Source organism: Bacillus rossius (genome assembly GCF_032445375.1).
Source record: "Bacillus rossius redtenbacheri isolate Brsri chromosome 4 unlocalized genomic scaffold, Brsri_v3 Brsri_v3_scf4_2, whole genome shotgun sequence".
Taxonomy (NCBI): Eukaryota; Metazoa; Arthropoda; class Insecta; order Phasmatodea; family Bacillidae; genus Bacillus; species Bacillus rossius.
Window position 1 is genome coordinate 24,231,110 of NW_026962011.1, and position 59,844 is coordinate 24,290,953.

The 59,844-nt window shown below is 36.1% G+C and overlaps 4 protein-coding genes across 7 annotated transcripts; 2 read left to right on the top strand and 2 right to left on the bottom strand.

Annotated features, from left to right (window-relative positions):
* The first annotated feature begins 2,470 nt into the window (after nt 1-2,470).
* Nucleotides 2,471-41,817, top strand: LOC134542452 (dihydroorotate dehydrogenase (quinone)). 4 transcript variants are annotated; one of them, XM_063386718.1, is made up of 8 exons: nt 2,473-2,882; nt 9,009-9,218; nt 12,498-12,697; nt 15,373-15,567; nt 19,666-19,846; nt 32,753-32,906; nt 38,315-38,492; nt 41,666-41,817. In XM_063386718.1, the coding sequence occupies exons 1-8, from the start codon at nt 2,859-2,861 to the stop codon at nt 41,733-41,735; spliced, it is 1,212 nt and encodes a 403-aa protein (XP_063242788.1). In that variant the 5' UTR covers nt 2,473-2,858; the 3' UTR covers nt 41,736-41,817. The 4 variants fall into 4 exon arrangements, with proteins under 4 accessions (XP_063242787.1, XP_063242788.1, XP_063242790.1 ...); XM_063386720.1 differs by having other exon boundaries at nt 2,474-2,882; nt 9,040-9,218; XM_063386719.1 differs by having other exon boundaries at nt 2,478-2,882; nt 38,333-38,492.
* Nucleotides 27,514-30,926, top strand: LOC134542453 (uncharacterized). The gene is made up of 3 exons (XM_063386721.1): nt 27,514-27,939; nt 28,308-28,399; nt 29,770-30,926. Exons 1-3 carry the CDS (start codon nt 27,516-27,518, stop codon nt 30,451-30,453), a joined length of 1,200 nt encoding a protein of 399 aa, XP_063242791.1. The 5' UTR covers nt 27,514-27,515; the 3' UTR covers nt 30,454-30,926.
* On the bottom strand, nt 27,671-31,344 carry LOC134542451 (uncharacterized). Its single transcript, XM_063386716.1, has 3 exons — nt 30,916-31,344; nt 30,646-30,790; nt 27,671-29,410 (listed from the first exon to the last, which is right to left on the bottom strand). Exons 1-3 carry the CDS (start codon nt 31,212-31,214, stop codon nt 28,601-28,603), a joined length of 1,254 nt encoding a protein of 417 aa, XP_063242786.1. The 5' UTR covers nt 31,215-31,344; the 3' UTR covers nt 27,671-28,600.
* Nucleotides 41,818-45,872: 4,055 nt separating the features above from the next.
* On the bottom strand, nt 45,873-47,179 carry LOC134542454 (E3 ubiquitin-protein ligase FANCL-like). Its single transcript, XM_063386722.1, has one exon. The coding sequence runs from the start codon at nt 47,080-47,082 to the stop codon at nt 45,928-45,930; it is 1,155 nt and encodes a 384-aa protein (XP_063242792.1). The 5' UTR covers nt 47,083-47,179; the 3' UTR covers nt 45,873-45,927.
* Nucleotides 47,180-59,844: the final 12,665 nt, after the last annotated feature.

Sequence of the window (59,844 nt, forward strand, 5' to 3'; positions counted from 1 at the left end):
TGAAAACTTGTCCATTATTATATTAAACTTTATAGCTAAATGCCAGTTTTTAAAATTACCTAATTACAAGTCATCTACACATGAACTGTTTCTTTGACTGTTTATAAAGTGAAGTGAAAAGTTAATGTGGTTTTCATTACTTATTACAATAACAATTTCGGCAATAAAGATTAATTATTCTTGCATTTGAAAAATCTGATTACTAGTATAATTTCAAGTATTTATTCTTTTATTATTAAAATAAAAATGATTCAATTTTATTCATAAAAGTATGCAATCATTTCATGAATATTTTGTTATGACGTCACGTAAAACTATCGTCCGTAAACCGACTTTACAGACAACCTTTTTTTTATTTTTTATTTTTTAAATGTTAAGTTTGTAAACAAATTTAATTAATAAGTAACATTTGAAATATAGTTGTGTTCTTTGAATTTTCTTGTTTTGGTTGACCTCGTCCGGCCGGAGGCCGTCTTCAAGCCCGACTTGCGACCGCCCGTACTTAGTCCCGCTAACGAAGCGCGCCCCTAGCCACCCGGTCGGAGTCAAGTGAGCTTCCCGCCACTCCGTACCACAAAGGTAAATTGCGGTAATTACTGAGGGCTCGAGTGCCCCTCGCGTAAAGACGAGTAATTAAGGGAGCCCAGTAATTACCCTAATTTTTACAAACTCTTCACAAGAAAAGTGCGTCGTAGGAGTGTGCCACTTACTTCCGTGGGGAACTTGAAATCACACGTAGCAAGTGCTCCCTTTGCGGCCTTCCGCCTAAACTAATTAAATGACTCTTCCATCATCATTTCCCCCCCCCCCCCCCGTTCTAACTTGTCTGTAACTGCTGGAGTAGTTGTTTAACTAACAAACAGTCTCCAACTTGACTCTCCTTCCTTTTAAGTACATTTAAATACAATTAATGTAACTACGATTATTATATGCCTTCCGCCATTAGAATTAAGCCTTAGTAATTATTGTGTGAATATTGTAGTGGTTATGATCTCTTTAAGTTATCTTTAAATAAATATAACAGTAAACGACGAACTTTGGCGCGCGGGATCAGCCTACCTTTCCCCCGCGCCAAGGCTAGCACGCCAGTATCGAACTACTCGCGAACCGGGCCGGACGTCCTCAGTGCCACGGGAAGCCATCGTCGCTTTGCAACCACCAAGTAACGCTGGTAAATATAGTCACTAACCAAACCTTCCTTTTTCAGCTTCCCGTGTGCGTCCGCGTTCATTTACGGTGCAGGGCTTAACCCGGCCGCTCCAACTTAAACTGGGCGACGCGACTCCGGTCCACCGCGCAGTGTCTATTTACGGTACGGGCCGACTCCCACCCCTCATTTACTACAAGTAATAACATCGCGCACACAAGTGCCGATGCTAACTTCATGGGCATTCGCAAGTAATTTAACACGGACCGCGGCTCACACAAGTGACCCGGCCTCTGCTAAGAACTAAGCTTACGGGATTGGCCGCCCCCAATCACCCCCCCTTCCACCGTTGCTATGGGTGGACATGGCGTAAGGGCGGAACTTTCAAGTGTATAATGTAAAGTATAGTGCCTCTCAAATTGTGTGAACTGTAACGTGTAACTCAGTGCTCACAGCGCAAAAGGGGTCAGCCCCGAATAAAACCCAGTAGCGTAATCAATTGTGTTCTTCCGTAGTGTTGCTTGCCCCCTCCAGCTAGGGATCAGTGTACTATATTGTGTAAGGAGAGTACTGGATAATTAGCTCTACGAAAACCCCCCTCTTAAATTCAATCACAACCGAAGGCCTAGTGGTCCACGCCGGGGCAGAAAGTATCCACGCCCAAAACCATTGGTTAGCGACTGTGCTAGCCTGGCGCCCACCGGAACATACCCACACACCACCACTTCCCACTAGGCCCCGCCCAGGTCTCGAAGCCAAGACCGCGGGTGACGGCATGGTTAAGTTGTGAAATATTTTTTCAATAAACATTTAGTCCTTTATTTGTAGTAATTAAATATGTTAGACATTAACGAGATATTTAACTCATACAGATTTCCATTTTGTATTAGCCTTGGTAAGAAAAATATAGTGTCCTTGCAATACTGATGAATAATTGACTAACCCATAATTATGAATTAAAAAGGGGGTTGCCTTTGGTATGTGCTAATTATGTTTAAATTGTTCGTTTAAATTTAAGCAATGGTTGTTTATCTTAAATTATAGTAAATATATCGTAAAATGAAATTTTGTTTTTTAACTTTCGCTTAAATTTTTTTAAGCTTAGTTTTAAACCTAAAGCGGTGGATGTGAAATTGGTTTCGAGATATATTAGAGTGTTTTAAACATCGTACTTACATCGTACTGCAATTAATATGTATTTAACATTATTATTCACTCGTTCCAACTTTATGTATTTCCTTCAAAAACCGTAAAATTGCGATAAACCTACGTTTTGATGTGATTTAATAGCAACTTAAAACTACCTTTCATTATAACCAACGCTTGTACAGTTTGTTTTGCAACGCTTTTACAGCTTTGTTTTAAACGCCTTTACAGCTTTGTTTCGCAACGATTTTACAGTTTTGTTTTGCCTAACCGCCTTTTAAAATCTATGATTAAAACGGGTATCTGTGGAGCTCTTTCGTTCTGATTGTAGTTCTCCAGTCTGCCATCGAGGGCAGAAATTGGTAGCGAAAGTAGGGCAATTTGGACTCTATATATCTCTAGGTCGTTGAATATAACTTTTTTTAAATTTTTTTTTAATATTGCACTTTTTGTTTTAACTGTATTAAATAACAAGTTGAAATCGATGTAATCGTTGAAATGCGATATTCTCGGTTAATCTCTGTTTAATTAAAAGTGCAAAAATAAAAGGAATATTTAGATAATAATGTCTCCTAGAAACCGTTTTCTGGTGAGTAAATATTTTTATCTTCTTTCTTATGAGCGAAAAATCATGATTTAGTGAACTTCCGACCGGTGGCAAGGAGTCCTCCTGCCCCCTCATTCTCCCAATTCCCGTAGCTTTCTCCTCAAGTCCTTCCTCCTCTCACATCCATTATCTTTCTCTCAATTCCATTCCACTCTCGCCCTGTCCTCACCAGGAATACTTTCCTTCCTCTTTCCATTTTTCCCCATTCTGTCTGAATATTTCACCCATGATCCTTCCTCCCTCTACACACCCCTTTGTTCAACCTGTCTCCCAGTTGTCTCCAGCCCTCCTCCACCCATGGCACCCTACAAACCTTTACCAATCTTTTTTCTTTTCTCTGTGTAGTGTGTGCCACCTCAGCTCCATCATAACATATGACCTCTGCGGCTCACCCTTTGCCCCTTCCCTTCTTCTTAAAATACCCATCGCCAATCTAGTGCTCTATGTTGTACCATTTCCAGTTCCTTAGTTTCCTTCCTTAGGTATGGGTCCCAAATTGCCCCATGATATCAACATAAATAAGCCTTCTCCTTTACTTTCCGTCCTGTCCCCTTCAGTGTCCTAACAATCAGCCCCAGCCCCCTCCTCACTTTCTTTTCTACCCGCTGCACCTGCTCTTCCCAACCTAGGTCTTTCTGTAGGGTACTTGTATTCCCCTACCTCCTGAATCTCTTACCCCTTCCAACTATATATCTGCTTAACTACCTTTCTTTTCCTTGTGAATCTGACCACCTTCGTTTTGTTGATTCCATTCCATTTGCCCTCGACCAAACTTCCAATTTCTTGAAGTCTTCCTGCAGGTGTGCTGCTTCCTTCACAGTTCCATAGATCACACACTCATCAGCGAACGGTCTCATTTGCTATTCTATTTCTCCCCAACATCATTCATCATTATTAAGAACAGAAGGAACCCCATAACACTCCCCTGCGGTATCCCTAATGCCCCGTCCCACTCTTCTGACCATTCCATTCCCACCTTCACCCGCTGTTTCCCATCCCTCAGGAAGTCTCCTGCCCAATTCACCTTCCTACTGTCCTCTGTCAACTATCCACCTTCTCCATCACCCTCTTGTGTGGCACCCTATCGAACACCTTCTCAAAATTACAAAAGCTTGCTTCTACCTGTTTGCCCTCATCCACTGCTTGCACCAAGTCCTCCAGCAGTCAGCCATCTGCATCTCACAGGAGAAACCCCTTCCTGAAGCATGTTACCTCTCATCCATCCATTCCAGTTCTCCAATTTTTCCTATTATATACCTTACTATCAGTTTTTCTATCACCTTCCCTGCGCTCGACATTAGCTGCCAGGCCTATAATTCACTGGTTTTGCCTTATCTCCACCTCCCTTGAAAATAGGCAGCACCACCACCTCTTTCCATTGCCTTGGCAGCTGTCGCTCCTCGTGTGACTGTGCGAATAGCACTTGCAAGTACCTACAGACCTCCTTCCCGCCTAGTTTTGTGTGGCTTTTTTTTTATCCCATCAAGACCAGCCTTCCCTTTAGCCTACCCACCTCCCTTATCACCTCCTCTATCTTTATTTCCTCTTGGCTTCTAGCCCTGTGCTCCATACCATACCTCCAAAAAAACAGACAGGTATTGCTCCTGCAGTAATTTCACCTTTTCCAGATCAAATAGTATAGTTTGTAAAGCATTTTATTTTCCCTGCTTCCCTGAATAATTAAGTTTTATTAGTATCGGTAATTAACTACCTAAGTAACATTGGAACAAAATATAGCAATCTAAAAACAAAAATTAACAGCACTTGAGTGGATGTGGTTTTGACTTTCATTATATTTTAAGTCTGCAGTAGTGAGGGTGGGCACCAGTTTCCTGTACCATAGTTATTAGCCGCCACCCTGGTATTTTTATAAGTTTCAACTAACTTGTGTTTACACAGACATGTCTGTAAAAAGGACTTCACATTGTTGTGCATTCAACAGTTGATATGTAGTGTTTCAAGACAATAATTGTCTAGCAGAGCAGGTATATTTTCTAATTATTGGATGGAATGGTGTTGTGATATTTCAATTAGTTTACTGTTTTAATGTTGGTCGGAGCAGGTTACCTATGTTAAAAATGGTATAAGTTCATGTCAACAGTCAAGTTAGGTATGGTGAGCTACATTTAAAATACTGCAAAAATGTGAAAGGCTGGTCAGGTCAACTAGATTAAGGGCCCTCCTAGTAAGGTGTGTGTGTTAGTGAGGAAGGAAGATAAGTGCAACACTCGCTGGGTAAAGTATCCACGTTTATCCCTTGATCCCGATGGCATGATCCTCTATGATTGATCCTGTGGTACACGCTGCTTGCTGTTTTTAGTACATCAAAAGATCCTCCACATTACAAAAACTTGTGATGTAACAATAAATTATGATCATTAAGTTGAATAAAAAGGAAAATATGTTTTGTATTAGACTCACGATTATTATTCAATGTTATTCCACAAGTTTTTTTGTCGGGTCAGAATCTGTTGATGTACTAAATTAAAACATCAAGCATTTTGTAACGTAGGATCAATGTATACAGGATCATGCCATCAGGTTAAAGAGATTAACTTGGATACGTGGTACAGAACTTTCACCCACCCATTGGCGTTGGAAGCACCAGCGAGCCTCTAAGCACAAGACTCTGAACTGGCGCGTAGTCTTCTCATTGTGCATAGGACAAGTATAAAATTTGAGCTGTAACCATAACATTACATGAAAGAGAAATGAAGATAAAGGTGTAATGCAAGGCTATTGGTGCCATCAAGACTACTTACCGTTTTTTTTTTTTTTTTCATGTTTAAACATTATTCCGAAAACACGTGTTTTTGAGCCCTTTTCGCTCTCCTAAAAATACAGCTTTAAAAAATAAATAAAAAACAGAACAACCCATCTGCTCTCAGCATATTATTTATTATATGCTTTTCGTAAACAGACACCCCTCAGATTCTTGAGCCGTTTTCTATTCACATGGTTTCTTCTGAAGCTCTGCACACCGTATGTGTGCCCAGATAGATTTTATTAAGTAGCAGAGCAAGTCTTCCACTTTTTGCAAGACTCGGCAACATATTATTATATTATGAAATATGACTTTCAACTGCTCACAACATGCAAAAGTCTTGTTTCAAATGTTTAACATGGTGGAAATCATGTCCTCTAAACATTTTGTCGGAAGATAATTCTGAGCTGATGAAATTATACAATCATAGCTTTGCTGGTTCAGAGAATGATTAAAAAAAAGTCATAAAGTAGTAAAATAAAAGAACTTCCAGAAAAAAATTTTGAGATGGGTCCTCTTAAATAGGTTTAAACTTTTTTTTCTTTTCAAAATGTAATTTAAAGTTCCTAGCTACTTATTACAAATGGTCTTTGTAAAAATTGTAGCAGGTTTTTTTTTGACGTGACAATGTCTAATAAATCGATTAACGCCGGCTGCACGCACGAAAAAGTGTCCCGTTACGCACATTGCCCCATTTCGCTGTGTCCCATTACACTCATTTTATATTGCTCTTTGCTAACCTGAACCTCCTAGCATTACGACCGAGTCCGTGGTGTAATTTTGTTTTTATGCATTTCAATGTAACATTTTCATTGCTCTTTGCTAACCCGTTCCTCTTAGCATTGCTGCAGAGTCCGTGGCGCAAATATATTATTTTTGGCTGCATCTTGGTGTTGGGTAAGCCATTTTCCTTCACATCATCCTTGGAAACACTCCCATTTGTTTCCTACTTTTCCTATCATTGTCCTATCCTTAACAGAATAACACAGATTGGAAGAAGTTATAGCAAACATGTATAAAAGTTATAGTTAAAATAATCTCTTCGTTAAAGTAATAAACATATTTGAATTATTGAGTGCAAATAAAAGTAAATTTATCAATTAAATTGTAGATTTCATTTCACTCCTCCTTTGTATCCATACAAAATAGTGATAATTCAATAAAAATGATTCAATTTTATTCATTAAAGTATGCAATGATTTCATCAATGTTTTGTTATGACGTCACGTTAAACTATCGTCCATAAACCGACTTTACAGACAACCAATTTTTACGTAAAATCTTTTATTGGTATGTGTGTAAAATTGCATCTTCTGGGATAGAGTTTTAATAATGACTAGGCAAAGTGAAAGATTCATTAGATTTGGTTAGCTACATTAATAATGCATATTTTGTAAAATAATAAAATTAAAAAAGTGTGTTCATTTACATTTGAAACTTTTCACTTTTAATTATTATACCCATTATTTCCCAGATGCTGCAACTAAACATTACCATTCTATTATTTGTGATAATTGCTATGTGCACACCTGCACATTATTTTTTAATATGTTGTGTTTTGTTTATGATTTCACTTGGTAATAAATCTTTTATGTTCAACAAAATATTCTTATTGTAAGAACCAAAGATAAGTGAGGACACAACTTGGGACAAAACTTAAATTTAGCCTTTGAATGAGTTTTGCACATGGGACTGTGAGGTATTTTGTTTGCCTACTGATGATAGTGTCTTGAACACCATCAACAGTTAATGATCTAAGCATTTCCCAATTATATGGTAGTAGATTGACTTTAAAGGTCTAATGGGTAGGTAGAAAACTGCAATCGGCCTACATACTTTTGTTTTGATGAAATAAACAGTAGCAATCATAGTAGAGAATTATAATTGGTAAAAAAAAGTTTTAGTATATTTACGCACACACACACATGCACACACACTCGCATACACACACACACACACACTCGCATACACACACACTCGCATACACACACACACACTCATTCACACTCACACACACACTCATTCACACTCATTCACACTCACTCACACACACTCATTCACACTCACACACACACTCATTCACACTCATTCACACTCACTCACACACTCACTCACTCACACAATCACCTACACAATCACTTACTCACACAATCACTTACACAATCACTCACTCACTCAACTTCACACTGAGAGGAAGACAGACATAGAAAAAGGAACAGAAAGAGATAGTAAGAAAATACATATCGCTTCAATGTTAAGTAGGTATTTAGTTCTCCTCCAAAGGTTTGACAGAAATCATACTAGTTTTTGAGAGATTAATAAAGCATGTGATTGTTTAACATCACGTTTTGCATGGGAAAAGAAAATAGAGCTAGATTGTTCTAAAATGTGAGAGAATATAAGAAAAAGTGTAACCAACATAATTGTAAAAAGCAGGTGAAATTGGTTTTAGAATCTAGTGTACATTTTAAAACGTACAGGGCTAACATTAGATAAATATTTCTAATTTTTCTTAACATAAATGAAATTGATCGAAACTATTAATAATTCAAAAACCTGTCTCGAGAAAATTAAATAATATCAAGACGAGAGGCTGAAATAGTCTATTTAGACTCATCAAAACTATTAACTCTATTAACAATTTATACCATTGAAATTTTAGGTAATGTAGTTGCATTTATAAAATTTGTACAAATTACAACCAAAAAAAACTATTGGCATGTTAACAAATGATAAAATATCTGCTCACTGTAAGAAAAATAAAAAAACCTCTGAAGGAATCCTTTAAATTAATTGAAGATAGAGTAATAGATTTTTGGTTAAATTGGCCTGGTGTTCAACCCATAATTTTTACAACAATTTTATAATGACTAAAATTTTATAATGTACCTACTAAAATTTGCGTGTGAAAATATGACCAAGACTTAATTCATACCTTTATTATGTACACACTTTACAGTTAGATAAAAAATAAAGTTCTTTGTATTATATTTTAAAAAGGTAAACATGTGTTTCCTAAACTTTAACTTAATAATGTTAATAGATGTGCATGTATGTATCTGTAATACATATTGTGTGATTATTGATTTGTTTTCAGTCCCTGAGTATTATACTTATTTAAAATGCAGGGCACAAAATTAATAAATGAAATAAAATAAATATACCCTAATATTTTGGTTGGTAATTAAAATTTTGTAATCTCCAACCAATTTATAAAAGGTTTTGAAAGTTATAGTGGCAAAAATCTGAGGTCTCAAAAGTCATACAGTAGACATTGTTTTTGTTTCGTAGAGCTAACTGGTTTTGCCCGCGGTTTTACAAGTGAATCCATTCTCCTCTTTCAGTATAAACTCAGGTCAATGGTGGTCGTCACAGGTGGTGCCCTTGGACTCTGCTCGGCCGTCAGCGTGTACCGCGAGAATGAGAGGTTTTACGATGGCGTCGTGGTGCCCCTGTTGTCGATGCTGGACCCGGAAACTGCTCACAACGCAGCTGTGGTCGCCTCCAAGTGGAGGCTGGTCCCTCCCAGCAGGTTCACGGATCCGGACAGCCTCGTGAGTTAATGTGGCTGAGCTCAGTTACTTACTGACGTTAAGTAAATAATGAACCACACAAATCAGCACAAAACATTCTTTCTTACCCACATAGATTTCAAAGATTTTTGGTTTACAGCTTACATACTTGAAGTAAATTAATTAGTTTTTAAAATTATTTTTTCATGTTTATGATTCACAAAAATAATTGTCACTTGGAACAGTTAGTGTTAGAAAGTGCAAATTGATTCCATGTAGACTTTTTTTTTTAATGAGCTTTCATATGGCATTAAACTTAATAGGGGTTCCTTAGTCAAATAATATCAAAAATGAGAGGGAATATTCCAAATTTGGTTTTCTCAAAGAGTGACAATTTTAAATATTTGAAAACATTAAATAGGTATCATTTTGGTCTCATCAATGCTTGTCATTTTGATATAGTTACAGCATTTGACACAGACATTACATTATACATAATAAATGTGCTAATTATGGCTTAAGTGATAAATATATAAATATGTTGTATAGTTATCTAAATAACCTAACTTTCTATGAATCAATACAAAATTACAAATCTGATTTAAATTTTGCTAGTTCTAAAGTTCCACAAAGTGGTACACTTTCATGTCTACCACAGTATTAAATATCTAGATGGATGATTTAATTTCAGGGTTAAACCACTCTGCCACACTATTCGTTGATGATTTAAATATTCATAGGAAAATATCATCTTATCTTAATTGCTACTTACTTCAGTGTGACATTTCTGTAGTTGTGGAATGGTTTAATTTAAACTTGGTTCATCTTAATAACAAAACTACTATCATAACCTTCTCCAGAAAGCTTTATCCAATTGTATTTAAACACAAACTTGAAATTTAACCCATTTTTAAATCACATTATGTTAAATATCTAGGCATTATACGTGATTCTAAGCTTAAAAGCTTTATTTTCATCCTCACATGGAATCCATTTTATCCATAATTATGAGGTCACAGCTTTTTTGAACGGATCATGCAATCAGGATCTTTCGACATACTGAATTAAAACAAAAAGCATCAGGTACCACAGGATCATGCCATCAGGATCAAGCCTTGAGGATCCAGGGATAAACGTGGATACATGAAACACTACTAGCCAAATCAGACACTGAATATACGATGGCTGTGATCAAAGAATTCCCTGGAAAGACTGCAAAAATCTATGTGTCAGCTACTTCTGTGCACAGAACGTATTCCTCAAAGGAAATGAGCGACGTTAACGATTCACAAACATTTTTAGCTCCCATTAGACTCATTCATTACCACATGACTCATACATTCTTTAAATACACAGCAACAAAACAAACATTTCATAATACCATTTCTTATTATAATAAAACAACAAACATGAAATACATATAAGCATTAAAAATTCTTTGAAATTGCAATAGTCATTATTTAAAGGATTTTAATTACTAAAAACCTCTAAAAAAAATTAAAAAATGCACGAGTAAACAATGAGTTTTGGCGATTATATGAATACATAGGTATTGTAACACACACACACAATATATATGTGTGTATGTATATGTATGTGTGTGTGTATATATATATATATATATATATATATATATATATATATATATATATATATATCCTGACATGCATTGCTATGCCTTTTTAATTAATTTTTTTTTGTAATTTGTTTGAAGTAGGTACACATATACAAAGCATGTCTCGCGATCTCTCTATATACGTCTATAAAGCTCACTATATTTGTCTCTATATATAAAAATATCTCCATCCATCCTTTCAGCTAGTAGTGATTTTTTAGAGGTATATATATTTTTTATAATTGTTATAATAACTACCTTAATTGTCCTTACATTTTTGAAACCACCAACAGTAAGATACCATCCTTTAATTGTCATAAACCACCATTTTTATGTATATTAAAAAACAATGATATTGTTTATAGATTTTTAACTCATTTAAACAAAAATGAGAGTTTCTTACTTCTAACAAGTAATAAGATAAATCTTAAAACAATTTTATCTTCTGCCCATCCATAAATATATATACATTAGCTAATATATACTCTTTTATTTGGGGTTATATTTATTTTAATATTACTCATGTATTCTTTGAGTATAGTATTTGAAATAATAAAATGTACAACCCCAGAATTTTAGTCATGTATTCATATATATATATATATATATATAATATAGTATTTTTGTATTTCATTTTGGTTTTAGCTAGTTGTAATTTTTATTCTGTCTGCTCGATGGTGGTGCCTGCTTTTTTTGCAGTGACAGCCTAATTATTTAAATTTTATTTCATTTTTCTGGTTATTAGTGCCTCTACATTATGTGTTTTTGTTTGTAAATTTGTATCTGTGTTGTTGTTGTTGTCTATTCATAGGCATGCGACAAATGATAAATAAATAAATTAATAATGGATTCAGGAAATATGAGGTATAAAGCACTCGCATGAATTGAGAGAAGGTAATTTAATGGCAACATACTTTGTTATAATTAATTATAATTAATCTCTGTACAAATATTTTTGCTTTAAGTACTCACATAGTAAACCATTCATAAGAACTTACATATGTAGTATACATAAGTTACTAACCAATTTTAACCTATGTTGGCTATCTTGGTATGTATGTACTCTGTTTTGAAGTGCCTTCATTGTGTGTTCATTTGCTGAAACATTTTGTGCTTCAATGCCAGGGAGGTAGGTTGCGTGTTTCGCCTGTTGGAGTGACTAGGTGAACCTTCCACAGATTGTCTGCTGATGAATTCCAGATAATAAGAGATGAATTTTTCAAATTTTTTAAGTTTTTAAAATTCCTCCTTTGTGAGAAAACCAAATTTGTAATACTCCATCAGCATCACATGATGAGATGTATGTACTTATGAGATACCCTGAGCTCATAAAGTGAAAATAAATAGTTAAATACCTAATCTAAACTTTTTTTATATAATGAGCTAAGGTTATTTAGTAAGTATGTACATCTCATTGGAGGAGTCATGCTGAAGTGGACGGATGACTTAAGTTGGTGGGTATTCTCATGTCACTACCATTTCCACCATTCATTAAATTATGTCAGTGGTTCTTTCTCACATCACAACTCATCTATAGTGACCCTTATGATGGTGAAATGATAAGTCTAATTGATTCACACATCTCGTTGGACAAAACTGTGTTAGATAATAGGTACGTAGTATGGTTTGAAATGGAACCGTAATGATTGTAAGCTGTAGTGAACGCTGCCTGGTTGCTCCTGATGCGTCTGCACGCTGGGTTCCAGCACACACGGGTGTGGCACCTGAAGTTCTCGAACCCTGTGGGTCTAGCAGCGGGCTTCGACAAGCACGGGGAAGTAGTGGAGGCAATGCACGGGTTCGGGTTCGGGTTCGTGGAGGTGGGCTCGGTGACGCCTCGCCCGCAGCCTGGCAACGACAGGCCGAGGGTGTTCCGGCTGCCGGACGACCAGGCCATCATCAACAGGTTAGCCAACACACGCCGAGCCCCGCACCGGCTTCCTTGGGACGTTTGAGTGTCTAGGAAAATACATTGCATCCTACCCGCAATAAACACAGTTTTGTTTCGTAATGAAAGTATTTCATATTGAACTGCTACTTAAAATATAATATCTTTAAAGAATATTAGATTATGCATTTTAAAGTAAGAAATCCTGGTATACAAGAGGAAGTGAAAGAGCATATAATAAAAGTAATTTAGGATTTTTAGCATTTTTTCCCACAAATACCACTACTCTACATATTTACCAAAATCATTCTAAGTGAAATACTCTCTCTAATAGGGTTCTACTGAAGTTGATAGTGGAAATTATGTTAATTTAGTGTTTAGACTAAAACAAAAAAAATTACTTTGAACATAACAAGCAATTAGACTAGCGGATAGCGTTGTAATTCCTTTATTTTTTTTTTTTTTTTGCAATGCATAGCTATTTCAGTATTGCAGAGACAGCAAAGAACATACATACATGTTTATAAAGAGTTTTTTTTTATCATTACAATTAAGGTAATTTTCAGATATATTTGTTCTACAGCAAGTACACTAGAACCCTGATTGTTTGAACCCCAGATTTAACGAAGCAGCGATTTTGAAATATACATTCTCAGGAACCGTCGAAAAATCTGAAGTTTTTTGACATCAAAATATAAATTATCAGAAAAAAAATTGAAAAAATCACAATGAATGCACATAAAAATGTTACTTTTTAATGCACGGTGTATATATTATGTGGACTTTAATACTCTCAATTATGTTCCCATTGTTTAAAAATGCTGTGGTGGCGGCAGCATTATGACATACGATTTGGTTTATCTCTTCCTCCCCTGATTCTCATTCTTCAAGGCTTATGCTCACTCCTCTTTGGGATATAACCCTTCCCCCCCCCCCCCCACCTTTTTAACATTCCAACAATCCCTCTCCTCGTACAACGTTCCATTTGAGAAACTGTCATCATCATTTCCTTTTCCCAACACGTGTCACATTCTTCACATCCGCTGGGGAGGTTTGCTAGTAAACAGCGATCAAAAATAGTATAAGTGACACTGTTTGCAGGCACGTAATGTAGTTTTTCAACTAAGCACTTTTCAACTTGCTAGACAAATAATTCCAGACGGCTTTCAAAAATTCACAAGTTTCTCCTCGCACTAAAGTGTACATCATGTTTTAATGAAGGTGTTTTTCATTACAATGCTATTTTTTTTGCCACAAATGCCTATGATCACTTTTATTTACTTCTTCCCCTTGATTCTGGTAATCTATATGCTCTCGTATACATTTTTAATGGCAAGCTGTTAAAGTTTGACTTAAAAAGCTGATAAGGAGAAGTGCGTAGAAATGAAAGGCAGAAAATTCTTTCAGCTTATCAACCAGGCCCTAGGAAAGTCTTGTTGCTCATTTCACCTCTTTTTTTATCTCTCCTGTAAATATTGGATACTGGTGTGTCCTTGGGTGGAATTAATACAAGTGGTGGCAGAATCAGCGGGTTTACGTGAGAAATGTCTAAAATGTGTTGGCCTATAAAAAAAAAAGTCGATTAGTTTAACGTGCCACACATGCTGTTCACAACTAGAAGTCACTATTCATGCGATCGTAGGAATAGCAGTGTGTATGAAAGGTGGGCACGATTACACAGCATGATACGTTGTAACGTGCAGTAGATATTTTTCAATGTTTGCTGTGGTGGAGATGGTAGCATAGCGAGTTCAAGCTTCTGAGACCGGCCGCAGAGGGCGGGCGGGTGAGCGAGGTGTCTCGCTGTGCACAGTCCATGTTCACACACTGCGGTTGAAGGTTATTTTTTTTGAATGCATTAATAGTACTTAATATTTAATGGTACCTATTTTATTTATTTAGACCCAGCACACACAAATAATACCAGATATATTTGGTTCTAAAAGTTAAAACAACAATATTTTTCTTCGAGGGGGGTCACACAATGAGCCACCCCCAATTTTACGGAGGTAGCAATTTTACAAATGCAATCCGTGGAACCGTGAGCATACGTAAAATTGGGGTTCTAGTGTATATGAGTGATTTTTAGATAGTAAATTAAGAAAAAAAAAGATGTGCAGTTATAATTTGCAGATCACTGTGATTTAAAGGTTCTCTATGAATAATTTAAAGTGAGGGACATAGCTCAGCTAACAATGTATAATTATTTTTTCTATCCCTGGGAACTGTTAAAGCAATTTTAGTTTTGCTCTATCTTTCTGTATTATTTATACCAATGCAGTCTTTCCTGAAAATTTTTGGTTGATTGCTACTCACATAGTTTAGACAAGATATGATAACTACTAAACTATATTAAGGAAAAACACTTTAATCTCGGAAGTAATATTGGCTTACAGAAATAATTTTTGTTTTAATGTTTCTTTTTATTTTATATAATTTTTAATGGTTTTGTTTGTTTTTATTAGCTCTGATGTTACCAAAATGATTAGCTATGTATATTTTTACAACATAGTAGCATTTAATAAAAAAAAAATTCCTGGAAAAAAAAACCTGGAATTTTGTTTTGCCGGAAGAGTGGCCACCCTGTAGTAACCTGATTGGTGCGTGCACGGCTACATGTTCAGCTCCGCGTGTGCTGGGCAAGTTTGCTGGCACCCCTGCTTCACGCAGAGCCGTGCCATTGTTGCTTGAAGGTACGGGTTCAACAGCGAGGGACACGACGCGGTGCACGACCGGATCAGCAGCGTGAAGGCCAGTCCCCGCTTCCCTGGGGTCGTCGGGATCAACCTCGGCAAGAACCGAGACGCTCAAGACCCCGTGGGTGACTACGTTAAAGGAATAAAAAAGTTTGGAGCTGTTGCTGATTATCTTGTCATAAATATTTCCAGGTAAGGTTCCCTCTTAATACAGTACAACCCTGTTATAACATTCTCCAAGGGACCAACATAAAAAAATTTTATAAGCAGGAAAATGTTATAAGCAGGAAATCATCTTCACTTTGTAAAAATTACGCGTGGATTGATTAAATTAAAAAGTATAGGTAAAACAACACAAAATACAGGAGTAATACACTAAGTACAGCAATAGAGTGGAAAATAGGTTAATTTTATTTATAGATAATACCTAATAATATGCTAAAGAAAAAAAAATGTTTTGTACGATACAGTTCAGAGTCGAAACAGAAATATTCAACTCTTTTGCAATCGCAACATGCGTTTTGTTGGGGTTCCTTTCCACTTGGTTAATAAACTGAATTTTTTCAGCTACAGAATATGATTTTCGCTTATATTTATTGGCCATCATAGCCGTACAAAAACCTGAATAAAATTTCAATACGGCATTTTTTAATTAAATACAACCGTGACTACAATAAGTAAGTAAAAAAAAAAATAATTACGGTAAAGGTTAACCACAAACAAAAGCCGTGAATATATCCATAGAACAGTTAACCATCTCAAGGTGTTAAACCTTTGAAACAAAAACCAGCACCATAGACTACAGTAGCACTGTTTCTGACCATGTATCAGTGCACAAAATGCGCATCATAAGTATAAAGGAACAAGTCATAGGCTAACAAGCGCGAACAGGACGCCATATTGATAGTCGATCCGGGCCAAGTTGTGGAGTGCGTGTATACCACGTCTATGGTGAACTACACAAATGTAAACATCTGATGTTTGTATATGCGTGCTGTATTTTCTAGCTATGGTTTCGCTCTAAATTATGACTTTGAAGGAAGGGATACTGAAAATTGTCGCAGTTATCAAAGAAAATTTGAACGTTAAAGGCAGGAATGTAGAAATTTGAATATTGTTACAGGCGGGAAATTAAAGCATTGTGATAAATGGAGAAATGACGGGACCATGAAATTATGGTGTTATAGGCGGGAAAATGTTAAAAACGGGAATGTTATAACCGGGTTGTACTGTATATACATACCTAGTACTTTGGTATGTTTTTATGTAACGGCGTGGCTCACAATAAGATCGTTCATCCTATTTATTAATTAATCAGTAACTGAAGTTTTTGACATGAAAAGCCAAATTTTTGGACTCTGTCCAAACAAAATGGATACATCAAGCTTCAAACACATCTATCATCCTTACTCCCCGATCCCCACCTCCTCCTTCCGCCTACGTACCTTCCTCAGATGAGATAGCATTACTGAGGGGGTATGTTTTTGAATCAGAAAATGTCACAAGCTGCTGTTTTGGCGCTCTTTGAGCGGCAAAGCTGAGACTTTTTCCTGAGTTGCTCTTTCATAAGGCCTGCCCTTTTATGTAAAAAATTTTGCCAAAAGGAGGTAACTGTAAATTTTATGAGCTATCTCGAAAAGCACTGTCAGCCCTCAAAAGATAGTATGGTAGTTTAAATCTGTGTTTATGTATTTATTTCCACTGGATTCTGGAAAAGTCAGTAGATATGAAGGCCTTTGACATCAAAGAAAATTGTGTAGTTAAGTGAAATAATGAGAAAAATTTTATTATTAACTTTAAACAATAATTTTTTTCATTTTAAATGTTTTTAGCCCTAAAATTTTTGAGATGGTAATTCTAAACGAGATAATCCCTTTTGAAAACCATATCCCAATTTTTTTTTTTTTTTAACTTTCTCTCTTGTATTCAGATTGTTTAAACGTCACGTCAAAAATTAAAGAAGAAAAAAAAACTATACTACGTGTAAACTAAATATTAACCTTTGTTGTGAACAAAAATAAAGTATCTGTTATTTTTACTAGAAAGTCAAAAATATGAAAATAGATACAGTGTTTTATCGCATAATGGTCGCACGCGCGTAATCGTCGCAACCATATTTTAGGCTGTCAAAATTGGGATAAAAACACTTCTCGCCTAAACGTCGCATGATGTTTTTGGTCCTGCTAGTAGATGCCGAGCGCTTTGTGTAGGTATCTTTTCCGTAAAAAAGGATGTATTTTAAAGTAGAAATCTATTATTTATTTTGTTATTACCACTTACTTAATAAATTAACGGAAAAATACGAAGTTGTTTGACGTGTAAATTTTCTTATAAAGACTTTTTAAATGTTATTTCCTTTATCTGATCGTCTGCAATACCGCGGCGTACCGCTTATAAAAATGTAGCCAGCGCATCATTCATGTTTGGTTATGTTGCTTCCCGTATAGAGCGCGCGCACGTAGTCAAATATCAATATCTCGCCAATTGAATGCAACGTGCGCTCTCTGTGAGGTGCCGAGTTAACTACATTTGATAGCCCGCATTCTTTCGTGGCAAGTGTGTACTACGACACGTTAGTTCACGTCAGATTCAAGTGGCTTGCGTTCACGTTAGAGTTTTGGTTTTTCTATTTAAAGTTGAAGAAAGGTTTTTGTTTAATGAATTATTAATATAGATTGTTTGGCGTGCTATTGTATACTCCACCTTTTTTTAAATAAACATACTTTCCATGAACGAGTTTTGTGTTTATGAATAACTTTACCTAACAAAAATTTTTTTTTCTGCATAATCGTCGCACCCCTACTTTTCAAACTTGGTTTTAGAATAAAATCTGCGACAATTACACGAGAAAACACGGTATATGGTGCTTTCAGGTTCGTACCGAACAGCGATACTATCGATTGCCGCTGTAGTAGGAAAAAATCCAGACAATATTTTCTTTTCGTAATTTGTTTGCTATGTTATAAATAAATAAAATACTGCAGGTCATTCCAAAATGGCATATTTTGTAGTGTTCTGAAATGTGAGTAGCATTATAAAAGTTTTGTGTTTTTTTGGTAAGTGTAATCATCTAAGATTATGTACTGATACTTGAAGAAAACTATGATAATGTATAAATGAGATTATGCTGTCAAGTGTTTGCAAAATAATGGTACAAGATTTTATGCTCATTGCAGATGTCAAATGTGTATCAAGTTACAAGAAAAAAATGGTCGAGTCTTGTCTAGTCGAGAACGATGAACTCGACTGTTGATTTGAGCTTTCTACTCACTCGACTCGGCTCAAGTTATCTAGTCTCGTTTCATCAAAGTTCATTCAAAGTTATTTCCTTCCCCTGATACTATTCCTAAATATGTACATATTTACATCTTTCTCCTTCACCATACTTCAACATTACGTTTCTTTTGCATCATCGTGGCATTTGTTTTCCATGAGCGGTGATGGAGGTCCATCCCTCCTGCGTGAATTCTCTGTATGCAATGTTCTGCGGGCCCTTCGCCTGGTAATAATATAATCAAATGGAAGGAGGCAGGATGTGTATTTCCGTGACTATGCTTCTGAGACCACCTTGGCATCTCTTCTAATCTTACTTTTTGTGCCAATTTTTTTTATCAGTTTGTTGCTGACCAACTTACAATAGTCAAAATATATACGTACTTAGTTATCCTTTAATTTTTTTCAGTTGTATTTTTTTGAATACTTCAATACTTTCTGTTTCTGGAAATATATGTAATTGTAAATTTGCTGTACTCTTAAATCATTGACTTGTAAAGTTATAAAATAGGAAATAGGATGTTTGAATATTTTTATGTTATATAACTCATCTATTCTGATGTCCTCTACATACTTGGGTGATATGACATATCTTGGGTTTTCTGCTACATTTGTCACAGTGCTGCAGTGTCTTACATAAACATCAAACACTCATTCATTCACTTAGCCCATTTCAAGAATAAAGAACACTTCATTTATTTTTTATTTATTTTTTTAAAAGGTTCGGATGTTAATAGATAGATATTCAAGTACATGTAGGTTTATTGAGTGCAAGTTGATTTTTTAGATACAGGAAGGTATGTTTTCTATTAGGTGATACAATAGATTCTAAAGGAGTGTAAAATAAGTTATGCATTTTTAAGCACTAGTGTCCTCGGTTAGTTGTTTTATTTCCCTTACCCTGTGGCCTGTGCACACACGCATGCATGAGGTAACGGAACTGGTCTGTGGTCGCGAGCATGTCCTTGGCTGTAAGTTGTCGAGTCGGAGGGAGCCAACCGCAGTGCATGGGTGCAGCCCCAACACCCCGGGCCTGAGGGGCTGGCAGAGCAAGGAGCGGCTGGCCGCCCTCCTGGGGGCCCTGGTCTCGGCCCACGCGGAGCTGTCGGAGCCCCGCCCGCCCCTGCTCCTGAAGCTGGCCCCGGACCTCGGTCCCGACGAGAGGAGGGACGTCGCAGAAGTGCTGCGGCGCAAGGAGGTGAACTCTCCTCTCCGGCGTCCTAACCACAGACATCCTCGAAATACCGCCAGTCCATGTCTCATCTCATGTCATTTTCTTGATTGTGAGTCGTACCAAATTTAGAGATAAACATGAAATTATACATATGTACTTCTTATATTGGTTATATTTGTCAATGCTAAGCGAAGTTAAGTTTTACTAGTCTATTATTATTTTACTCGGAAGCCTTGCACAAGTCATGAAGTGTTTCAATCAAACTGGAAACATAAGAAATCATCAATGAATTTTTCATCTTTAAATATGTATGTAATTATTACTAGTGATGTGCGAGTCTCGGCATCATCGAGAACGAGTCGAGACAGAAATTTTCTCGATCTCGTCTCGAGATAATTTTTTTGGCTCGGAATTTTCGAGAATTTTGTAAACAAGAAATAGGTTAGGTAATATAATATATTGAGGCAGCATTTTGCGTTGCGTGTTGAAATAATTAACATATCTTCAACGTAACGTAGATCGAATAAAATAAAATATACTTGTTACGATAGTATACACGATAAATTATTAAAAAGTTAAAAACGAACAACTTCCGTTCACAAGTCACTACATGAAACGGTAAACGTAAACAATGAATTGTGCTGTGGTTATCACATTAAATTACAGAAGAAAATGATTATTTTCCGTTAATAAAACCAACATTAAAGTTAAAAATAAATCATTTTCGGTATCAATATCAAGTATCAACGTAAAACGGTACGGTAAAAAATAAAAATATAAACATGACTGCAGAATTCTTCCGCGATTGCATTTTGTTTTATGGCCTTAGGTTATACACACGGCCAGCAGTACATAACAAGCAACATGATGTTTAAATTGCGGTCCGTATCGATAGTGACATATCGATAGTGGTGAATGTTCAGACTTTCGTGATCAAGTACCGTCCATGGCTCAAGGAAACTGTATAGACTATGGAGTCAATAACGTATGTTTACATACGACAGTAGGCAAATAAACTGTTAAGTGAGTGTAAAGGTAAAGTTGTAATTGCAAACCGAAAACAAGTAAAGTTGAGTGCGATGGAGGAAAGTGTTAGTGGTGTGGATAAAAAAGAACGGAAAATGGCCACAATATGGAACTTTTATTTAAAAAAGAAAGAAGGTGGCGAATGTAAATTGTGTAGAAACATTATTAAAACGCCTTCATGCTCGACAAGTGGACTTTTGCGGCACTTGAAACAACATCCAGCCGCTGAAAAAGAATTCAACAAAATAACTGCTGAAGAAAAGAAGACTTCTAGTCGACAACTTTCAATGTTTGAGTGTGTTGCAAAAAAACAGAAGCTTTGCATCAGCGATGTGAGGAAAAATCAAATAGACAAAAAAATTGCTATCATGATGGCTTGTGATTTTCAACCTTACAGCATGGTGGATGACCATGGCTTCAGAGGTCTAATCAACGAATTAGAACCTAGCTACGAGATTCCTTCGCGAACAACATTTTCAAGGACGGTTATACCACAGTTGTATCAAGAGGAAAGAACCAAACTGGCTGATGAAATTAGTACAGATGCCATCAATGGTCTGGAGTCGCTTTCTTTCACTACCGATACATGGTCATCTAGGAGACATGAAAGCTACATTTCGCTTACAGGCCATTACCTAACAGAAGAGTTAAAATTAAAAAAAATGCCATATTCTTGGCAATTACCACTTTCCAGGCTCACATACTGCAGATGCAGTACATGCAAAGCTTGTAGGGGCAATGGAAGAATGGAATTTGCCAACTGATCAAGTCCCAGTTTATGTCATAACAGACAATGCAAAAAACCTTAAATGTGCCATAAGGAAAACCTTATTTCATCATGTTCAGTGTTTTGCACATACACTACAGTTGGCACTGCACAATGCAAAAAATGAACATGATATTACAGCACTTTTGGCAAAAGGACGAGCTATTGTTGGCCATTATCGACACAGTAATGTTGCTCGTGAGAGGCTGCATGCACTTCAAGTGAAGCTAAACAAACCTGTTCACGAGCTACTGCCAATGGTGCCAACTAGATGGAATAGTGAATACACCATGCTGTCACGTCTTGTTGAGCAGCAGGTGCCCATTTCTGCTGATTTAGGAGAGAGCATGGCAGTGGAGAACTTCACCTCTAGTGAGTGGAAACTAGCTGCTAGCATTGCACATATTTTGCAACCAATAGATGAGGCCACAACCGAGTTATGTTACTCAAAGTTCCCAACACTGTCATCAAAAATCCCATTGATATATGGAATTGAAGCAATGCTTACAAACTATGTCCAAACAGACCAATGCAAATCTGGTACTGCATTTGCTAAATCACTGCAAAGAGGTTTAAAATCAAAATTTCCTTCATATTCTTGTGTGAAAGAAGATCTTCTTTCAATGGCGCTTGACCCAAGATTCAAGACTGTGATATTGCAAGACCATGAAAAGTTGTTGTGCACGAAATACATCACTTCACATCGGCAACCTGAAAATGATTATCATCCTGAACCAGAACTGGAGCAGGTGAGTGAAGCTAAAGAGACTTGCTCACTGTGGTCAAGTTTTGAAGTGTTGAAGAAGACATCACAATCATCAGTTAGGACTAAATCATCAAGTCTGGAGGAAGAACTAAAAATATATTTACGTGAAGATGTAATTCCAAGGAACGGTGACCCACTTACCTGGTGGAAAAACAACAAGATACACTTTCCAGCCGTGGCTAAAGTAGCAAGAAGGTATCTGGCAATACCAGCTACACAAGTTGAAAGCGAACGACTATTTAGTACTGCTGGAAACACTGTGAGCATTAGGCGTGAAAATTTGTTGGCTGAAAATGTTGAACAGCTGGTGTTTTTAAATAGCCGCTTTAGACCTTAAATTAGGCTAGCCACTAGAGTGTTCTTTCTTTGTAAACTAATGTTTCATTCATCGTCTTTTGTGGATACTTGATAAAATTATTGAATAATTATGTATGTTTGTCAGATTATTGAGTTTTACTTTTTTGGATCATGTTATCCTGTTAACTAAAGTACAGATTTCTCGATCTCGACTCGATACTCAAGAATTTTTAAATTGCTTTCTCGATCTCGTCTCGAATTCAAAAAAGTCTTTCTTGCACATGCCTAATTATCACTCTTAATTGAAAAAAAATATTTGTTTAAAAGGTTTTTACTGTTTCGCATTGGAAACAAGCCACATAGTGCATTTGTATAACACAAATCTGCCATTGATAGTATTTTGTAGAAAATTATTACATGCATTTATTTTCTTAAAGAATACAGCACAAAGTATACAATGTTTGAACTGAACTCCTTGTACCACACAGTTTATTCTGCCTGAAGTAAATGCTAAATCTTATTCATTGTTTTACAGGGGAGTGCAGAAATGCTATGCATGCATACGATTGATGCAAATTTCGCTTTGAGGCATGATAGACACAAATAATCAGATTTCAAAAGTATTGTCCCTATACAAAATAATACGGTTTAGTTTTAAGACTTTGAATGTACAGTAAATTATCTATGGCCCATCATTATTCTGGGTGAACCATATATTCTGCCTTTTTTTCTCCGTGTGATGTCTGTCAGAGAATAACCTTAATTTTCCTTCGTTATCTGTAGTGTGAGATGTGCTAGGTAGTACATTACAATTGAAAGATGAGTTGTAAATGTGAACCCATGTTTTGTGAAAGTGTATTAAGTTTCTTGTGGGATTTGAAAAATTAAGCATATTACCAAATTTACCCACATACCTATGGGTCACATATTTTATGCCTATTTTTAATTTTAAAAATTATACAATTTTTATTTGAATTTATAACTTTGGTTAAACAAAATTATAATTGCAGCGTGACTTGCGTATGTGTGTAAATAATACTCCTGTGTTGGTTCATAATAAGTATATTATGAGTAAATATAAATTGTTTAGTTAAAATATCTAAGCAGTGTGTGAAGAGCACAATGAATGGTACCATGTGACTTGCTGGGCTGGCATTCAGCTGTAGGAGGGGAATTACTAAAAATTAACCAGCCAGTTTGTGTGTGTGCATTCTGTGAGTTAATGTGGCCATGTAGTGGTGTTGATGAGTTCTCTCTCCCTCCTTCTCTTCATACAGAATCTCATTACTAAGTACTTACAGGAACCTCAAGGTTTTGTACTTAGTACTGAAAGTACTTATTAGAACCAAAATATACATACATATCATCATTACAAATAGAAACATCATAAAATAAATCAAAAATAGTGTTGTTATAAGATACAGCATTATCATTTGGCGAACATCTGAAATCAGTTTAAATATTGGTGTTTCTACATAACATAAGTTTATTTATTTTTAAAAAAATCTTTAATTTCAGTTGTTGTAGTTTGAATGATGCTCTGTTGAACAAAATGTTCTAAGCTCAGAATAGCTTCCGTAGCTGTCACAGGCGACTCCTCACTGTCATAATCATCATCTGATTCAGCTTTTGATGACTGATCGAATGACTTCACTAATGATGTCAGTCAACGCTGGTGTTGTTTCTATTTCATTATCCACAGAGACATAGTCTGTGAATGAAACCGCATCAAACTGCATGGAGGCTGACACTTCTTGCCATACTTCAGGGTCAATGTCGTTGCTTTTGCATGTTTGTGCTTTAGTGTGGCTTGCATCCTGGTCTGATGAAGTTGCAGTGAGCTCGTCAGCATTACAGTTTTCAATGCCAGACTTTCTGCAGCAGTTGGCAATAGTTTCTCATTGAACATTCCACCATCCACCTGTGATCATGTCAATTGCTTGACGAACATTGATGTTGGTGGGCACTTTCAACCTAATGTTGATGAGCAACCTCTGAACAGGCATTTTCGAAAATGTACCTTGGCATTCTGAATAATGCCTTGATCAAGGGGCTGCAACTGAGATGTGCAGTTGAGTGCAGATGTGCAGATGTGCGGAAACATCAGTTTGATGTTTTCCGGTCAAAGCACTTAGGAGTCTTGTGTTTACTAATGATTAATGGCCTCAATTTTTTTGTTCCTGTGGCATTGCAACAAAACAACACAGACAGCCTTTCCTTTGCTTTTTTTTCTCCAGTCCATTTTTCACCTTTATATGCTATTGTCCTGTTAGGAAGAGGCTTTTAAAAAAAGGCAGTCTCATCAGCTTTGAAAATATTGTCTAATGAGTATGACTTAAAAATACTCTCCAGCTTTTCTTCCTTCCACTGGTCTGCTGCCTCTGTGTCTGCATCTGTGTCCTCTCCACACACAACCTTCCATGATATACCATGTCATTCCCGGAAGCGGTATAACCACCTTGAACTGTGGTGGAAGTCTTTGATGTCCATAAGCAATGCAAACTGTTTTGCTTTAGCTTGTAACATTTTTGATTGTACTTCTTTCAACCATTTGTTAAAAGAATCTTACAGACCTTGGTGATCTGCGGAACGAAGCTTTTTGTGGTCACAACTGAACAAAGATTTTTCATACATTTTTTCGATGTTTGCCTAGTCTTTAATATTTGTACTTACGGTCACTGCCGCAATGCCATATGTCTTCGTAACTGTTACCTATTTTTTCCCTTTGCCCAGTTCTTTAACTCGTCATTGGTCGCGCTATGAGCATTTTGCTCACCCTCAGAAATATTGTTTTATTTTGTTTTGTTTTTATTGCTGCTTGGAGGTGTCCTTTTTTCTAGCTGAGTTTTGAACCTTCCTTATCAAGTCACTAGGTGGCTGACAGGATGTAACTGATACTTGGCCTTGATATAAGATATCGCTTACAGGCATGCACGCCACATGAGCAGTTTGCTTACAGTGCGACCAGTCACGTTGCTACACTTGTGGCGACTGTTCGGTTTGCAAAGTGCTGGGTTTAGTCGTGGAATATATTCTCGTGAGACTAAATCTAATGATTCGTGGTATTACTTATTGAAATGAATCTGGGGAAGAAAATTGTGGCTTTGGCTCTTCAACAAATCGCTGAATGTTCCAGAACAGGTAAGTTATGTTATAATTATCAATATTTTGATTGAAAATAAAAATAAAAATAAAAAAACCATATGTTACATAAAACATCAATTAACATCAATTATAGTAAACATTAACATTTTGTCACAAAATTGTTGATTTTCGTATAAAATAAGAAAATACTTTTGAATACGGAAGCTGAAAAGCTGAATTTGTATAGAAGTGAGACAAGATTTTATAATTTTGGAAAAGCACTTCGGAATTCCAGAGGAAGATATGTAATTGTAGTCTTTCCATAGTTTTATGATTTTATTTTTGACTAGAATTTTCAGTAATGTAAAATATATTATGTGCTTTGTATTTACAGAAGTTCCACCATGGTTGCCGGAGAGGTTACCACCTGAAAACCAAGCAGCCGCCAATGATCAAAATTTTGACCAATATAATGTTGAAAAATCCTAATAAAGTTAGGTGTTATAAAATGTAAATTTCCATGAAAGCAGTTAATTTTGATGTAGACATTCTCTATTGCATAATGTGTGTTCCATTAGTCATAGTCTCAAATGTATAACATAAATTAGTGTGCCCTCAAAAGACTCAGTAGATTTAATAATTTTTGTGCTAGAAAATGATGAAGTTGTGAATAATGTGTGATTTTCTGTTGCTTCCAACACTACTGCATTTATTGTTGATATATTCGTAGGCCGGACAAAGGAAACTCGGTATACAGCCAAATAGTTTATTGTGATGATGATTCATGTAAAAAAAAATTAAAAATTATGTGATAATAATATAAAATATTATTTAAACAAGCAGAGTTGTTTCATTTGCAATAAGTAAAATATTTGGCCTTTTAAAAGTGGTTAAGCACGACTCTAATCCTAAAATTAAGTCTGTGAGCAAAATGCTCATGCGCGACCACTGGTGTAACATTTCACAATGCGACCAATGACGGGTTAAGCATTTCCACTTGTTAATTGAGCCTGAATTTATTATGTTTCTTTTTATATCTCCGATATCACCCATTTTCGTAGCACAAATTCAATGAGGTCTATAAAAAAGTAACGTGAAAATAAATTCAAAACATAACAATCACAGCACAGACTTCAAACAATATATTAACGTGACACTTTCCTCTGAATTAATACACCTTTCTCTCGAACTTCAGTGTTTCGATGTATTAAATGGTTTTGTGTTGTTCATGTTGCATATTAAGTAAGTAATCTCTGTTAGTGCGTGCAAACCTTTGTTTGTTTTGAGGTTTTAGAGGTTAGAGATTATGTTACGGTGGTATGATTGATTTATGTTTGTTCTATAACATTAATCATTTAGTTGGGAATTTATTTACCAGTCTAAGTAAGTATTGGAGTAGCAATGCCACGCTAGTAGTGGAATTTACCGTATTTACTCGTGTATAGCGCGCCCTCGTGTATAGCGCGCACCACGATTTTTGCAACAAATTCCAAAGAAAAAATTTTTTTTCCCCATAAATAAATTTTACTAACATTTTGTGGTACCTGTACGTGTGAAACAAATGATAATTTAAATTGATGTGTGGTGATGCGTCAGGAAAATACTTAAACTCTGCTGTGTAGACGGAAGATAATGAAGCGCTGTATCGTCACAACTGGTACTTGGGCGGAGGGAGGGAGGGAGGGAGGGAGGCAGGCAGTAACAGAGACGCGCGGAGGATTAAGCCGCGTACACACTTGCGCGCCGCGGCTGCAATGCAACACGCCACGAACAGGATTCGCCAGGTGTGTACGGGCCCTCGAACACGCGCCGAGCGTGCGCCGCGCACGCCACGAACCGCGCGCCGCGAACCGCCAGCTGTCGGTTTTTTCGACGAACACAAAGGGATTCGGCGCGCCAGTGTGGACGTGTTTGCAGCTCGCAGCGCACACGCAGCGAACATGGAGTGGAGCGAAGAAGATATGTTGGGCTTGATTGAAGTGTATAGAACACATCCTGTGCTTTGGGACCCAAGTAATAGAGACTACTACAAAAAAGCTAAAAAAATGGATGCGTGGAGAGACATAGCTGTTACAGTCGGGCAGTTAGAAGATGAATGCAGGAAAAAAATGATTAGTTTGCTGTCGTCGTACAGAAGGGAGAAGTCAAAAGAAAAAAACACAATAGGGACTGGTAAAGGTAAGATTTTATTATACTTCTCATTGCAAGTAAATTAATGTTAATTTTAGGTTTCACAGTATTTTGCTGTACCGTCGTTGAATACCACATTTAGTAGTTAATACGTAGCTCTTATATATAATAGAAATTGTTGTTATCAGTACATTAAATGTACATTAAATGTATTGCATATTGTATATGTTTAATAGTTTACACTACCTTTAATTGAATGAAACTGCTGAACATAGAACAATCAATGTGTTTATATAACATGACAAATTATATCCTAATTTTTAATACTTTTTAATTAATTGACACACCTGAATATAAAATAATTATTGACATATTTTTAACAAAAAATTATGTAATCCTGGCGCATGTTTTTGCAGGTACTTCCGAAGTGTATACCAGCCGATGGTTCGCCTACGAGTCGTTAAAATTTCTGGAAGGCAGAGATAAGCCACGGCCAACAATGAACACGGTAAGCTCAACATTTTAACAGTACATGTTGATAGTTTTTATAAGTATGATTAAATGGCGAGAGATGTATCTTGGCCTTATGTTTTAAATTATTTAGCCTTAAAATGGAAGATAGTAAAAAAGTGGATATAATACCATCAAATACACTTATGTGTCTGCCAACACCATTGTAAACCTCTCGAATTAGGCACACACGTTAGTTTCAAGCATATGACTTCTGCCACGATATCGCACCTTCTTTAACGCAGTAGTCTGCTAGTTCATCCCTTATTTTTTGAAAATGGGCAGAGGATCTTCTAGGAATACTTCTTAATGGAACCAGGGATGTCATATTTTCATCCTTTCTCCAGGAACCTTCCGTCAAGACACCACCTTCCTCGTAGTCCATTAATTCTTGCGGTGTGTATAGGTTTGTTGAATGCCATCTTAAATGATTGTGCAGATGTATAATCGCAGTAACGATTAATTGAACTTTCTCAGGTTCCAGGAGGATTGGTTTTCTTAAAACCCTGAATACTGAACTTGCTATTCCGAAGGCATTCTCTACCACTCTACGGGCTCTGCTTAGCCGATAATTAAATATTCTTTTACAAGAACCCTTCTCTAAATCTCCAGAGTAAGGTTTCAATATATTTTCTCCAAGGGCGAAAGCATTATCAGCTGCAAAAAAATACGGCACTTTCATCTGTCGTCCAGGAAGTTCTGTTGGAGATGGCAACCCCAAAGTTCTCTTCGTCATCATGTCATACAGTTTACTGTTGTTAAAAACTCCCCCATCCGAAATTCTTCCTTGGCATCCCACATCAGCAAATAAAAAGTTGTAATTTCCATCTACCAAAGCAAACAATACAATACTAAATTGTGATTTGTAGTTGTAAAACTCGCTGCCAGAGTTCATTGGAGACTGTATAATGACATGCTTGCCGTCGATAGCTCCCACACAATGAGGCAGATTCCAAAGATCTTCAAACACCTTCACAACTTCCATCCACTCCGCGGGATTTTTGGGGAGCTGAAAGGATAGATACATACATGATAAGACAATAGTGGTCACAGACATAATATTTCTGTATGACCTCTCACATGAAAATCAGGTTACTTCATTTTCATTTGAAATTTACCTAGGAAAACAGATTCTTTTGGGAACTATTTAAATCGTATTTTTGTGCACTGTTAAGAGAAAGTATTTAATATGAAAATATCCACATTTGTTTTCGATGAAAATTTACATTCCCTCACAAGTATTGCCCTTTGTTTTCAAATATTGAAACTTTCTGTACTGACAAAGCTAAGAATTTTTAATGTAGAGGGATTATGTAATAAATACTTTTATCGCAAGTATATTTATGTTTATTAATTATTATGTTTAAGGAGCCGGTGATCATTGAAGGAAACCACGTCCATCAAGAACTGAATGTGCAAAATGAAGACCAAGAATTTCTTTCTCCAAGTGCACCTAAGCGAGCAAAAGGAAGGCAACAGGGTGATGGAACTGCACTGCTAGCGGATGCTGTTAGCATTCTACAAGCTACTGCTGGAAAATTCAACATGTCTCCTGAACAGAGCGAGATTAAAACATTTTGCGCATATTTATCTTCCAAAATGGCGACATTTTCTTCAGCTACAAGATTGGGGGTTCAGCACGCTGTTTATGACATTTTGATGAAAGCAGATCGAGGTTTGTTTGAAATACCTACATACAACTATGGTCAAGGTCAACTATTTCATTCCAATGCACCTGAAAACTATTCTACTCGCATGTATATGCAACAGCCAGCTTCCCACTCATCAACTTCATCAGTTTATCTTCCTGCTCAACAACAACAACAACAACAACAACAACAACAACCCTTTGAGCCAAATCTGTCGCAGTCTTCTCCAGCTGGTCGGTCCCCGACACAAATGACTCCACATGCACAAGTTACTATGCTACCTAGTGCCTCGGCTACAAGTATACAAACAAATTCAAGTCACACCATTTCACCGCTGGCGTCAATGCAAAGTCCTTTATCGCATTCATCTCAGTGTTCTGATGATTTTAATGACTGTGTGTAAATTGCATCACAATTTTTGTGTTAATTTATTTATTTGTTTATGTGAACTACTCTGATTTAATTTGAATTTAAAGAGTTCATTTATTTAATTTTTCTTTCTTACATCATTTGAGTACTGTATTTTTGAAAATATCGTTTTATAAATAAAAACTTAAGCAATAAGAACGTTTATTTGTTCTAACGTTCAACTTACCTTGATATTTTCTTTCAACACTTCAATTAACGCTGAGCAGACTTCTGTTACTATTCCTCCTATAGCCTGCTTTGAAATTCTGAACAGATATTGCAGACTTGAGTACGAGTCTCCTGTCGCTAGAAACCGCAATGTCACGGCTAACCTGGAACATTAAAATTGAAAACCTGTGTACTTAAACATATTGAACATTAACACTTTTAATAATGCTGACAGGGAAATTGCTGTCAGGCATTAGTACAAATTGTAAACAATTCATAGGCTACTTACCGATCTTGAATAGTGATCGGTTCTCGCAAGTGTGTTTCCTTCTTACAGATTTTTGGTCCAATTTTAATCAATAAATCTTCAAAAGTAGTCGGGCTCATTCGTGTGAAATTTTTGTATTGGCCACTTATTTCCTGAGCTTTCAGGACTCCTAACATCTGGTTAGATACACGATCTTTAAAAAGATTTGAGCACCACCATCGTCGAGATCGACGCTTATGTTTTCGTTGCATACAATGGTAAGCAGCTATTACAACCACAGCACTGCTAACGAGAAGAATTTCGTCTTCCTCGTCGTACATGACCGGCTGAACTGCGGTGTTCGTCAGTCTCAGGTGGTTCGCCGGGTGCGCGGCGCGCGCTCGCGGCGCGCTGTGTCGCTCCGCGCCGCACGGGTGGCGGGCGTTTCGTGTTGCATTGCAGCCGCGGCGCGCAAGTGTGTACGCGGCTTTAGATGACTCACCGGTAGCAGCTGGGACGAGGAAGCGAAGGAAGTGGGAGGGGGAATGGCGACAACATTCTTTCTCTCTCTTTTATTTTACTAGCTGCGTTGGCTTTGTGTAGAGGGGGAGGTCTAAAAATAAACAAGAGACGTGCGAGCTTGCGCGCGCACGTGTGTGTGTGTGTGTGTGTGCGTGCGCGCGCGAGAGAGACCAGGTTGCGTGTGTGTGTGTGTGAAAGAGAGGCCTTGTTGCTTGTGCGTATGTGTGGGGGGCTGGCCAGAAACGTCAACAATCACCTGGCAGTTAACGACTTCCACTCCTCCCTTCCCCACCCCCTTTTTTTTTTTTCCGTGTATAGCGCGCATCCTTATTTTTTTCCCTTACTTGAGGGGAAAAAAGGGCGCGCTATACACGAGTATATACGGTATATGTTATAGTGAAAATTAAATTATGACACTTTAAAATGAAACAATTTTGCATTGAAAATATATGATTTTTGGTGGTGATTAAAAAAATACATTATTGTGAGGTTAGTTGTACCGGTATCCTACTGTACTTGTAAATGTAAATGAACTGGCACAATCTCCATGTGTATATTTTGACAGGTTTTTAAGGCCCAACTGTGACCCAACATAATTGTTTTTATGCGTGAGATTCCGCAGCTTTCAAAAGCAACATTCAATGACAAAACTACAGACATTGTTGGTGCTTTGAAAGCCGCACTCTAAAGCCCGGCTTTTAACATTCTTCAGTTCCCACACGAATTTCTCGCGGACTGTAACATGAGTGCTAGTTTTTTATAAAAGAAACTGATAAAGTGTAGCTTGCTGCCGTTTTTTTTTTGACCTATTCTGGAAGAGGACTGGTTAAAAAAAATACAATAGCCAGGAAGGGATACACAGGTGTCTTTTGTTATTAGGAGGGGTCATAAAGCAGTAGGGGCGAGAGGGAGAAAAGTTGATGCAATAATGCTGCCGCCTCACTCCCTATTACGCGCCTAGAGTAATAAAGTTACAAAGTAGGAAGGCAAAAGAGGGTCGAGGGTTAGCACCAGTGCCGTATTTCTTACGCATCAATAAGCTGTTGCATTGGAACAAAGATTTCAATTATATTCTACTGTGGACAGGTAAATGGTATGACTCATATTCGAGGGTGAAAAAGTTGGATTTTTATGACCCAAATAATAGGTGCTACCCATACAAAGAGGCGACTTCTGCAGGTGAATATGGTAATCGGGAAAACTTGAAAGGGTTCACTTAATATTGTATTGGTAGGTCAAATTAAAAATTGTTTCAACATATAATAATAAACTCAGTAAAGGGTTTCGCTGTAGCTACAAACTTGTGGCCGTCTGAGAGTAGTCGATGGTGCTGATGGTGGTGTGATGGTTGTGGCAGTGCCGTGTGGATGGGCTGGTGATCTCCAACACGACAGTGGAGCGAGCCCCCTCGCTGCACGGGCCACATGTCGCCGAGGAAGGAGGACTCAGTGGTCGGCCGCTGTGCGACCAGTCAACAGCCATGATCGCAGAGATGTATCGCCTCACTGACGGTACGAATCTCCTCTCACGCCACCTCGTATCCCCCACGATCGCGAAAGTGTGTCGCCTCACCAACAGTACGGATCAGCTCTCACCACCTTGGATCCTTTTGACTTCCCATGTGATTTAAAAGTGTGATAATTTGTTGAGGTGTGATTCTTAAATTGAGAACGTTAATCCAGTGTGGCCTTGTTGATGAGTTTTGTTGTAAGCACTTATAGTCCAATCAAATTAGGCAAAAATGAAGGCAAACCCGGACATTAAAAATAACAAACCGGGACTACTGGGAAAATGTCGAGGACACTTTCCGCTGCGTCCATACAAAAATCCCAAAAAATCCGGTTGCGGGTTTTCCGCCATTTTGAAAAATACTGTCGCCATTTGAAATTTTCACATATATTTACTAAAAAAAATCATAGCAACTAAACGGTTTCACTTTTCGGGATTTTTTTTTCCTACATACTTCTTATAAATTTATCTTTCCATAAATGTTACTATACACATAATTTCTTTACCTGATGTTTGCGTTTCGTTGTTTAAAGTATTGCCGTTAATCGTCGTTTTTACTTTAAGCTGAAAAACTTAAGAATTTACATCAAAACGGTAGATCGCATTTAAAAACGTTTCAAACAAAAGTTGTAGAGCATAGAAAAACCTATCGAAAACAATTTTAAAATATAACATACGCAAATAATTATCCCTTTAGAAAGTGTTTCTCTGCGCGGTGGTGTTAGCTTACAAGGGAATTAAATACACAGAATATTGCATCAGAATTTTTATCCTAAATTTGAAACATCAAAGTGTATTTCTTCACGCAATGTTATCCTAAGTCTCGTCAATAAAGTAGTATAAAATTACTATTGTCGAACTCTGCCCTATCTTTTTTTAATAACCAATAATATTCTCGGAAATACATTTTTATGTTATGATATATAAAACTTGTGAACTGATTTTTTTTTTTAATTTATTTCAAAATCTATAATTTTAATTTATTTCCACTGTACAACAGAAAGTAAAATTTTAATGTCAATATAATTTGTCCAGTTCCACCTGTAAAACATATATTTTACTGGTCAGCATGTTTTATGTTATTTACATAAATATACTGCAAGTCTTATTAATAAATAGTAAATACTATTTAGCATTAAAACAAAATGTTAATGAATGCCGTTGACATGTTAATTATGTGTAAATGCAAATGGTCACCAAACAATTTTATGAAAGTCACTTTGTACAACATATTGAAATTTTACAATTGTTTAAAAGTCATTGCATCCTTCAAGACTGACATATTTTGTGGTTTATATAAATGTTTTTGCAGGTGTTTCCTCGGAATTAAATTTCATATAAATATTAAGGAATTAACAAACAATTATAAGTATACTGAATGGTAAACATGACTCCTTATTATCAGAATCGAAGAACTTGAAATTAAACATATGAAAACAAAGAACATTCAGACACTCAATTTTGTCCTATCAAATTTGAATCAACAGAAAGGAAATTATTAATTTAATGCACTTTGCACATCAATGTCAGCAACTTCTTCTTCTTCACCAAATTCACAGTTGGTGCTTATAAAAGGACTATTGCTACAGCCATATCCAGAACATTGACCACACATACCAGAACATTCAAGTCCACTTCGTTTGCACTCACAGTTTTTTCCACATGAAATTTTGCAGTTGCACATTACAAGTTTCATGATGTTGTCTGGAGCAGGTTTTTGTAGTGTTGGAACTGGAAGGAGCCTATTGTTAAGCATCCAGCCCCATTCTGTGGACGACAGATCCACGTGTTTCCTCTGCTGCACTTGTAAATAAACGCGAAGGGAATGCTGGCGTGCTGCTGCCGTTGTGGGCGGGAGTTTTGCTAAGTTAAAACTACCACTGACTTGCTGCTTGCCCACAGTCTTAAGGTAAAGGTGATGTCTTGCTGTGTCGAGATCAGATTGTCCCTTAGCGCCATACATTGCTAGAAAAATTTTCTCTCCGGCATCTGCAACTGAATCTTTGGATGATGATGAACTATTAAAGATTTCAATTTGACTTTGAAGCAAATCATTATCAAAAAGCAGTTTGTATGCATTCTTTTTCCCTTTGTTGAAAGGAGCAGAAGTGGTATCGCACCCTGTAAATGCACAAAGGAACAACATGTATTTCTTCATGTTCCCTAAACTGGCTTGCAGCTTCTGAATGCTATATATGCGATCTGGTTTTGTTTTCGTACCAGGTATCAACATATGTGTGTCAGCTGTTGCATGCATGATCAACAAGACTAGCAGATCAGTATCTTCTCCAACAAGCACAGATGGACCTGAAAATGCTAACTCTGTGGCTTTGGTAACAATAGTCGTATCTGCATCTCCATCTGCTTGGTAAACATTGCACCCAGCTTTTTGGAGATATTTTTTCATAAGTTTGATGAATCCATCTTTGTTGGTCTTGTTTGACAGAAAGTCTTGTTGTGAACACTGCACATGAATATTGTCTTCGACACTTACTTTTACTGAATTTCTATTTTTTTGTCTGCGTAAATGCTCAACATCTTTTGTGCTGGGCCCTGCTTGATATCCGTCGAATACGATGTAACAGTGAACATAATGGTCCTCAACATATTTAACATACTGCTGACATATCTACTTGAATGTTGCTGGACGAAGCCAAACAACTTTGTGCAGTAAATGGCTACCATCAATTGTATATACTGCATTATCTGGAAGAGACAACTGATTTGACGACAATTCATCAAGGACATGTACAAGAGATGATTTCGTGCCCTTACGAATAGATACATCATCAAACAGCGATGGTGGATGAACAGCCAGTTCGTATGCTAAGAAGGATGCCAGCTCTTCATCACTTCTTACAAGGCACAGCATTCTGTGGAAAAGTTGGTTTGGGTTGATCACAATTTCTTCATTGTGTACTCTTACAGCTTTACTTGCATTGTCTAAACACTTCACCTTGTCTGTGCGTCGGTAGTGAACTTCAGAAAAACATTTGCCTACAGTGTTCTTAAGATTTGATTGGCCAACTTCCCAAGCTTTGTCAAAGTTTAAATATTTGTCTCCAATCACCCCACTGGAAAGAGAAGTTAGGTCATCTGAGAGTCTTTGAAAGAGATTGTGTTCATGAAGCCAATTTATGAATGACTGAATGTCAGATCTATCTCTATCCAGGTATAAGGCAAAACAGATAGTTCGGGTTAAAAAATTACATGCAGAGTGCCACAAACAAGTTTCATAATAATAGTTGATGGGGATTACGATAACATTTTATAAATAGAAACGCTTTAATGTTTCAAATTTAGGATAAAAATTCTGATGCAATATGTTGTGTAATTAATTCCCTTGTAAGCTAACGCCACCGCGCAGAGAAACACTTTCTACAAGGCTAATTATGTGCGTATGTTATATGTTAAAATTGTTTTCGATAGGTTTTTTTATGCTCTACAACTTTTGTTTGAAACGTTTTTGAATGCGATCTACCGTTTTGATGTAAATTCTTAAGTTTTTCAGCTAAAAGTAAAAACAACGATTAACGGCAATACTTTAAACAATGAAACGCAAACATCAGGTAAAGAAATTATGTGTATAGTAACATTTATGGAAAGATAAATTTATAAGAAGTATGTAGGAAAAAAAACATCCCGAAAAGTGAAACTGTTTAGTTGCTACGATTTTCTTAGTAAATATATGTGAAAATTCCAAATGGCGACAGTATTTTTCAAAATGGCGGAAAACCCGCAACCGGATTTTTTGGGATTTTTGTATGGACGCAGCGGAAAGTGTCCTCGACATTTTCCCAGTGGTCCTGGTTTGTTATTTTAAATGTCCACCTTTACACCTAATTTGACTGGACTATTAATACTAGGGCTGATCTGAGACACAACAATCTTTTTTTATAACTTGTTACATATTTGACATGTTTCATGAGCATAAACTCACATACCATTATTTTGTAAACACTTTCCAACATTAATCTGATATTTATATTTGCATAGATTTCTTAAATTATGATTAATTTTACATGATTACGCTGCCAGAAAAAAATTTCTTTGGCTATTTAGATTTACATTTAAAAACATTGGAAAGATCCCATTTTGGAATGGCCTGCTGTACGTTAGAGATTCGTAACACAGGAATATTTTAATGTCTCAAATAGAGGTTTTTTGTACTACAGCAACAATTGATTCTATTGCTGTTCTGCACAAACACTAAAGTGTTACACCTTGTATCTTCATATCTTGGACTACCACCTATTAAAATGCAGACGCCTAACCTCTATCAATGGGCGGATGTAATTATTTTTTTCAACAACTTAAGTTATTTCATATTTCACACATAGTTTAATGTAAACCTTAAAATAAATTTTTGATGTTGTAACAACCCAGATTACAGCCTTCCTCATGCAATCCAGTAATAATCATGGGTTATAAATATTTTTTGTCAAATTTCAGGTTAAGTTTATTTTTCTAGTAATTTTTTTTTGCTGGCTTCTTTGTGTGGGAAGGCATGGTGACGTAATTCTCCTTCGTTTTTCCACGACTGAGGCTTTGTTTCACACGCTAAGCCTGTGAGTCACGGTCACAGGAGTGTTAGAAAGAGACAAAATCGCTGTGTAGTGGGAACAGAAGTAAGCATTTCGTGTTAGCTTCTGTTGCTATGCGCCGTGATTGGCTGAAAATTATGTCAGCGAGCCCAGAACACTGCCCGCACAAAGGGAAGGAAGGCTGTAAAATTTAGTCATTGTCCGAGCACTAAGCCGGGCGGTCGTTCAGGCGGCGGGCCGAGCAGGCCGTGGCTCCGTGTTTGATCTTTTCTTAATGTACATTTCAATTATTTTTTGTGTTCTGTCGATATTTTGATTTTAATTAAATAAAAGAAAAGATAAATACATCGAACATTGTGTAGAAATTACTTCTTTCTTCGTGACCTGCAACCTGTATGTTCCACTCATCACCTAATTTGATCTAGCCGTAAACTTGAAGGCTATGAAGTTTAGGAAGATAATCCTGAAGAAAAGCCATTATCAATTCCAAAATAAATTTTTTTATTCATGACATGTTTTCAAATCCTCCTCTAAGAGGTTGCTATGATATAATAGTTTATCAGTATTCACCATTTTAATGAGCGGATAGATTAGGATCATGAAAAAATAGAGTAATTGTAAGAATATTTGGTTAGGTTGGGATAGCTACATTGATAATACTGTGATATGTAAATTTATAAAATAGCTATCTATTTCAACATTTTATGTAATTTTAATATAGCTAACCATTCAATGTAATTAACCCAGTAAACCTTCCTTATCATTTGTAAAGTACCTATCCTAAGTCCTAACCTCACTCTTTAAAAAGTTAACTACGTGCCTACTTTGTGTTTTCATTCTAGTAATTGTTTTGCTGACAAGAACAGTCTGGTGGCTTGTTGCAGGCAGGCTGCCCATAATCGGGGTGGGCGGTGTGTTCTCTGGACGAGATGCGTACGACAAGATCCTCGCGGGGGCTAGCCTGGTGCAGCTGTACACTTCCTTCGTGTACCACGGCCCGCCCCGGGTCACCAGGGTCAAGCGTGAGCTGGACCAGCTTCTCAGGTACCTGCGTGGTCAGGGGCAGCCGGCAGCTTTGTTGATTGTTGGTACCTCTCGTTGGCAGCAAATCCCCGTTTTTATGATCCTTCACGGTTCCCAGGAATAGGGTTTTAATAGAATAATAAATATTTTTGGTCCGACTGACACTCCCTTCCTGGAAACTTAGTAAAAATATCCCTTTCACACACCGTTCCGTGTTGCGTCATCTGGCTAGAAATAGACAAGTTTTCAAACTCAAATTTAGAATCTGTTTTAGTGGTAGACATCTTCCGAAAAGGACGGCTACCCAAGGAAAGCATATTGGACTATTTTCTGTAACCAAACAAGGCATAAACACATAAATTTGACACATATCGCATAAGGAAAATTAAAAACCTTTTGATTAAAATTGTAATTTATTAGACGTTAGCCGTAACTATATACCATGCCAGAGAGGTCAAGAAGGTTAAGCGCTGTAACATTGCTTTGTTATCGCTCATGCCAACCAGTGAGTATGGAGACTGGAAATGCTGGGGAGGACAGGTGGCGGTCAGTGTTTTTCCTGCTGGGGGGGGGGGGGGGGAGACTTAGGTTTATTTATTAGGCTGTGAAGGGACCCTTTTTGGTCAACCCATGTGAAAAGATGATTGCTTGAACTGACAAAATAAAAAACATTGCCGGCTGCAGTTAAAATGAAAGTCAAAAGGGCAGGCATGCATCCAGTCTGTTGAGGTGTGTATGTGTATCTGTACTCAAAAAACATGTCATAGCATTTCAGGATAACAGTTTAACAGAGTCCTTATATGTTTATAGCCAGACTTTTCTACGTGATCTCTACAAGTTCCGTAGTCATGTTTTGAACAAAAGTAATCACCGGCTAGCTAGTGTCGAACCCTGTTTAACAGACACACGTAAAGCTTTTATCAGTTTGCTGGCAGTTCTAATAGATTTTTACTCTCAACTTAGTTAAAATTAAGTAAGCCAATAATGCATTTGTTATGTCTCTGACCAACCGTGTTAGATCTGTCATTTTCTGCATTAGTTTTCTCATAATTTACATTGCTCAAAGTAGTTAAAAATAAAAACCCAACAGAAAAAAAAAATCTTACCAATCCTGAAACTTTTCCAACTTTCTAATCATTTCACACTGATCAGAAGTATATGTTTTTTTTTTTAAATGTGTGGATTGTTCAAGAAATTTTTACAAAAACAATTCGAATTTGCACCGAATCTGAGCAAAAAATAATAATAATAAATTATTTACAAACAGTTTTCAAAACCAAGCGATCTAAAATCGCACAGATCTAAGTTATAACAGTAGCAAATAGAGAGGGTAGTGTGTCAAAAAGCAAGCGATAGCACAATGATCGGCCGGCCGGCCGGCCGGCGTGTAGACATGCTGGCGCCAAGAAACCATTACCGTTGTTAGGATAGTGGAAAGGATCAGCAAGGAGGAGGGGGTAACCAATGCGTCATGTGCAGTACATTGCTCCCCAAGAGAAATACATCTCAACACGCTTCAAACTAATTTTCAGCTGATTTCCTTCCAAATTCAACTTTTTTATAAAAAAAAACTTTCTGTTAGTTGAGAAGGGGTCATAATAAATGGGATTGTAACATCTGGGTTTTACTGTACTAGAATAATGATTAGAGTTTAGTAATGTATAGACAGTTTAACACTACAAATAATAGTTAATCTATATTATATTAAAAAATCTTTTCTGGTGCTGTTTTTGTAATAACTATTAATATTAATTCAACAGACTCTAATAAAAAAATTTAAAAAAAAAAAATTGTTGTCTGTAAAGTCGGTTTACGGACGATAGTTTAACGTGACAACGTCACAACAAAACATTGATGAAATGATTGATCCAGAAGAAAAGGAAATATCATATTCGGCCTGAGACTGAGCCGTAGTAGGTTTTTGCAACCAAACCATTTAGGCATTAAAAATATTATATTCTTTGAGGAAGAATTTTTTTTTAATTTTTCTATCTTTTGTATGATAAAATCTACCTCTGCATACTTTTATGAATAAAATTGAATCATTTTTATTGAATTATCACTATTTTGTATGGATACAAAGGACTGAAATGAAATGTACAATTTAATTAATAAATTTACTTTTATTTGCATTCATTATTCAAATATATTTATTACTTTTGAAATGTTACGTGCACCGTATTTATTTTTACAAGTTCAAAAAAAAAAATTTTGCACCTGCCGGGAATCAAACCGACAACCTTACGATTAGAAAATAGCGCCGCTGACCGCTCAGCCACGAGGCCATACTTAATAATTGATAGTTTCAGATGTTATACAGTATATAGCTTTATAAAAATTTTGTTCACGGTAGGGGAATAATATTGTTTCGTTTTAATAACTCGATTTTATAACAAATACGCATCCCAAATACACCAAACTTATTTATAAGGTGTTACAATATTTTTTAAAACATTGTGCAAAAGATCCCGGTTGTAATTTGAATTATTATGTGTAACTGTAAAACACCATTGTTGGTTCAAAACGTACCTATTTGAATATTCAACATTACTTTTAAATAACCGTACCGATTGTGCTGAAAATCAGTGGACGATCGTTAAATTACATAATATTAATAATTCAAACGACGAAAATATGATTGAAAAGTCAAATCGATGGTCGTTCCAATCGAGTGGAAGAGAGATGCCACGCATGCGTACAATGAGCATGAAGAGAGATGCCACGCATGTGTACAATGAGCAAACAGGAACATCCGTAGTGGGACACTTTTTCGTGCGTGCAGCCGGTGTTCATCGATTTATTAGACGTCACGTCAAAAACAGAACGAAGTAGAGGACAGAGAGAGACGAGAGAGGATGAAAAAGAATGAGAGAAAAGAAACAAAATAGGGTGGCAATCTGACCGGGAAAAATCCTGAGTCCTTTAATGAAGATGAGTATTTTTGGTTTCGGTGCAATGCTGGAGAAACTTGTGAATTCAGAAATTATGTTTTTCTCTAGAGTTCCAAACAGCTTAGTTAAAAAACTACGCCGTGCCTACAAACTGCAGCAGCCTGCCCTGTTGCATGGTTGTATGCCCTTTTTTTTCTGGATCTTTTTACATCCTCCTCCATTTCCATTAATAAAACGTGAGAATATACACACCTTGTTTGGTTACACGCTAGACGGGATCATCTTGTCATGCTTGTGTTTCAGGGCAGATGGTCTGAGCCACGTGTCCGAGGCTGTTGGCAGACAACATACGCTCACACCTAATGTGAAGTAGTCACCCTTCTACCATGATTTGTTAAGTTTTACTGTTTACTGTATATGATTTTCTATGCACAAATAAAACTCACTGTTAATTATGTTTTTTTTTAATCCTGTGATTGTTACTATTTAAAAATTTCTGTCCCATATATGGTATGGTAACCATGGATGAATCTTGAATCTATCAGAATGATCCAGAGACGAAAATCATGAGCATGGAGTGGAAGCATGCTGATTCCTCCCCCCCCCCCCCCCAAAAAAAAAAGGAAAAGGTTCAAAAGTCTGCAGGGAAGTTTATGCTGTCAGTTTTTTTTGGGACTGCAGTGGGGTCATTCTGACAGATTACCTTGCAATGGGACAAACCATCCCTGGCACATACTGGATCAATGTTCTGGACAAGTGCCAGATGCTCTCCTAGCTGGCATTGCAGCATCTACCTCAGTTACTCAGTCTCACACCAAGTGACCTTTTCTTGTTCCCAGGAATTAAAAGTCAGTGTAGGAGTCGCAGATTTGACAAAGAGGACATTGTGAAGTGGAAGAGTGGCATAAGGCACAATATGCAGACTTCTTTAGTAACGGTATTCAAAGGGTCAAGAAACGCTGATGTACATGTGTTAATATGTATGGTAACTTTGTAAAGAAGAGTTAACAACTAACAGTAAATTAAAACAAATTTTTATCAGATTATTGTAAAGGTGATAATTAACTTTACTCATGTTACTACCTACTATATATAGCTAGAATATGTCTATAAGTGAATTATGTTACGTCATAGATTAATTACTTTATTCATGAAAATAATGACATTTTTAGACAATACATGCAGGAATGATTAATTTAGGAGATAAATTATTACGGCCCATCTATGGTTTTGAGTACTTGACTGGCATTAACTAGCACCAATGTAAAGCATTTCTGTATTCAGCAGGAAGCTCATACAACCTTACGCACAAACATTTCCCTAATGTTACGGCCAAGGTGGTCTTGCCTGCAATGTGGCATGGATGGTTTTATGAAAAAAACTAGCTGATGCACCTGTGCTTCGCTACAGCAATCTACAGGCAGAAAATGCTCTCAGTGCTAATTATGTTCAAGCCTCTTCTCATGTGTTCGACACTACTGTGCCTTGAACGAAGAAAACGAATTGAATTTAGAAAATCAACTTACAAAACAAAAAATCTAAGATGAGAAAAATACAAACCAAAGATGCCATCTTGCATCAAACAGTTTTTTAAAGGCACTTCAAATTCACATTTATTTAACCAACAAAATGAATTATCAGTAAATGTGCTCGAAAACTGCTAAAGAAACTTAATCAAAGAGAATTATGATGGATGTCGAAGAAGAAGAAAACTCTTTGTGATGCAAATGGAATACCAGTACCAAATTTGACAGCGCTAGGCCTTTTCATCTTCACGCTACAGACAAACTCTCTCTTTTATTAGTAAGTAATAAAAAATAGTTTAGATTTACGTACATACTTTTGACTTAAAACATTTGTGTAGTTTGTTCACATCACCCCAATACAGCTACTTTTTACTTTACTCTGCTAGCGTGCATGTGTAGTTACAAGTATTTATTTATTTATATATAGGATTTTTCTATACTGTTGTTACATTCCAAGTTCACCTGTCAATACAACCCAGAAAAAATATAGACATTTTAAAACTTACACTGTTGCAGGCAGTTACTTAAAGATTGTTTTTAAGTTACCAAGTGATTTGGTAGAGATTTTATTTAAAATAAAAAAATTACAACTTTTGTTCATTACTTTCTCAACCAAAAAAAAATTACATAAACTTGTGCATAATACCAACCACAGTTCAATCCTTTGATCTAAGTTCGTTAACTGTAAAAGTTTTTATACTGGTCAAATTGTTTTCTGATAAATAAAAAAACCATTTACAATACATACCAACACAATTCCAGTTAGTCTTCAAAGCTTCCTGTCACTCAATAAAAAAATATTAAGTTCCTGGGATAAGTTCACTTATCCAGGTACATCCTCCCGAGGAAACTTTTCTCGGGTTGGGGACGTCGGTCACCCAGGGCCGATGCCGACGGCTGTAGTCAAATTTCAAGTTAAAAGTCAAAAACAATATGACAAAAAAGTTACTTTTCGGCCTGTCCTCGAACAGCAGGCGTGAAGAGAGCTAATCGTAGACTTATTTAATTTCTTCTGGCAAATTGCCCACGACATGGCCGCACGTAGCGACGATCGAGCGATAACTAACTTGCATCGTGCAGTTACCTTACTTTTACAAAGCTAGAAACAAAGGTAGGCAACCCCGTGGGCCAACCGACCAATCACAACACACAATCCAGTACCTGACCATACAGGGAAAAATACTGAAAAATGTTTTTCTCTACAAGTCTGGGAAGACACATCTCACCACCTCGAGGCTCGCTCTGATTGGCTGGTGAGACAGCCCCCCAGTGAAAGTTCCAGTCTATTGCTGCGCAGTCATGTGCCCACGAGCTGGGTTTTTCCAACAACGCACTAACTTTAGGTGTGAACAATAACTTGCTGGCGATAGTGTGTCACACCCATGTCTTCCTTTCTTTTGAACCCTTCTAGAATGCTAACAGTCCTACTACCCAGACTATGCTTTAAAATTTGACAAAACATAATTAATACACATGTTAATTTAGAGAGATTAAGTAAATTACTATGAAACATAATAAAACACACTACATTCAGTTTGATATAAAACCTAAGCCAAATTAATAATCACTATTAAAGCACAAACAAAATACTTTGAAATGCATATGCATAACAAAAGAAACATTAGTACAAAACAATAATGAAACATTCTTAAAGTGTTGTTGGTAGTATAGGGCAGGAATTCTGCGATGTTATAATCTTTTGGTCAAGCCACCTTTTTGTTGATATTAGATGTACAGGATATTTATTTGCCATTAGCAGAAGTGCATCCTCTACAATTTATTTTGCAAGTCCTTCAAAAAATATATACATCTTGTTTCTTTGAAATGGTAATTTTTTTTTTTTAATCATGGAGCTATTGTAAGATCCAATACCCTGCTTTTGTGGATTGAAGATTTTTTTGTACTACTCTCAAGATTATTTTGAAATCATGAATGAATTGTATATTTTGCAGTTACAGATGTGTTCAAAATTTTTGATTAAATAATATATTTTTAATATTGCTGAGTTTCATGGTATGAAAATAGGAGAGAACAGTTGGCAACAGTCAGGGGCGTAGCCGGGGGGGGGGGGGGGGTTCAGGGGTTCAAACCCCCCTCCCCCCTTAGCACCAAATCTTTAATTAATTTCTTATCCATCACTCAAACAAATTTCATATTAAAATTAATAAAATTTTACCATTACAATATTTAAATTTAAGTACCGAAAACTGCTAAAATAGCACTATTTTACACCTTAAAATCCAAATTTTCCCGGGGGAGAACACTCCAACTCCCCGCTACAATACGGGGTAGCCATGCTTCTTAACACCCCCCATACACAAATCCTGGCTACGCCACTGGCAACAGTTGCCAACTATCAAAAAAACATTGATCTCTGAATGTGGCACTTATAAAAAAATATTAAGCACGTTCTTGAGACTAATAATTTTAATACATCTGTATATTATATAAATCATAACAGCAGCTAAGAATTGGTGATCCCTCTGTGTATACTAGGTTGATGGGTCTCATAACTAACCACCTAGGTTAAGATGAAATCTCTCAAGATTTTCCTAGTAGACACTAGGTAGACAAAAGTTTTTTTGGTAAGTAAATCAGTAGCCTAGATTAGGTTTCTAAATTTACTTTAGTATAACTAATCATAAGAAAAAATATTTAATAATGATATTGATTTCTATAAATGTTACATAACATTACAAAGTGTGTTTTAGGATTATTGTTACAATCCAAGTATTTCGTTCGGTAGCCAATTAAAGCTTTGAAAACAGAGATTTCAGCATCTTGTTCAAATTTTTAATCCCCCAATTTATTTATTTTGAACACCTTCCTGTATTATGTATTTATTTATAAAAAAAAGCATACTGCTTTCACACAATTGTTTCTGACATGGTGACTAACAAATACATTTTTTTAAATCTGGACCATAGGCTTAGAATATATTCGCAGAAATTAAAAAACATATAATAATAACTGTCAGAATGAACTTGAAATCAGTAATTTTTTTTCCTCAGTAAGTATTCAAATGAAAGTAGACAACAGTTATTTTACATTACTGATTTTCACAATGCCAACATTGCAGCTAGGGCATTTCCCTTTGACACTCATGGCAGAGTCATTGCAGGATGCAATGGCCATCAGCCACTGGGAGATGCACGCTGTGTGGTACACTGCCCCACAATTGTTCCCACACACCTCTGTAGGAGTTTCCACGCCCAGCAGCACACTACAGCATATCATGCACTCCATGTCCATTGCACCATCGCCACTCTGGGCCTCCTTCTCGGGGTTGGAAGGGAACACATCTCCGCCCAGTAGAAACTGTAGGCTGTCCACGAACGACTGTCCCTCGGGCCAGAGAGGAATGTTCCTCTGCATTGTGTCCACCAATTGTTCAACCACTTGTTCTGGACCAAAGAAGTTGAGATCTGGCACTTTCTGTACACAAGAAGGGTCCAAGGACACCTCCAAACTCACATGCTGCCCCAAAGCAATTCTCCTAAAAGTATCGGATAATTTGGGCTCCTCCGGAAGTATAACCCAACATTTTTTATCAATTTCATCCATAACATCCCAGAAATCACTCAATGCACGCACTGTGTCTTTAAAAGTGTCAAAAATGGTAATCACATCTTTATCTTTACCAGTTTCGAGTTTCCTCATTTCACTCGCAGGGAGCTCTGCATGGACACAAGGGGGAGAATTGGGTTCAGCGATGTTGTACTGAATCACTAAAACATGTTCGTGGCAATTGCGGGTGACGTCACGAGTAGTCAGCTCTATTTTATCCATATTGGTGGAGATACTGCGAATATTCTTTTCATTGATGCAACTGAGAGAGTTTATCAGTTTTTCATAAAACTCTACTGGCATTCGATCACCTGACCTGAATAACTGTTTGGCAAAATTTGATTTCATGCTTTCCTCAACTTCTGATTTCAAGCATTCTAAAAATGTAAGTAAAGTTGTGCAGTTTCCTTTCCACTTATCTACGTCTCGTTTATTATTGTTCAAACAAACTTCTACTTTCCACGGAAGGTTAATACTCAAGTTCTCCAGTGATGGATACTTCGGAACACTTAAAGACACCATAAATTCCTCATTTCCAGCGGAAATGTAACCTTCGTACACCGTAAACTGGCCATTCTGAGGAACAAGAAATGGGAAGTTTTTTAAAATAATCAACTGTTCATCCATTAACCCCTGTTTTGTTCATAAAACTAGACTGACGTGCAAATAAAGTCTGTTTTCGATTTTTTTTCTTCGCGTTATTTACTAAAAATATAAAAAACAATTATTGAAAAAAAAACTAACCAAAAATTAACATTGCTCATTCACCTCGGTCAAATTCCATATGTATATGCGAAACAGCAACAAAATACATACAGTATTCTGCCATGATGGTTTCCAAGACAAAACCACTAGACAAAAACATCCGCCCTAAACATTTTAAAAGCAGAGATCTTTATTAACAATAAAAATAAAGTCTTATCACTACGATATTTATAAATATACATTAATTAATAAAAAATTCTGAAATACATTCTACTTTATACTTTTTCTAAATGGGTGGACAGATTTACTGTATATGCTTTTATCAACTCAGTGCATGAAAAACTGGAAGTAGACCGCGCGAAAAATGCTATGAAATTCAACTATTTATTAAATTTTATTGCTTTCATTCCAACCAATGAGAGAATTAACACACACTTCACACAATGTCTGTCCTTATCAAACTTATATTTATATACTTTTTAAGAGCATAGATCTTTAAAAATATACATTAAAAAATACCCTTGCCCCCAATTTTTTTTTATATTTTAAAAAATTCGCAGCTGACAAACTAAGTAATGTGCACATATACCAGCTACATCAGTCGATTGCTACAAGCTTTCTCTAAAAAATGTACTGTCCACTTTTTCAAAATGGGTCGACAGATTTTCTTATATGCTAATAGCAACAACTGCGTGCAAGAAAAACTGGAGTTGGGCCGCGCGAAAAATGCTACGAATTTAACATTTTATAAAAAATTTTTGGTTTCATTTAGACCAATGAAAGCATAAACATAGTTAACGCAATGTCTGTCCTTATCAAAACTTATATTTATATACTTTTTTAGAGCATAGGTCTTTAAAAATACGACATAAATAATCACCCTTGCAACTCAAAAATTATTATATTTTAAAAAATTCGCTGCTCCCAAACTAAGTAATGTGCACCTATACCAGCTACATAAGTCGATTGCTACAAGCTTTCTGTACAAAATGTACCGTCTTTTTTTTTCAAAATGGGTCGTCAGATTTTCTGTATATGCTTTTAGCAACAACTGCGTGCAAGAAAATCTGGAGTTGGGCCGCTCGTAAAATGCTACGAATTCAACATTTTATAAAATTTTGTTGGTTTCATTTAGACCAATAAAAGCATAAACTTAGTTCACACAATGACTGTCCTTATCAAAACTTATATTTATTTACTTTTTTAGAGCATAGGTCTATAAAAATACTACATTAATAATCACCCTTGCAACTCAAAATTTATTATATTTTAAAAAATTCGCAGCTGACAAACTAAGTAATGTGCACATATACAAGCTACATCAGTCGATTTCTGCAAGCTTTCACTACAAAATGTAGTATCCACTTTTTCAAAATGGGTCGACAGATTTTTTGTATATGCTTTTAGGAACAACTCCGTACAAGAAAAACTAGATTTAGGACGCGCGGAAAATGCTATGAATTCCTACTTTGAAAATTTTTATTGGGTTCATTATGACCAATGAAAGAATAAACACACATCACACAATGTCTGTCCTTATCAAAACTTATATTTATTTAATTTTTCAGAGCATAGGTCTATAAAAACACTACATTAATAATCACCCTTGTACCTAAAAAATTATAATATTTTAAAAAATTCGCAGCTGCCAAACTAAGTAATGTGCACATATACCAGCTACATAAGTCGATTGCTACAAGCTTTCTGTACAAAATGTACCGTCCACTTTTTCAAAATGGGTCGTCAGATTTTCTGTATATGCTTTTAGCAACAACTGCGTGCAAGAAAATCTGGATTGGGCCGCGCGTAAAATGCTACGAATTCAACATTTTATAAAATTTTGTTGGTTTCATTTAGACCAATAAAAGCATAAACTTAGTTCACACAATGACTGTCCTTATCAAAACTTATATGTATTTACTTTTTTAGAGCATAGGTCTATAAAAGTACTACATTAATAATCACCCTTGCAACTCAAAAATTATTATATTTTAAAAACTTCGCAGCTGACAAACTAAGTAATGTGCACATATACCAGCTACATCAGTCAATTGCTACAAGCTTTCTCTACAAAGTGTTTTGTCCACTTTTTCAAAATGGGTCGACAGATTTTCTGTATATGCTTTTCGCAACAACTCCGTGCATGAAAAACTGGAGTTGGGCCGCGCGAAAAATGCTACGAATTCAAAATTTTATAAAATTTTGTTGGTTTCATTTAGACCAATAAAAGCATAAACTTAGTTCACACAATGTCTGTCCTTATCAAAACTTATATTTATTTAATTTTTGAGAGCATAGGTCTATAAAAACACTACATTAATAATCACCCTTGCAACTCAAATATTATGATATTTTAAAAAATTCGCAGCTGCCAAACTAAGTAATGTGCACATATACCAGCTACATCAGTCGATTGTGACAAGCTTTCTCTACAAAATGTAGTGTCCACTTTTTCAAAATGGGTCGACAGATTTTCTGTATATGCTTGTGCAACAACTCCGTGCATTTTAAACTGGTGTTAGGCCGCGCGATAAATGCTATGAATTCAACATTTTATTAAATTTGTTTTGAATTTATTGAACAAAAATAGGTACGGTACCACTTTAACGATCTTGAACCAACCTTAGCGAGTCACCACGTGCTCAAACGATCTGTGTATTTCCAAAAAAAAATCTTTTTAACAAACCAAAATAAATTTGTTTTACTTAATTGAAAATACATCTGAGTAGAAAATAGAATTATTTAGAATCACACGAGACCAAATATATGTTGTTTTTTTTTTATCTGCCAACCACAGCTTTTGTGTGTAACAGATACAATGTTCTATTGTGAATAGATATGCCGAGGCTAAAAATGTATTAAACTTTAGAGTAAACCTGAGATAGTTTGCAGATTTTGTCGCCGTGCTTGTTACAGTTGTGATATTTTATTTGCAACATATTTCACTTTAATATTTCATTTATTTCTTTATTGCAATCGTGTGAAACGTTTGGGTCAAATTACCTGCCAGTGAGTCTGGTATATGTGCGGCTACAATGTTCTAGGCGCGATTGTACTTTCCAAATGCCTTTCCTTTCCCCCCCCCCCCCCCCCCCTCTTTCTTCTTCTTCACAGGACCGTTACACACCCTCTTTAAAACGAGTACTACCAGCAAAATTTCCAGGAACTGAGGGCACATGACAACTTGACAAGTAGTCCTTAGCCTCGCATTGACTATTCCACTGCAAAATTCATGAGAATCACAGCACCGCGCAGGGCAGGTAAATAAACAATAAAAATATGTCACCCCGGTTTTTATGTTACAGCAAAGATAAACAAATGTAAAGAAATTTACTTTAAAAATAATAATAAGTATGTTAGTGTGCATTCTTAACTTCCTTGGGTGTTCTTCATTTGAGAAAAGATTTATTTATCTGAAGAGCGATGAAGAAGAAAGAGATACAATTTTTAACGTAGTCCAAGATTAACTTTAACATACCGGCGCAGAAAACTGATTAACTGCAAAGATGATTTAGACAAAAGAATGATAGAGAATCATAAGTTTGCTTGTAACAGTGTATATTATGAATTTTGCTTCAGAAAATTGCCATATAGATATATTTTTCAAAAAAATTATGTATCTTCCATTTTTTTTAAATAACACAAAAAACAGTTTGTTACATTGCATATATATATTTTTTATATATATATATGTATATATATATACATTTGGTAAACTGCAATGTATACAGCTAGCTATATACGTTATACTTTTTTTGGAAACTAGACGTCAATTTCAACTCATTTATGGGATTTTCATATTTAGAGATAGCTAAAGTTTTTTCTAGCATCATATTAATTTTGTATACTTACAACATGAATTTTATATATTCTACCAAAGTGTGTTCTAAAATATAAAATGTTTAATAATTTTTAAGAACTACTTTTAACATGCATTTTTGTAAAAGCACACGATTATTTTTACTGTGTATGCGCATACAAAGTATAAACACTTAGGAATACTATTCAACTTAATCTGTATATTCTCGTAAGCAAACGGTAACCTTTCCTTACAACTTCGCACATATTTGAAAGAAATTTAAATAAGTGCCTAAACAGTCATGTTCCCAAAATAAAATAAATGTCGATTAAGTTTTGCTAAGACACAAAAATGTTTTCTGTAAAATTAGCACAAAAATTTAATTAATTTACATGTTTACTGCATGCAAAGCAAGTGTCGTCATAGTTATACCGAGACAGATCATACTCACTTTGTCAAACCTTTCCTGTAATAATCATCTCGTACATGTTATAACAGGAAGTAAATTTATAAGCTATTTAATAAAAAATAAATAAAACCTAGTTTCGAAAATTTTCGTTAATGAAAACCCTTTCTGTAAATAACGTAATTTATTAAAGCAGATGTAAATGTACGAGCAAACATAAATTACATTAATTAAAATGTACTATTTGCCAAAATATTTAACTGGAATGTTCATGGCGGCAAATGAAAAAAATACAAACAATTTTTGCCGTAGCTCATAGCACTTGTAACAAAACCGTTCTTTTCTATAATAATTTATAAAAACTTGCCTGTAAATAATTATTTTCTTTTCTTTAAGTACTAGGCCTAATATAGCATAAACTTTTGGTAGCAAGGCCTTACGCTCACGTATTTACATAAAAACCTAATTCTTTTTAATGTTATTTTACATGCAATTTTTTATGTTCTAAAATATATTTTGGGTCTCTTCATTACATTTTTTATGCGGCTATCTATTATTTAGGTATAATGCATTTTAAGTAGAATTGTTTTGGCTTTGGTAGCATCTTGTTCAGCCGAAACTGTTCATCTTTAAAAATTCTTTCAATAAAACTTAATTACAGCTGTAGGCCACGAGATCGCAATATTGCTTGTTTGAAATGTTAAGTAGTCCCAAATTTGGTAATAAAAACTGTGCTGTTTCGTACCACAATGTACAATATATTTTTAGTATTCATGTCAACAATTACAGTCTTTAATATTATGTAAGTATAAAAAATTTGTATTTTATTAATACAATACGAACTGTCTTATTGTTAGAGGCTGTCACAGTGATAATTTTTTTTTTTTAGAACAAAGACTGTATAATATGTTTTACTTTTCAGAACAGAATTTATTACGTTGTTAAAATTAGTGTTTTGTAGTTTTTTGAAGTGTTAAAAAGTACTTGGTAACATGGAATGACCCAAAGAATGTATTCATAGCAGGAACATGATGCTATAGTAGTTTTATACTTATAAATACAGTCTCAGTTATGAGATTAATAATTTTATTCGCGCAACGATTGAGTGTTAACATTAATTTAACATTTACTTATTTATATTAAATGCTCAAAAGCTAGTCTATTAAAAATAAGACTGATAAATGCTTGTTTGCAACTCTCAGCAAGAAAAATAGTTTCGAGATGGTCGGTGTGTTCAACTTACCGAGCTCGAGGCAACATTATCATCAAAATAACATTTACTATTACAGATGGTGGTGTATAACTCATATTATTTGTATTAACACGTTTTCAAAACACTGCTGCTTTTTCGATTGAATTGGACAATTCGATACTTAAGACACATATTAGATGGTTGCAGAATAATCACAACCACCCTCTGTAAGCATGGGCGTAGCTAAGATAGTGTTAGTAAAGCTGGCAAAACATGTTTAAGAACATTACACATGAAAAAAACTGCACTGAAAAAAAAGTAAGTGGGAAGACAAATGTATGTGGGGTTAGACACTCACCTGTCTAGCGAATTTCGTTGACATGCCTCAGCAAAATTTGTGGTCTCGAGATTATCCCAAATCTGAAATTTTGTACAGTGGCAGATCAACATTTCTGATTAACATATCAAAAGTTTATCGCCACAAACCTTGTGCGTCACACTAAAAACGTGCAGTTAAGTTCAAAATGACATTTTCTTGCAACGATCCACAGAAATTATTTTTCAAATGCAATTTATGTAGTAGTCTTTCAGTATGATTACGAGTCCATAGGCGTGCCCAGACATTCCATTAGGGGGGGGGGGGGGGCCTGCTAAAATTTTAAATCAGAAGCTGAATTTAGAATGTTAAATAGCCTAAATACATTCACTCATTGACTTGTTTATATTTTGTGCAGTAACAACGAGATATGTGTACTAGTTAATATTTATATCCGTATAATTTTAACAGTCTTGAAAATATGTTTTTTTCCTATAGACAATGTTTAAAGGGTACTTACACATTTTCCCCCCTCGAATTTTCCAATAACTTGGTCCAGATATACCTTGAAATGAACTTCTTTTTAGTGAATGCAAACACAGAAATTCAGACAACAGAACTTTAACAAACCTCTTAAAATATTTTTTTTGCTTTGAAATACATACATAATCATAAAAAAAAATTAAATCAAAATTCTAGATGACACAGACGACACTCAACTCAAGAATAAATTTCTGATATCTTTAAATTAATACTACTGAAAGTTGGGAGTTTAAGATTAAATGGAGAGTATGTAGGGCATTCAATTGATTACAAACACTGACAGTTAATTTTTTTTCTGTTTACGCTCATTAAGGAGATTCGTTCAAGAGATCAAATGAATTTTACTATGTTGTGTTAGTAAATACTAAATGTTTATTCTCAATATATGTTCTAATCTATATTTTAATGTTAAGGGCGCCGTCTGGCTGGAGGATTATGCTCGTTTGAGCCACATAAGTCGGGGAGCGATAAGGGTCAACACACACGCTTCAAGTGCCCCGGCGCCGCCTCTACTCACAAGGCACCAAACTTGCGTGCAGCGTTTTCGTCCCACGCTTTTGCCATGGGACTTTAAGTGGTGCGCATGTCGCTCTGGTGGTTTCACTGGTTTTTATATATAACATTTCAAGATATAGTAGTCTGAAAAAAGCCATTTTTGGCCATTTTGAAGGCCTTTGGAAGAATGTTTGCAAAAAAACGCGGGAGCTTGAAAGCACCATAGTCCGACATAGCCTGATGTATGATTTATTTTCGTACGAGGTGGACGCACGTGAATTAAATTTTTTAACTAACAGTACGACAAACACTCTGCAACACCGTTTGCGCGGGAGGCAGACGGCGCCCTTAAGTAAAATACTACCGTACAAGTTATGCATTAATGTTACATGCAAAGTGGCTTAATAATTAATTTCCGTTATTTGAACAAGGGCTCATCGCATAGAATTCGGACACAGCTAGTAGCCATGGCATTGAATATATATGATTTTCAATGGCCATGGCCTCTCATGACCATGAAAATGTGCACATATAATCATTTTTAATCTGCTTTGTAGATCAGGCTGGCGCAGACATACAATTGAATTAGCACAAAAATAGCGCATACACAGTCATTGGACACACAGTCAGCACGTAACTACAGACTGCATTAAAATATCAAATTTATGTACAGTCATATCGAACGTTTGTATGATGTTATAATACATACCGCGCCTCAAGTTTACACCCAGCCATAAGGAAAAGTTGTGGCTAGCCTTCCCTTAGCCTAATATATTGGAAATCGAAAATCAGATAATTATGTGACTGTGGGGTTTTATTAGACGTAACGAAAGCCAAAATAAAGAATTACAGATTCCAGGATGTACATTTCTCCTTTAAATTAACTGTGTATTGTGTATTAGTTGAGAGTGTTTTACGGCCCTTTAATAGCAACATCTTAAGAGCCGATAAGTGTGATATTAAGTGAAGAACACTATGTCCAAGCTAGGATTTGAAGCCCGGACCCCTTACACCGCAGACCAGCGCCTAAACGATTACACTATGGGGGCCGGTTACAGATAAACAGGTATAGGCTACAGGCGAACACTGATTTACAGAACTATATTATTAGGAATGTCCCTTACGTGATTACAAAATAATTAGGGGGGGAGGGGTGGAATTTAAGTCCTATTGTTATGTACTATGTAATAACAAAACGACGCACAAAAATCAAACTGTTTCCATTTTTAACGAAGTCTGATTCATCTTAGTTTTAAGTTTTGACAACTATTAAGTTTTTGCTACTAAAATAAATAATTTTTGAGAGGGATAGGAGAACCCCGAGAAAACACGCCTACTTGTGGCATCACCCTAGCGCGATTACTATCACGTGCGAAAAGCTGGGAGTGATTCCGCCGGAAATCGAACTCGGAGCATCTTGGTGGAAGGCTTATTCTCTTAGCACTTCCAAAAAAATTTATATGTACCTGGTTGGTAGAAAATTACATTCTTTTCTATCATTATTTCGTACTTTTTAAAATGATCCTCACACGACACAACAATGAAACTAATTGCACTTTTTTATAATTGATTTTCTCGGGTGCATATTTTTGTTAAGTACTAGTTGAAAACTAAGAAATACATATTTGTTTAATCTAAACTAAAAAATTCAAACATACATACCTATCCATCGCTAAAATAACGGACCACTGCAAATGAAGCACTCATTCATATTAACATTTTAAAGGCACACCACACAAGTTTTTTCTACTGTGTTTGACCTGATATGGCGAAGTCGGAGAAGGCACTGTTTTAAACGAAACAACAATCGTGACAGGTTGGATGAGTTTTCTCACGGATATCGGGTAGAAATCCCGCAAATAGTTTTCAAATCCAGGAAGAAAAAAGATTTAAAAAAAGAGAGAAGAAAGATTATCTTGTGTTTACTGGCTACAATCGCATTCTAACTTTTCATAGGCTGCAGTCTGCACGTATTTATGACAGCGATATTGGACGCTATTTATACATGTTGATAACTTCCCCCATTTGTGTCACAGATGCAGGAGAGCAATAAACATTCCCGCGTGTAGGGACCTCATGTTTTAAATAAACTAAGGCGGCTGTATTTCCAGAACGATAAAATGTTTAAAAATATTGTTAATTAGTACGCTGCAACACTGAAACACAGTTTGAGTGTCACAGGGCCAGGAATATACGAATATTAACGAACGCATTAGAGAAAATGCCGATCTGAGTGATTACATTAGGGGGGGGGGGGGGCATGGCCCACCTACCCCCCCCCCCTTGTAAGCACGCCTATGTATAACTCATATACATTCTAGAAACATTGCCCAGTAGTATGTTTTGGTTCCTCCGGGGACAGGTTTTAAGGCTGTGAAGCCGATGAGCCGACCGCCATCTTGGATTGTGACGTCATGGCGGCCATCTTGGATGACATTGAACTTGACCTTAACCTTTTACCTGCAAAATTTGCCCAAAATACCCAAAAATTTCAATTTTTTTTTGGAACAAAATCCCGCCAAAAATTACAAAAATTTGAAGGAAAAAAAATGAATTTCTCTTCCCGTTTCGAGGGAAAATTTACTATTTTTAGTCCTTAAAAATACCAGCAGCAAGAAATGTTTATATAGAGGCTTAAGCATCCATGTCTACAGCCTCCAATAAGCCTCTGACGTCATCATGGAATATGACGTCACCGTGGCAATTTGCGTTACGTCCGCCATCTTGAAAATCTTTATTTATTATCCGATTTTAGTGAAAAATAATTTAAAATAAATAAAAAAATTCAATTAAAAAATTTTTAATAAAATATATTTTTAAAACATACATTTACGACATGGAGCTTGGTGTCATTGGTGCAAACTTAGTGAGGGCAAAGAATTATAAAAGTGGTGACCGTTCCTTCCCTCATGGTGGCTGCTGGCAGACTGACTGCCTGCTTGTGAACTTCTCATTTGCAGAACAATGATAAAGTTCTAGCACAAGCCAGAATTTTTTGTATTTTTTTAATTTTTTAATTTTTATTATAAATTTTTTCTGTGATTTGCTGTTATTATGTAAAACATTAATGGTTTGGTCCGTGTTTTCCCGATTATTCTTGTTAATATTATGATGGTTTTTTCCGCGTGCTCCCGATTATTCTTGTCAATATTATGACTTTCTCCGTGTGCTCCTGATTATTCCCGTGTTTTCTCCAAGTGCTTCTGGTTATTTCTGAAAAACCGATCTCTGTATGAATAATTGTTACCTAATGAGACATGCCATTTTATCCAGAGTTGCAATTAAATTGTGAATTTCTGCTACTAAATCAGCACTTGTAATATTTTTAACAGGTGGAATGAAAAAAAAATCATTACTCAGTCCGATAATATGTGATAAGACGGATGTGAAACACTATCACGAAGGACGAACTTCCTTGTCCTTGGTGTCTAGCGAAGCCATCATTCTTTTGCGATCGATAGTGAACATCCCGCATCCCACATAAAATAAATAAATTATGACACAACACAAGTGACGACATCTTATGCTAATAATCAAGACTACTTGTAACAAGTTCTTTTGTATGAGATAACTCTCGTCGCTGACTGGAGCTAATGTAGCCAGTTGGAGCCATGTATCCTTGAAGCATCGTACCCTTGTGTTGTGTGTCTCACAACATTTGTTTTTGACGTGACATCTAATAAATTGATGAACGCCGGCTGCACGCACGAAAAAGTGTCCCGTAACGCACATTGTCCCGTTACGATGTGTCCCGTTATGCTCATTGTACGCTTACGCCGCATCTATCTCTCTTCCACTCGATTGGAACAACCATCGATTTGACTTTTTCGAGTCACATTAGACTTGAAACACTCCCATTCATTTCCTACTTTTCCTATCATCGTCCTATTCTTAACAGAATAACACAGATTGGAAGAAGTTAAATAGCAAACATGTAAAAAAGTTATAGTTAAAATAATCTGTTCGTTAAAGTAATACACATATTTTAATTAATGAGTGCAAATAAAAGTAAATTTATCAATTGAATTGTAGATTTTATTTCACTCCTTATTTGTATCTACCTATACAAAATAGTGATAATTCAATAAAAATGATTCAATTTTATTCATAAAAGTATGCAATCATTTCATCAATTTTTTGTTATGGTGTTGTCACGTTAAACTATCGTCCGTAAACCGATTTTACAGACAACCAATTTCTTATCATGTAATTTGTAATAAAAATGAAACATCCATTCCTCAGTTTAATATACATCCAAACAACTGAGAAGCACTAACAAGCAAGACGAACTTCCTTCTCCTTGTTGTCTAGCGAAGCCTTCTTTCTTTTACGATCGTTAGTGAGCATCCCACATAAAAGAACTAAATTATATTTACCTGCAAGCAACTTGTGGCGTCATCTGTTGACAAGAATCGGGACTACCTACTTGCAACAATTTCTTTTGCATGAGATAACTTAACTCTCGCTGATGAAATATTAAAAAAATTATATTTAAGTAATGGATCTAATTTAAAACTCTTAGTTTGCATCTGGCATTAGTCTCATTAACTAATATGAATGTTTTGCAGCATACATTCAAGCCGAATTCAAGTAGATCTTTCCTCCTTTGTAAAATTGATGGACTCCTAAAAAGGAAGCATGAAGACGATGAAGAAACTTCGACATCATCGATATCGAATTCTTACGGTAATCTGGGTGAAAACGATGCCTTCTACGGTGATTGTTACAGTGACTCTGAGGCTGTTGACAAAGGCATAGACTGTGATGAAGCACCTAAATCTGACAAGATCGAAGACTGTGACGGTGTCCTGAAACCGAAACGATGGGAACATCGCGTTATAATAAATAAATCTGATAAAGCTTATTATGATCACTGGGACGATAGTGATATTAAAAGTATTTATAATAAACATGCAAGGAAGATTGTAGCAAAGAGATTGATTACACATCATGGAAAGATCCAAACATATTGGTTGACCGGCTAAGATTCTACATGGCTCGCTTTGTGCAGGAAACTATTCGTGCATCAAAGAAATATCCTTCATAATCAAAGAACTGAGGGAAGCTGGCTACATACAATAATGGCTTGTTTTACTTGCATTTGTATAATGCCGAGAAATAAATTAACTATTTAAAGTAAAAATTTAATGATTCATTTCTTGTATTCTGATTTCTAACTAGGACTTAGCTCTCGTAACACAGCTTCCTCTTTTTATTGTGCTTCCAAATGTGCGTCCTTTTCGTTAAATGTGCTTCCTTTGGTTGATTGTGCTTCCAAATGTGCTGCCTTTTTGATAGTGATTCCAAATGTGTTTCCTTTTTGTTGATGGTGCTTCCAAAATGTGCTTCCTTTATGTTGGTTGTGCTTCCTTTTCTTTGATGGTGCTTCCGATTGTGCTTCCTTTTCAATGATTGTGCTTCCTTTTTTTGATTGTGCTTCTTATTGTGCTGCCTTTTCGATGATTGTGCGTAGTAAAATCTGTAGTGACTGAATATTTACTAGTTCAAAACCACTTGGTTTTGGTAAAATATTTATCAAAGTCACTTGGTCCTTTCGTATGCGTAAAACATGTTACGTTGGTCTAATTGAATATAATTAGCTGTCGATGAAGAAGGTCGTGAGGTTCGGAAATGACTGGTCTATATGTCTGATATTGTTTATGACCCGGTCTCGCGGTCCGAAGATGCTTGGTCAAAATGTATGGATGGCTTTGTACATGAACGGTTTAGAGGTTATTCTAAGTATCGAATAACTAGACTTTCATGTTAGGCATAGTGGCACCGTATTTATTTAGTTGGTCAGGTGTATTGTCTTGAGTTGTTTTTCATAGAGTGAATGATTAATAAACTCTGCGAAAGGTAATGGAAACCAGAATATAAAATTTAATTAATATTTATTTACACTTGTCACAGGTCAAGAACCAAACCGAGGA

What these genes read in the sequence shown, in the direction of transcription:
- LOC134542452 (XM_063386717.1), top strand. Translation starts at nt 2,859, where the DNA reads ATGTCTCCTAGAAACCGTTTTCTG. An exon ending in CTTGTCATAAATATTTCCAG is followed by an intron (nt 15,568 to 19,665) that starts GTAAGGTTCCCT and finishes GCATGGGTGCAG; the next exon opens with CCCCAACACCCCGGGCCTGA. An exon ending in GATGTATCGCCTCACTGACG is followed by an intron (nt 32,907 to 38,332) that starts GTACGAATCTCC and finishes GGCTTGTTGCAG; the next exon opens with GCAGGCTGCCCATAATCGGG.
- LOC134542453 (XM_063386721.1), top strand. Translation starts at nt 27,516, where the DNA reads ATGCAACACGCCACGAACAGGATTCGCCAGGTGTGTACGGGCCCTCGA. An exon ending in CACAATAGGGACTGGTAAAG is followed by an intron (nt 27,940 to 28,307) that starts GTAAGATTTTAT and finishes ATGTTTTTGCAG; the next exon opens with GTACTTCCGAAGTGTATACC. An exon ending in CACGGCCAACAATGAACACG is followed by an intron (nt 28,400 to 29,769) that starts GTAAGCTCAACA and finishes ATTATGTTTAAG; the next exon opens with GAGCCGGTGATCATTGAAGG.
- LOC134542451 (XM_063386716.1), bottom strand. Translation starts at nt 31,214, where the DNA reads ATGTACGACGAGGAAGACGAAATTCTTCTCGTTAGCAGTGCTGTGGTT. An exon ending in CCGATCACTATTCAAGATCG is followed by an intron (nt 30,791 to 30,915) that starts GTAAGTAGCCTA and finishes TTAATGTTCCAG; the next exon opens with GTTAGCCGTGACATTGCGGT. An exon ending in TGTTGAAAGAAAATATCAAG is followed by an intron (nt 29,411 to 30,645) that starts GTAAGTTGAACG and finishes CTATCCTTTCAG; the next exon opens with CTCCCCAAAAATCCCGCGGA.
- LOC134542454 (XM_063386722.1), bottom strand. Translation starts at nt 47,082, where the DNA reads ATGGATGAACAGTTGATTATTTTAAAAAACTTCCCATTTCTTGTTCCT.